At 39.8% G+C, this 51,857-nt stretch overlaps 10 protein-coding genes, 1 long non-coding RNA gene and 1 pseudogene across 12 annotated transcripts; 5 read left to right on the plus strand and 7 right to left on the minus strand.

Moving 5' to 3' along the window:
* Positions 1-3,450: 3,450 nt before the first annotated feature.
* nf2b (NF2, moesin-ezrin-radixin like (MERLIN) tumor suppressor b) lies at positions 3,451-12,490 on the minus strand. The gene is made up of 17 exons (XM_063896088.1): positions 12,146-12,490; positions 11,209-11,324; positions 10,822-10,947; positions 10,122-10,244; positions 9,923-10,006; positions 9,513-9,581; positions 9,325-9,407; positions 9,104-9,179; positions 8,659-8,796; positions 8,320-8,394; positions 8,108-8,221; positions 7,593-7,715; positions 7,183-7,400; positions 6,898-7,000; positions 6,318-6,457; positions 6,073-6,241; positions 3,451-5,339 (listed from the first exon to the last, which is right to left on the minus strand). The coding sequence occupies exons 2-17, from the start codon at positions 11,296-11,298 to the stop codon at positions 5,292-5,294; spliced, it is 1,779 nt and encodes a 592-aa protein (XP_063752158.1). The 5' UTR covers positions 11,299-11,324; positions 12,146-12,490; the 3' UTR covers positions 3,451-5,291.
* Positions 12,491-12,581: 91 nt separating this feature from the next.
* Positions 12,582-16,087, plus strand: mettl27 (methyltransferase like 27). 2 transcript variants are annotated; one of them, XM_063896092.1, is made up of 6 exons: positions 12,582-13,065; positions 13,555-13,683; positions 13,916-14,044; positions 14,428-14,563; positions 14,928-15,020; positions 15,145-16,065. In XM_063896092.1, the coding sequence occupies exons 2-6, from the start codon at positions 13,564-13,566 to the stop codon at positions 15,351-15,353; spliced, it is 687 nt and encodes a 228-aa protein (XP_063752162.1). In that variant the 5' UTR covers positions 12,582-13,065; positions 13,555-13,563; the 3' UTR covers positions 15,354-16,065. The 2 variants fall into 2 exon arrangements, with proteins under 2 accessions (XP_063752162.1, XP_063752163.1); XM_063896093.1 differs by lacking the exon at positions 12,582-13,065 and having other exon boundaries at positions 13,561-13,683; positions 15,145-16,087.
* An 821-nt stretch (positions 16,088-16,908) lies between these two features.
* LOC134872684 (complement C1q-like protein 2) lies at positions 16,909-18,109 on the plus strand. Its single transcript, XM_063896091.1, has 4 exons — positions 16,909-17,162; positions 17,343-17,426; positions 17,507-17,635; positions 17,722-18,109. Exons 1-4 carry the CDS (start codon positions 16,937-16,939, stop codon positions 18,000-18,002), a joined length of 720 nt encoding a protein of 239 aa, XP_063752161.1. The 5' UTR covers positions 16,909-16,936; the 3' UTR covers positions 18,003-18,109.
* Positions 18,110-18,961: 852 nt separating this feature from the next.
* On the minus strand, positions 18,962-21,115 carry LOC134872682 (claudin-4-like). Its single transcript, XM_063896089.1, has one exon. It carries the CDS (start codon positions 20,671-20,673, stop codon positions 19,711-19,713), a length of 963 nt encoding a protein of 320 aa, XP_063752159.1. The 5' UTR covers positions 20,674-21,115; the 3' UTR covers positions 18,962-19,710.
* A 906-nt stretch (positions 21,116-22,021) lies between these two features.
* Positions 22,022-23,446, minus strand: LOC134872689 (claudin-4-like). Its single transcript, XM_063896096.1, has one exon. It carries the CDS (start codon positions 23,331-23,333, stop codon positions 22,701-22,703), a length of 633 nt encoding a protein of 210 aa, XP_063752166.1. The 5' UTR covers positions 23,334-23,446; the 3' UTR covers positions 22,022-22,700.
* A 1,019-nt stretch (positions 23,447-24,465) lies between these two features.
* On the minus strand, positions 24,466-27,505 carry LOC134872683 (claudin-4-like). Its single transcript, XM_063896090.1, has 3 exons — positions 27,072-27,505; positions 26,636-26,860; positions 24,466-25,140 (listed from the first exon to the last, which is right to left on the minus strand). Exons 1-3 carry the CDS (start codon positions 27,195-27,197, stop codon positions 24,763-24,765), a joined length of 729 nt encoding a protein of 242 aa, XP_063752160.1. The 5' UTR covers positions 27,198-27,505; the 3' UTR covers positions 24,466-24,762.
* Positions 27,506-27,609: 104 nt separating this feature from the next.
* Positions 27,610-30,675, minus strand: LOC134872691 (claudin-4-like; annotated as a pseudogene).
* A 680-nt stretch (positions 30,676-31,355) lies between these two features.
* Positions 31,356-32,599, plus strand: LOC134872637 (uncharacterized). The gene is made up of 3 exons (XR_010166837.1): positions 31,356-31,614; positions 31,859-31,923; positions 32,395-32,599. It is a non-coding gene; the product is annotated as an uncharacterized LOC134872637 (long non-coding RNA).
* Positions 32,600-33,616: 1,017 nt separating this feature from the next.
* Positions 33,617-45,480, plus strand: LOC134872690 (claudin-4-like). Its single transcript, XM_063896097.1, has 2 exons — positions 33,617-34,158; positions 43,979-45,480. Exons 1-2 carry the CDS (start codon positions 33,664-33,666, stop codon positions 44,654-44,656), a joined length of 1,173 nt encoding a protein of 390 aa, XP_063752167.1. The 5' UTR covers positions 33,617-33,663; the 3' UTR covers positions 44,657-45,480.
* Positions 35,532-36,867, minus strand: LOC134872688 (claudin-4-like). The gene has a single exon (XM_063896095.1). It carries the CDS (start codon positions 36,697-36,699, stop codon positions 36,061-36,063), a length of 639 nt encoding a protein of 212 aa, XP_063752165.1. The 5' UTR covers positions 36,700-36,867; the 3' UTR covers positions 35,532-36,060.
* Positions 38,011-39,182, minus strand: LOC134872687 (claudin-4-like). Its single transcript, XM_063896094.1, has one exon. The coding sequence runs from the start codon at positions 39,017-39,019 to the stop codon at positions 38,375-38,377; it is 645 nt and encodes a 214-aa protein (XP_063752164.1). The 5' UTR covers positions 39,020-39,182; the 3' UTR covers positions 38,011-38,374.
* A 2,879-nt stretch (positions 45,481-48,359) lies between the features above and the next one.
* On the plus strand, positions 48,360-50,542 carry LOC134872363 (claudin-3-like). The gene has a single exon (XM_063895639.1). The coding sequence runs from the start codon at positions 48,515-48,517 to the stop codon at positions 49,163-49,165; it is 651 nt and encodes a 216-aa protein (XP_063751709.1). The 5' UTR covers positions 48,360-48,514; the 3' UTR covers positions 49,166-50,542.
* The last annotated feature ends 1,315 nt before the right edge of the window (positions 50,543-51,857 follow it).

The raw sequence follows: 51,857 nt of genomic DNA on the forward strand, positions 1-51,857 counted from the left end.
TATTTGTAAGGAGCCATCAAACAAGCATTCGGATATTGACTTTGTGCCAGGTGGTTGGGACGTGTATGCAAAACAACCATTTATGATTTGCTAACAGCTTTGACATACTGTGCCGGTACACCATCAGTACAATATTAAAGTGTACATTAGAATTAGATTTACATTGAGAGTCATGATAGAAACTAACAAAAATATTTACAGTACGTAGCTCTCAATAAAACAAAAGGGTTTATTCTGAGCTAAGCACCTCCATGCTCCAGAGATTGCGCAACAGTGGTTTCAATCTTTCCACAACAAATGAATAAAACATATTTTCCAAGAATGAGGAAATATTTATTTAAATCCCTGTTTTCTATAGAAGGGAGACAGAAAATAGATATGGCTCCAGATGTTTGACTTTGTTCTCAATATAGCTCAGCCGGCACTATTTCCCCCAAACTATAAAATCATAGATTAACTTCAACACATTTGAATAAAATATTGGTCAAATAATCTCAGCTCTAGTCAATTACCATAAACAGAATGAGGATGGATGAAGATAAGCTGGCCCATTCTTGTCCTATTGTTCTTCAAACCATAGCCCAATTGCATTAAGAGTAGGTCATCGGATTACATTCAACTGTTCTGCCTCCTTTTCTTTCTCAGGCATCCATTCATTCCTCGCCAAGTTCACTAGGGCGATATCAAGCAGGGAAGCAGCTTTCTTTCATCTGCGGTGGAGGAAAATAGCCATGAAAGGATCAATATCTCTGAAGAACAATACAGTGCGTAGTTCCCCGGGTGCCAGTGCATAACTTGGCTTCTTCCCAAGATACAGTTCTGCAGGATAAAAGTGTCCTAATTCAGTTTATATTGAATGTATGGTGTTGTGTTAAAGCAAACATATTAAAACCCTGTGGTTGTGATTTTACTGGATGACAACCCGCTGTCACCTGACTTCACCTTCTCCACACTCGTAGAAACAATGGGGTTTGCATTTTTGCATTCTTTTTGCTGAGACGAGGCCTCCAGCATCCAATTATTTCCCTTCTTTAAATGCCTTCACAGCAAAACCCCTTCAAAAGCACGTTCTCCCTTTCTCACCGTGTAGGACGAGATTCCCTCCTTTATGTCTATGTAGCCCTTCCTCTCCAGTCAGCACTGCACAGAATGCAATTCACCGTCTCTAAATGTACCGCTGCCCCTTTCTCCTATTACTCTAATCTGTGTGCCAAATGCCATGGGACAGATTGAAGCTGAAACAGATGGGAGAAACAGTCTTTCCACGGTTAAAGAGGAGCAAACTCGTCTCCAGGGAAAATGAACTCTGTGAATGATACTCATTCCCCCTGAATCTGATATTCCTGTGGCTGCCGGACATCATGCTGTGATGAGTCCCTGTGAGGGAAACCCTCTCCCTCTCCACTTATCTCCTGCACTCTTTAGTTCTTAGAAAATCATTTTCTGTGTGTAATCATAATCTCATCTGAGCAGATCCATCCTCACTATTGAGACGGTTAAGGCAGCAAAAGGCCCTTAAAGTGACTCAGTAATAGGAAAAATCTATTTCAGTCTATCTCATTTCAGTCTCTTCTTACAGTGAGATGCCACCACGTAAAGGACACAGGAAGTATGTCACCTAGGTACATTGTTCCCAACAGCACGCTCATTTATATGATTGGGTGAGCAATTAGCAATATCGTTAATTGGAATTGAGAAATGCAATTAATGTGTTGCCCAATTTTGACTCAAACTTGAATCAGGATATGACTGACACATTAAATATGTATGAAATACATATTTCAAGGCCATGCCTTATCACTGAATAACTTCAAGGTCTGTTCAAAATAACAGTAATTCAGTCAGTCTGCAATCCCTTTATATGTTCTCTAACAAAGACAGAAAAGCGTCCATTTTTTCTTTTGACATTCAATTATGTTTAGGAGCAAGATTGTTACGAGGGGGTTAATAGGAGTGGAGGTATGGGGTAAAAGGGATAGGGGGGAGAGGAGTTAGGAAAGGAGAATATTACTTACTCTCTTTTTCCTCTCTTCTCTCCCCTATATGAGCCTATTTTTCTGTCTCCTGAGCCTCCTTCATCTGAGCCTTCTCCCTCAGTTTTCAAGGCAAAGCTCCTGAAAAGATAGACAGCATATTATTATGTTCTCTTTGAAAGACTAAATACATAATTAACTGTTATAATCATACAAAAATAATTAAATCAGAGTGATCAGCTGATGTAGCATACCTGAAGATGAGCATTTTGCTGGTTCAGGAGCTGCATCTCCTCCTTCACCTCCCTCTCCTTGATGAGCCACTCCCCTTCCTTGTTGAGCCACTTCTCCTCCACCTCTCTGCTCTGTTTCTGGTGAGACTTTTTAAGGATCTCCTTTGTTGCCAGTTCACACTCAAGCTGACCCTCAAGGACTTTGTGTTTTGTCTGCCACTCTGTCTCTTTTTGGCAGATCTCTTCCTCTTTTGCTCTCTGCTTGGCCAGATGTTCCTCTTCCAGTGCCATCATTTCCTTTCTGACACTGGTGACGGCATCCTCCTTCACCTGGACGATCTTGCTCCTCATATTCTGAGAGTCCTGCTGTAGAGTCTCCAGCTCGGCAGCTACTTCCTTCTAACAGGCCGCATGCTTTCCCGCTCTTAATTTAACTCCAATACAGCCCTGTCAAAGGACGTTTTTATCTCATTGAGCTGATGATGCTGTTCCTTCCAGGATTGTTTTACCTTCTCTGTCTCCATTGACTGGCAGTGAAGAATTTCCTCCAAGGAGCGGACTTCCATCTCTTGCCTTAACTTTTTAAAACCTTTTCTCTTCACCACATCTTTTCTGACATAAACAGAGTTGACACCAGAGGGTCCTGATGATCCAGCAGCTTCCTTTTTCTCTTCCTCCCAGGTGAGCTCCTTGCTTACAATCTTAAGAGCAGCATTTTCTGCAGCCAGCTTCTTGTTTACCTTTTCGGAGTCGAGCCGGGCTTATTGAAGGATTTTGCTATTTTAGAAATACTTTTCGAGCCTGGACCATGTTGCTTGAACAGTGGAATCATGTCATCTAGGTTGTAAAGGGCTCTGAATGAAAACCCTTTACAACCGTCACTAAAATGAAATCCTTTAGGCCCAAATGATGGTAGTTCTTTTCAAAACATCCTAGTAAGCATAACACCTTTAGTGGTATTTCACCTGCAGACTGATCAGTGTCTGACTTACATTGCATTTTGTATACATTTCAGCCAGACAGACATTGGATTCTCTGCAATTAAGAGTGTTTTGATGCACATTGAAATGCAGATTAGAAATTACATAAAATCCTATAGTTAAAATAATATACTTAGATGGATGTTCAGCCTCGATGGCTTCTTCACTCCGCAGCTAATGACATTTTACGGACACATTAAGCAATAATGATTAAATTATCATCTATCGCACAACTTCAATAACAAACATAAGGCAAAACAGGAGCATGTTGTATGACCACGGTTGTAATGAAAGGATATACACCAAAATAAGTTGAGAAAAGAAATAAATCATTGACAGATTTGTGTTACATCGTAATCACTTCAACGTAGACCTAAGGCATCCCAGGGTACAATATTGTGTTGTGTGTTAAATTATTCCTTAGCACTCGCCTTGTAGTAAGTAGCAGTAAAGTCCATTTCTGGAAAAACAAAATAAACATTGGATCCCCCCACAAACATAACATGTGTGATGATGTTATTCAAGGATTTATAGCACAAATAAATAAGGTTGAAGATGCAAATAAAAGCACTTAAGAAATGTGTTGATGAAATACAAAACGGACACGTTCACTGGGACATTTTACACAATACAGTTTACAAAAGACCAAGGTTGGCCTAATAACACAACCATGAGGGCAATGATGAACCAATCAACTGTCTGTGTTAGGTCCATCATGAAGTCAATCTAAAAATAAACAAACACGCAGAATCTCAGGCTGTACATTTGGCATCCAGCCTCTCCCTTTTTAACAATATAATGAGGACTTTAGTGTTATAACAGTTACCCACCTCAATATGTCTAAAATCTCTACCTTGTGAAAGACTATAACCAAGCTATACGTCAATAGCCTGTTTGAATCGGTTAGCAATATAGGAAAAAAATACTGTTTATCTCAGGGGAAACACAATTAGATTATACTGTATCTGTAGTGATTGTCTCCAACACTAACCCTGAGAAGTACACCAGCTGAGGAAATAAAAGAAAACCAGAAATCTGATACTAAAAAAAAAAATCAGGGTAGGACATCCAACCCAAGCTCGAAGGCAAGCCCAATGCTAAGACACATCAGCACAATGGTAGCAAATAAAACCCTTAGTAACTCTTATCATAATGGTAAAAAATAAAGTTAAAGGCAGCATCAATCCTAGACTACAAAATATAAAAAGTTGAAATGGCAAGCTTGTGTACTACATTTCTGTGTGTTGAGGCACTGGAAACAATACAAAGGCACCTGTGTGCAAAGGCAGTTCAACAACCAAATAACAGAAAATCAAACAAAACCACCAAAACAAAGATCAACACGGCATTTAACATTTCTATGGAGTGTCTTATCTAGAAACTGTCCCTGCACACTTCCGCTTCTCAGGCTATTCTGTGAATTGCGATTGCAATATTATGAATAACTTCTATGAGTTTTTGTTGCCAATAATCAAGAGTTGTCCTTAGTGTATTTTTAGTCTTCAAAACCACGTTAAAAAGAAAGTTTGGAACATGTTTAGGTTGAAATTTGGGGTTCTTTCAGGTCATTTCTTTTCCAATAGTTTGAGAAACACTTTGCTGGTTTGAAAGAAAATGACCTGATTGTTTACATTTTTTATGTTTCCTCCAAAGTAAAAAGATAATTCATCCAATATCCACTAATGGAGGAACTTGACTAGAGCCAGTTTAGGACAAATCTGAGCCTCAATCCCTGCCCCTAAATGTTGTTAACGCATTATTTCAAATGTCATGAAGTTATGATCTGATATCTGACCATCTCGCAGCCAAGCATCCCTTAAAAACCACAAAACAACATCAGCAACTCGACACGGCAACATGCAACTATCATCAGCACCATATCCTGAATCAGTGTTAGAAACAAACATGGATGTGTTCTTTATAAAAGAAATGTAGAAGGTGCTGTAGTGTGGAAGGTGGTAGCAACTAGTGGCTGTTTGTTGTTGTGGATAGATTTATAGTCTTCCCAAAGCACAGTCATGATGTAAGAGAGTGTCTGTGTTAGTTTCAGTCAGGTAAAAAGTCACAACAGCTGGGGCCCACGTTGTGTATCTTGCAGGACTCGATCACACTTCTTCAAAGAAAGCCATCTGAGACATGTACGCAGAGTTTCGCTGCAAGACAAGACAAGTAGGACATTTTTTAAAGAGGAAAACGTGGCTCAAATCAGTGCGAGGAAATTTGGTTTGCATTGAGAAACACAAAGACAAGAAGTCTATGCACGGCAAAGTTAATTCTACTTCTGATGGAATTAATACAACGGTGCTTCATATGCTACACATCTTAAATCAGCTGCGAACTAAATATTAAAACGTGTAAAACAGGTAGCCTTTAAACTGATGGCTCTTTTGGCTGACAGAATATATTTTATATTGCTATTGTGAACTTTGACACTCTCTCTCTTTATTACCATAACCATACCATCATCCCCATAACTGTATAAATAAATAGCAATATCCATGTATACAATGTTTGTAAATCACACTGAGCTGAGTGCTAAATGTACAAAACCGCAAATCTTTGTATTCCCTTGAGATGATTGACATCAGATTTCCTGAGAACATCGAGTCAGTATGCGCTTGTTATTACCAAATTAAAATCATATAATTGGGTTTCACGATCAATCATTTAATTACTATACAATTCCATTGAAAGATGATACATTATTCTATGGAATAAAGTCAAAGCAGTGGTGCCATGCAGTGCATTATTATAAATGGTAGACAGGGGGGAGACATGATATGGTATCTACTCGACATGCTGACAGTTAAACAATGTTCATTAGAACTAATAAATATTAGTAACAATAATTACAAGAAGAATTGAATCTGAAGTGCTGATACGTACGTTGCTGTGAGGTATGTACACCGGCTCATGGTTGTATCCCCGGGCCTCGTGGCGGAGGCTGTAGACGCCGGCCTGCTGCTGCTGCTCCTCCAGCTTCAAAGACTCGATCTCCGTCTTCAGCTCCTTCAGCTGGTCCTGCAGGTGTTTACTCTTCTCCATGTACTCCAGCCTGCATGAACGCATCACCAGCTATCACACACAAGCAGATCTTTCTCAAATGTTCTTTCTGGAGGATTTAAACTTACCTCTCTCTCTCGATCTCCATGGACAGCCTTTTCATGTCCGAGTCTTTGAAGTCCAGACGCGTGGACGTCGATTCATAGGCAAAGTCGGCTGCTTCAGGAGGAGCAGGGGGGGCAGGAGGAGCAGAGTAGGCTGCTATGAGCTGAAAGACAGGCAAACACACTAGTAGTTACACTCGTTCAGTAAAACACAAGTTTCTCTACTGCTGTTTTTGGTAAAAGGACAAAAAGATTACATTTAATTGGACCTACTCTTTTCCAACTAAATCCATAACAATTGTTTGCATTTCTCTGGCCAAACTGTTTTCTGTTGGAAAATGTAGAATGACTTAAATTGGCTTTAACAACAACAACAACAACAACAACAACAATTCTCTCTAAATGCTGTATGCTGCTTCATACTATCAATCAATGGCCATAGCTTTTAGTATTTTTACATTACATGTTACTTTTTAGACACTTTTATCCAAAGTGACTTACATACACTCATTATTTTATAAACTTGGATTTATAGAGATTCATAAAAACCTTCCCAAAAGAAACAAAGGCATCATAAAGAGCAGCAGTGTGATCATCAACTCACAGGATATGTTGTTTTGGTGATCTCCAGCAGCTTCTGTTTGGCTCTCCGCTCAGCGTCCTTTGCCTCCGTCAGGTCCTGCTTCAGGTGATCGGCCTCCTTCAACCTGGAACCAGAGCTTTGATTAGTTCAAGGCTGAAGGAAGACACTGTTACTAACAAACACCAAACACTAGAGAGCATGACAAGCAGAATGTTGTGTGAGCTTTCACATATTCTGGGTAGAGTCACAGATAAATGTAATGTAGAAAAGCTGTTAGTGAAGATATAATGCTCTAAAACTAATGACCTCCTCTCAGACTGCTCCACCAGTTTGACGGCCAGCTGCTCGGCCTCCCTCATCTTCTGCTCCATCAGCCTTTTCTCCTCCTTGGTCTTCATGGCCGTGACCTCTAACCTCTGCCTGTCCTGCTCAGCTTCTGCAGCTTTGTGGGCCAGAAGCTTTGCCTCCTCCTCGGCAATCTGAGCCTTTTCTGCCAGCAGGTCGGCTGTCTCCTCAGAACGAAGCTGGTAGAAAATACATTGGAGCATTAAAAAGCCATTCCACAAAAATAATGTAAGACTTATTATGGATGATGGAGACTTGGCAATGTTATGTAGTTTACAAGAAGGAATGTAAAGCTTGTCACCAAAACAGGACTTCCTTAAAAAAGATTAGCCGTTTCCACAGTTATTTCATGTGGAGGATTAAGCTCTCACCAGAGCCTCGTTGGACAGTCGCGCCTCGTCCTGCAGCTGGAAAAGCCTTCTCTCCATCTCCTCTTTGGCCCGTTCTGCTTCCTCTCTCATCTGTTTTTCCCGTGCCAGGATTTGACGCTCCATCTGAATGGATGCCAAGAAACTCAATAATGTAAGTTATAAGAACCAACCATGTTCAGTGAGGATAAATAAAACTGTACTTTTCTGATTCAAGTGTTGTTGTTTTTAGAGCAGCACCTGCAGCCCGTTGGGTACTACATTCAAAAACATAATACAACATTGAACATTTTGAATTTACAACAGTGTCTGTGAGTACCACCATCTTGAATCATTAAATCAAAACATAGAGTATCCTGTTCAAGAGAAAAAGGGATGGGCAGCAACTGAGTCAAGTGTGACACCTAGTGGTATTAAAGGTTTACCAGTTCAACCATGTTTACACTAGCAACCCGTAATACAGGACACAACATTTAATGGGTTATTCCTATTGCTCATGTGAAGCTGAGAGCGCTGACCTTCTTGCAGGCCTTCTCTTCCTTCGCTTGAGCCTTCATCTGTTGCACTTCAATGGAGTCCACCTTCCTCCTCCTCATGAACAGATCGTGATTGCCAATGCACAACTGCAGGATCTGAGGACACGGGAGAAACCAGAAAAGAGATGTCTCGCTTTGTATAACTCTAAATGTGTTAGAGTTGATCTTTCACATGCAGAAAGAGGCAAACCAACCAGCTTGTTGACACGCAGTTGAGATGAGTAGAACTTGAAGACATCTTTCTTTTTATCCAAGGGTTTAATTGTGAACTGCGACAGGGGAAAGTTCAGTTATTTTTTGCACAACTGAGGATTGTCTGGACAGATGCCTTTCCAACGGTAAAGAAGTGCGGTTTCAGTGGGGAAATAAGGATATGTTCTCTTTTGCACTGTATCTAAAGTAAGAAAACAAACAAGTATGGATCTGGAATATCCATCCAGTTAAACAACCCCTCTTGTTGTTGCCACATGATAATCAAACCCCCAATTCACTGCCTTTTCTAATTTAAGAGGGATGTGATACTCTGCCTTTACCTCTTTCTCACTGTAAGAGATGTTGCGGATGCCGCTCCAGGGAAAGGATTTATTGGGGTTGAGTTTGCTGTTGGGGCTGTAGATGTGAAGACCCTGAGCATCCACTCCGAGTAACAGGTCTGTGTCCCTCTTATTTTGCTGCGGAGAGACGTTTCAAACAGAAATGTAAGCCAACATGACATACAGCCACGGCAAAAATGAAGAGACCACTTCACCAATCATTTTCTCTTGTTTTATTATTTATAGACATGTCTTTGAGTTTTATTGTATTCTATAAACTACTGACAAAATTTCTCTGTGTTGGAATTCAACAGACAGTGGATTGACTGCCACACATGTAGAGATAAAGATTTAACAAACATTTGGAGTGGTCTCTTAATTTTTTCTGGCGCTGTATATGAATATTTTTTTTAAACAAACCAAGGCACCATAATATAACACTCACAGTGATGGCGAAGTAACTGACACCGTACATCTCCAGGTCCTGAGCAATTTTTAAGTATTCCATCTCAGCCTCATCCCTGTATGGACGATGTAAAAATAAAGAAGGGAAGGAATATCAAATGTATCACACTTGAGCTACTTCATTTAAGATAACACTGCCTGTGAAGGTATTCTTTTCTCTTTATAAGCTGAGTTTAAGATGCCCCCCTGGGTCGGTCCTACCTGGCGATGCCTCTGTGCTCGGCGTACCAAGCCGTGATCTTCTCCTCCCACATGTCAGCTGTCATTTGGTATTGCATCAAAACCTACAGGACCGGAAGAAAAATCACATTCTAAACTGCACACACAAACACTGTTTAACTGATCCACCAACTAGGTACAACATCTAAATAACAACAATGTGCACTTACTCTTTTTGGCAAAAGTTCATCTTGTGCCAGGAAGCCCGGCTTGTGGAAATTTGGGTCATAGTCCCCATACTGTGATTGAGAAACAAAAGGTTACTTTTGCACATCAGCGAAATATAAACTGTTTATCCATAAGTCTGACTGAAAATACGAAGTGATTGTTTGAAAGATCACTTTGATCTGATCTTCTGCCGTTTTCTTAAGAAGACCAGGGGGGAGAAAAGTATTGAATACTTTTTTGGTCTTATTAAAGTGTGCCTTTAATTCTGTTGGGTCCATACACAGAGAGATACTTTGCATAAAGCTGGTCAAAATATGATATTTAGTATTTGCCGAAAGCATTAAATGGGACTTCTGAATGAATAGTGTGTGTGATATGAAGGTAGGGACATTAAGTTGCTTGGCTTTTTTACCTTGGCCTGGACAGCATAGGATGCCAACAGGACAGACGCTTCAGGGGAACAGAATATCTCTTCATCCAATATCTGTTTCTTTACCTATAGGAGAATGTGAAGACGCGTAGGAACATGTATTCAACCAAGCAAAGATGTTCATCCAGCAACAACAAAATGACCAAGAGCATTTGTACGAAAAGGGTCTCAAAAAGGTTACCTGTAAGAAGAAGAGGTGCTGAGTTATCTCCTGGACGAGCTCTTCTTCCACTTTTTCTGGGAAGAATTTCGCCAGGAAATGAAATGTTATGGGCGAGTCCTTGGGAACCTCCTGGTCCAAGACCTTATAGAACAAACAAGCACCATCATATTAGAACAGACTCACTAAAGCCAGAAAGTAATTTCATGATCAGTGTTTATGTAATAAGAATAACCAAAGAACAATTGGGGAATTAATTGGTCAACTTCATTAATAATTCTAATAATAAATGAATGCTTAACTTAATTGATCAGCCTGACATTAGCTTGTTTCAGGCCTCTCTGATGTCTCTGATATGAGATTTGCTGTTTTATATAATATTTTTTTACACTCTACATCAGAAAAAAGTAGACAACTTGGAGGTACCACCTTGCATTAGACTATGGGAGATTCTGATGGGTATAATTGTTCTATGTTCTGACATAGTACAGATTAATCAATGAATTTCTCAATTAAAAGATAATGAACAAAATTCTTGTTCTAGTTCATTTATTGTAGCCTTAAATTAAGGTTAGCCTCACCTTTCTTCTTGTGGGAAACACGCATAAAACAGCATTGTGGGATACATTTCCACAACATGAGGTCTGGCATTTTGTTCAAGTCATATTTTGTTTTGTTTTGAATCCTCATGAGCCCGTTTTACCTTTACTCCTTCACTCACCCGTTTCTCTGGTTTCAGCCAGGCGTAGGTGTCCTTTACTGTGTACCTGAGTCCAAAGAACCAGGTCTCCCTCAAACCAACGGTGCGACACACCAGGTCAAACAGGTCTTTGCCTTTCCACTTCACCTGAGAACAACAGAGAGGGGTAGAGAAACCAGTGAGTTAAGATGCTGAAAGCCAATGTGTTGTGTTGCTGCTGCTCTGTATTCCCAGTAACTGTTTAAATCAACCAAAAATAATAAGTGATGATTTTATGTTTTGAACAGAATATCCCTTCAGTCTTCATGGTAAACTCTTGATGCGACTGATTAAGAGGGGTTTTCCCGCCATTTTATCGGCGAGGTGGGCCTGAAAAGCAAAGGATGCCTTCTATAAATAAATCCTTACCTCACAGCTGAACTCCATCTCGGCATCCATGGTGATAACTTTGACTTTAAAAGTCTTCGGCTGTTTCTTTTTCAACCCGAGGATAGACATCTTGAAGGTGTTGCTGTCAGAAGAACCTGTGGAAAGTAAATTCATGAGTATTTCAACTAAAGAAACTGCTTTCAGGACAAAATATGATACTTAAAAAATTGTATGAAGGATGTATTTTTATTTTAATACATGGTTTGTTTTCATGTCATTTCAAATGTTTGGAGAGATTCAAGCACTAGTGATTAAATGTAATGAAGTACATTTACTCCACTGCACTTACTGAACCGTTAATTTATTGTAATTAAATACAATTGCGAGGTACTATTACTGACTATTTTCATTTTATGCTACTTTATACTCTCCTACATTTTGTAAGCCATATTGTACTTTTTACTACACTATATTTATCTATATATTTCGCTTTTACAGATTAGAAAATAACAACAAACTAATACATAAACATTGATATACAATTATAAGATTACATAGTAATTAATACACCTTAGCTCCACATTTAAAAGCTGCGATGAACACATAAATGCATGAACAAAATATATACGTGATTCTAAAATGGGATATTACGCACAATAGGTACTTTTACTTTTGGCACTTTAAGAATATTTTGATGCCAAAACTTTTGTATTTTTACTTAAGATTTTAAATCCAGGACTTCTAATTGAAACAAAGTATTACACTGTAATTTTTACTTTCTCAAACATCTGAGTAGTTCGTATACTTCTGTCAAGAACACGTCTTGGTAAGTCATTGTTGTAAGAGCTTGTGATGCTGGTCAACTAGCTGTCGGGCGATATAAATGTGTTGTTTTAAGCGGTTTTACAGGACATACAAAACAGTTACTTGTCTGTTAAACACGACATGCAGCTGAAATGTAAAAGAGGCCCATTACCAGTGAGTGAAATAACAAGCCCCTGCCGTCCAACAGGGCCCAGAAGAGGCTGGGGGTTTTCTGTGTTGTTGGTTAGTCCAATGCTAAGCTAACTGATATTTCTACACAGCGTTAGCATTCCAGCTATTCCACAAAAACCGACCAAAACAAGTTGTAGAAAAATCTGAACTTTTGAACGGTATCCATAGTGAATCGTGGTGACTAAATGTACTTTACAAACATGGAAGTTATGTTTGTTATCACTTTAAACAAAGTTGCTAACTTTATCGGTAGCTACGTACTGGGATAGCTTGCTTTTTAATATCAGGAGGACTTTCCAGAAGATTTTTGTTTTGACTAGTCGCTCTACAGGTGGGACATGAACAGCAGCTCGGGATAATAGCTACTGCGCATGTGCAATAATTTGGAAGCATTTATGCCGCTTTCACCGGTTGTCGGAAAAAAGAGCTTTACGAGCCTGAAGAAAGATAACGCTTAATTTTGTACATTTCAATGGCTTTGAGAAGAACATGTAATGATAATGGTGCCACTATGCTCTGACAATAAGGAGTTGTAAAAAGACAGCCACCTGTGTGTGGGCTGTACCACCAGTTTTCTATGGTCAATCTCCATGAAGTGTAAATGGTATGTGTGTGTGCCTTCAGCTTTGCATCTTCTCTTCAGAGTGTAGGTGATAACAGGGAATTTGTTTCTGTGTAGCTCTCAAGCTTTTTCTTGTGTAGTTGTTTTTCAACTTTTTTTTAGAGGTTATAATTTAAATGAAGAAATGTATGTCAGATAGTACGAGGGCCATAAACGCAACAACACGGAAACCACGAACCCCAACAGCTACATACTTTGCTCATAATAATTACTTTACAGTGTAAGGGGAACCAACTTGATACACCACTGAAGAAGGCAAAACCAACATCGACGCTACTGTAGGTAACTCTGTCGCTAACATGCACGTTTATGTATTTGAATGGGCTGGTTGAATCAGCCGCATGCTGTGTATGTCAGATCAGACATAAACAGTGCAGTTCAATCTTTATAATAGGTTATTTCTAATGTAACAATAAACAATTTAAATCAACAGTGGCTTCAGATAAAGTAGTTGCACTGTGTTTCAAATCATTCCCACATTTTCCTCATTTATATTGACTTAGGTAACAGAACTACCCGTAATATTCCATAATTGATTTGGAGATATTTTCAGATTGTTTTGGCTACACATGACATCACAAAATAAATCAACTAAATACCAAAAAGTAAGTTTGATGAACTAGCAAATGGATGATTTTAGGATCACCATGCCAACTGAGCTCACACTTTAAACTTACAATCAAAAGACAAATACATGTTATGACATATGTTGTTTCTGTTATTTTACATTGAGTTTTTTGTCTCTGACTCTCTCTTCCTTTCAACAGGTTTGTATAATGGCAGCCACCACTAAAACCTTGGAAAATGTGAAAGCAAACATCTTATCAGCTCATAAAAGCACTACGTTAGCAGAAAAGGTTGACTTCTACAATTCATGGGCAGAGAACTATGATCAGGTTAGGTAACTGATGTACAATAAAAGCGTATCATTAGTAGTATTTTTTTGTTTTTTTGTTGCAGAAATTAAGTGAAACAACAAAAAAAGTAAACTATTTCAGTCCTTAATGCATACAGATGTGTCTTATAAAATATCAATATATCTTGCAAGATTTAGTTTTTCAGTGATCTTGTTTACTTTCTGTGTCTGTGCTTAAAGCCACTCTTCATTCTAAACATTGGTTTGAGTAGGACGTGGCTGTTCTGGAGTACCGAGCACCGAGCCTGGCAGCAAACTGCGTCTCCTCCCATTTCAGCGGGGATCGTGGGGCAGCTGTAGTGTTAGATGTGGCCTGTGGTACTGGACTGGTGGCCAAACAGGTACATTCCCAAGATAGAAAACAAACTCCTGCATTTATATAACCCTAGTCAAAGTGGAAACTGCATTTGAATACAGTAATATGTAATGTATTTGACAAAAGCAAAGTTTTCTGTATTTCTTTTAAAAAAGTGACAAAAGTCAAAATATGCTTTTCTTTTAGGTTGATCTCTGGTTTATTTCACTTTAGAAGATAATATTTTTCCACTGAATCTCCTCTCCTCCCTCCTTGAACATTTTTACTAGCTTGTGTGTGAATCTTTTGTGTCACGATTGAATTAGGAAGTGATTCTCTTTCTCTTTTGCTTATTACTAAACGTGTTCAGTGTTATACTGAGTGGACCAGTGTGACCGATAAACAACCACACCTCTCTCTGTTGTACAGATGAACAGGCTTGGATTCGGACACTTTGTTGGTATTGATGGAAGTGAGGCTATGTTGGAGTTGGCCAAAGAGAGCGGGTTGTACCAGGACCTGAAGCAGTGCATGCTGGGAGAGGGGTCACTACCTGTCCAGTGCGGTAATATAATGGTTTGAATTATTTCACGTGTCATTCATTACTGTTATTCTGTAAATCTCTTTTTTATTAGTTGTGGGTTAAATCAAGTTTAAAGACCTTTAATGTTATAATTGTCTTTTTGTTCAATTGATCTTGTTTGATCAACTTTTCTTTATTATGTGTTAATGCCTATATTAAGCACTTTGAATTCCCTTTGTGTCTGAAATGTACTATATAAATAAACTAACCTTAACATTAACCTCAAGACTCTTATCTGACATGATATTATGGCTATTAATTATTATTAATCTTAAGTGTTGTTATCAGTTGTAATGTAAACTCTCTTATCTTCTTTACTCTGCACCTATTCCCTTTCCTCCTGCAGGTTTGTTTGATGTGGTTGTGATTGTCGGTGCTCTGAGTGCTGGTCAGGTCCCGGTTGGTGTTGTCAGAGAGTTGTACAAGTCTACCAAACCAGGTAAGAATATTTGTTTTGCGATTGTTATAAATCTAATGCAGTTTAGATCATCAGTTGTGCATCAGTATCTCTTCACTGTTGATACCCTCAAAAAAACTGCTGCACTCTCACCTGTATCCACCAGGTGGTTACGTTTGCATGACTACCAGAAGAAACCAGGACAATGTGGAATACAAAGCGGCCCTGGAGCGAGAGCTGAAGCAGATGGAGGCCGATGGTCTCTGGATGTGTGTGGAGGTCTCTGAGGTGGAAGACTGGGAGCGAGCTGTGTCAGAGCATGAGGACGGATACATAGCTGGTGTGGTGTATCTCTATAAGAGCCTACAACAATAGTACTAAAGGCAGATGTACAAAACACCTCAAGAAGGTAAAACGTGTTCAAAAAACTCTTTGTATACACTTAAAAAAGAAAGTTTGGGAAGCTTTATTTGCAGGAGTTCATTTAAGATATGAAATGTTAATGACTTAATATCCATGCTACATGTAGCAGTAAAATGGATATGCCTTAAATATGTGAAGTACATGCAGTAGAGATTAATTGCATAAACATGAGAACTGTGTGTGCAAAAAGAAGGTGTATTATTTGTAACTTTGTGTTATTAATATTATTTTTGTACCATTAGTATCAAAATGTAAATTGTGGAAGATCATTTTCACGTGTTAAACTATAATTAAAAGGTACTTTGAATGTCTTGTGGTTTTAAATGTCTTGATCTTGAAGTCTTGTTTAAGTAAATGTATATCTCAAGGAGGCCTACATGATGAAAAAATGATCACATTAATATAAATGATGAAACATTCACAATGTGACTCACTCAAATGCTCTAAGACAGGGGTGTCCAAACTACGGCCCGCAGGCCATTTTGAATCGGCCCTCAGCAAATTCTGAAAGTATAATGGAATATGGCCCACAAATTAAACTTTTGCTTGTCTTATATTGTACTTCTCAAACATATATGTTAACATATATTAATGAGCCCAATTTCAAATAAATTCAGTCATTTAAAATGTAAAACATTTTTTAACAAATCTTAGTTGATAAAAAAAAAAAAAAGCCCAATAACTTATTTTTCCATAACCATCTTGAAATTGAACCTTCATATTTACTCTTATTATAAACAATCTGAGGCTTCTGTTTTAAGGAATGAGCTGCCAACAAAATTAATGAAACCCTTAAGAGAGACTGTTTTTTCCTTAAACCATTTGAAATTATCGCGCATTATTCGCCTACATTTGATTTGTTTTGCTAACTTGTAACTTAACTTATGAGGCAATATTCACCTCTTTAAGTGGCCCAGCTCTCCGTGTATTTTTCTGTATGTGGCCCTCGGTGAAAAAAGTTTGGACACCCCTGCTCTAAGAGGTTTCTACATCATATCTAGTGTGAGTGAATATGATTCCCTGAAACCTGACCATATTTAATCTGAAGGCCCTTTTCATGTACAAACTGAATTTACTGTAAGTATTTCTGAAACCACCAATAGACTTAAGAGAACAGATATTAACTTTATGTGGCCGTTATGTGATTGGACAAATTACAGGATAGAAATCATGATATAATACTACGACAGCGAGTTTTTTTTACAAATGTAGGCTATTGAGACACAGTGAAGAAAAAAGTGTGACTCCCTTGTCTGAACTAAATCAGATAAACCTGAGTTTATCTAAAAGGTGTCAGCATGAAACTTGTTCATCCTTGTGTGTATTAATAAACACAGTGTATGCACAGCTGTGACTGCATCAGTGTGCGTTACGGTAAACGTGTTCCACCAGCCTGAAGCAGCTTGTATTTTCTCACCTTGAATCAAACTACCAAACAGAAACACTTGTTGTTTTTCCCATTCGCTCAGCCAGCTGAAGATAGGAGACTATATAAGATCTCTTCCACTGTACCTGTGCAGCTCTATAACTCGAGAATGAAGGTCGCTTTTGGTTTGCTGTTGTTGCTGCTCTGCCTGTGTGGGGCTCAGGGGGAGAGTGGAGGGCTTGGGGAGGTTGGTGAGAGCAGCAAGCTTCAGGAGGAATGGACCCAGCAGAACCCAAACGCAACTGCCCCTGACATCTGGGCGGAGTTGAAAGAACTGAGAGACATGGTGGTGGAGCTCAAGGTGCACGTGAAGATACTGCAGGGAGATTATTCAGGTGCAGAATTTTCTGCTCAGTGTTGACATTTTTTTTTGGTTTGATTGAAGTGTGTGAACTCATCATTTGAGTGCTGGCTCAACGGATAGATAAGATGAGTGTCAACATACTGCATATAATTAGTTCTGAATGTTAGCAGTTTGCAACTTTGTTCAATTCACTTTGTTGCATTCATTTCAGAGGTGGAGAGAAGACTGAGCAGCAGTGAGTGGGAACTTCTTGATACCAAGAAAAGGATTGATCAGCTGGAGAATTTAAGTGCAGGTACGGATTGTACCCTTCCTAGACACACACACCTGGTCCTGGTCATGTAAATAACCTGCATTGACTGTTTTTGTTAACAGCAAACACCAAGGTGGCGTTTTACACAGCTCTGACGGATGCAGGGTATGTCGGCCCATACACCACGGACACCACACTAAAATACAGCAAGGTCTTCACCAACATTGGCAATGCTTACGATGCAGCCACAGGTAATGTTCTGTGGGTCGCATGACATTATGTGTTAATTTACCGCTACATAACTCAAGTGTTACATTTTCCTTTTTCTACTCTTTAGGTTTCTTCAAAGCGCCAGTCAAAGGAGCCTACTACTTCCAGTTCACTGTGTGTGGTCACCACACAGGTCTTATGGGTGTATATGTGTACAAGAACAACCAGAGGATTATGTTCAATGTGGAGTGGAAGGAAGCTCAACAATATAAGTATTTCACCAACTCTGTTGTCTTGGAGTTGATGGCAGGAGATAAAATTCACCTGGCTCTCCCCGCTACCCACGCTCTGTATGACGATGGAAGTAACCAGAGCACCTTCAGTGGAGCTCTTCTCTTTCCACTCTGAGGATGTTGTTGTTTAGGCTGCTGAGTGATTGATTTGTCTGAAACTCTGATTGTATTGATGCACTCTATTTCTTAAGCAGCAACTCAGCAAATAAAAGAGTCATTGAAGTTTTGCTTATTATCATTGAGTTTTTGTCTCCATAACTAAACTTTACCAGCAGGGCAGTGATGTTTACTTACTGTAAACATCTGGATCTAACTAATACATGGCAGTAACTGTAATGTATCATAGACAATAGAAAATGAGTTAATAATATATTAAGTGGTAGAGTTGTGAAGGCGGAGATGCAAATTGATGCCCCCATCATCCCTTCTTTTTATACAACATTCCTCATTGGGCAATAAATCATCTGCCGGCATAGTGGGAATAGTTGTGTGTGTACACTAACCACTAGATGGCAGGGTTTCTCAAAACTATGAGACATCCTGAATATCCATCAAATTATTCAGTTGCCCACCGGTCGGTCATGGCTCACAGCCAAATCACTCAAACCTATATAACTAAATAAATATTATGTTTGTTTAGTGCAGTTTTATTTTTGCATTAGCCTACCTGACTAAATATATTTAATACTTGTATGTAATTTATGTAATTCATATTTTTCAGGTTTATTTCGACACAAGTATTCCTTCCTGAAGTAGAACTTGTGTGTTGCCTATGACTGGCAGCATTATATAATGACTAGATAACTACTGCACATTTGAATAAACAAAACCCAAACAAAACACGTTCCATCAACATTATTCACTGAAACTAAGTTTGAATGCTCTACAAACACACTGATTCTCACCCTGCTCACCGGCTGTAAACTCACTCTCTGTCAAACCAGTTTGTCCTGTAGATTTAAACAGCAAGAAGAGGAATGAAAGGCCGGGGGATGCTGTGTACTCAAAAGGAAAGGCTCTTCTCTGGTCATTTGTGACAATTAGATTATGGGAAAAAATACTTTTTCAATCAAATGATATGAATAACAGTCATTTATTGAGTAAAAATACAGTTATATGGTAACATGTTTTCTAGTAAAATACAAATTATATCACATTTCACAAAAAGCAGAAGCTAAATCCAAAAAGTGTAACCTTTACATTTCAACAAGTTGAGTTTTTCATTGCCGAATAACTCAATCAAAATGTAAATCAAATGATTACTTACATGAATAAGAAAAGGTCAATGCTATCAATATAAATTCATGATAGAAAAAAAGGATAAAATATATTGTTTCTTCATTACTTATGTTTCATTCAGGTTCCTGTGCATCAAGCAGAAACCAACAAACCCAAAGAGTCTGAGGTAAAATTAATAAGCAGACGGATTCATTATCATTTAGTGCATTGAAACAGTCAGAGCAAAACTTGATACAGCTATAATGCTACACATCTTAAACTGAACATGTTAAAATGAATTAAAAAATGATCAATAAAACTAATGCATACTACAGTTTTTTTTGACACCGCACTTGGTTTTAGGTTCAGTTTAAGTGCACATAACATGTTAAAGCTGCTATTCTCTTTCATATTGATGAATAGTTAACACTATTTTCCTGTTTGTCCTCTAAAAAAGCAACAAGTTGGATTATAAAAAAAACTATACGTCTATACAATCAACTATTCTTCATCAGTAAACAGTCACACAAACAGTAAACTAGCTCTTCTAAATCACCCTTAACATAAAAATGTGTGGTAAACATTAGTACGTATGTGTGTGTGTTTCAAATGTATGTCCTTGTTGGATTTGAGGACGCATCCTCATTGTCACTCTCGAATGATAAATTCTCTTCTTCTGCTCGTTTTAGCTGAGACTTCGTAGAAGGCGCATCACTGTGTTCAGACTTTGCAGAGTTCAGTCTTTTCATCTCAGACTTTGTTGATGGTGCCCATGATTTTTCAGACTCTAGCCTCGAGCCCTGCTCAGGCTCGTCCTCCCAGGGAGGCCTTGTATACAGAGGAGGTTTCACTGATGAGCTTTGAGACCTGGGAAAAGCTCCGACAGGCTGAGATGTTGCTGCTGGTACTCTGCCGCCTTGGGAACCAGGCTTGGTGGACCCGTTGGAGGACCGGACCACCAAATAGCGGACAGAAGGGCTCCTGTCTGCTTCGCTGGGTTTGAGGGGGCATGCTGAGCTGATGAACAACCCCCCTCCCAGCATAAGTAGGATTGATGCTCCCCAGCCGATGTAGATGGAGGCTCCGATCTCCCTACGTTGAGCATCTATGGCGGCGCTGTAGAATTTCTTCACCACGGACCCTGCAGCCCACGAGGTTGGGATCAAACACAGCAGCCCCGTGAAAATCAAAACAGCCCCTGCTGCTACAGCCACCTTGCCCTTAACCCCACCTCCTTCATCGTCCAAAAAGCGAGTGCACTTCCCTCCAACGAAGGCCAGAATGAGGCCTGCACCGCCCGTCGCGATGGCGAGGACGATGAGAGCCCTGGCGGCCTGTAGGTCTGAGCTGAGAGCAAGCATAGAATCGTAAGGTTTACACTGGATCTGCCCTGTGCTCTGCACCACACAGGTCATCCAGATGCCCTCCCAGATGGTCTGCGAGGTGACGATGGTTGTTCCCACAAAGGCTGTGACCCGCCATGTGGGCATTAGGCAGCTGATGATGACCCCTGCCCAGCCCAGGAGACACAGGGCGCTGGCCAGCATCTGCATCCCTGTGGAGGCCATGACGTTGAGAATTCCTCACAGAGGAAAGTGCTCTAAAGTTGTTATTCTTCTCTGTGGAACTTCTTTTGCTCTCAATCCTTGTGACTCTCCTCTTGTCTCTTTCGTTGTCAGTTTTTTTCAATGTGAAATGTTGCCTTTTTCAGAGCCTCCATTTTGTTCTTGCCTCAGTTGTAATGTTGTATCTGTCCCACAAATGCAGAGCCCAGTGTGACTAATAATGCCGTGCGTCCAGCCTCCAGCAGCTTTAACATTACTCCAGGTGTGTCTGTGTTCAGCCTCAGTTAATTTGTTTACTGCCTGCTTGCCGTCTTTCTCTGTCCCTCCTCCTCATATCCAAAAGGGCTGTCACCTCCGCCCCTCCCTCTCTTTATTTCTCTACCTGCGAGTGCTCTTTCTCTTCTTTCACCTGATCAGCTGCCTGTGTGCTGTAGCTCAGGTGTGGATGCACCACACCTACTCTATAGGGAAACAAAAGGGGCAGGAGGTTGACAGGAAAAAAGAAATAAAGAGAGAGAGAGAGAGAGAGAGAGAGAGAGAGAGAGAGAGAGGCAGTTGTAAAGCTGTGACATCATCTATTCCCTCCCTCATTATCTTTGTCTGACTGATTATTTTGGAAATGATAAGCTCTGGATGAAGGAGAGAGTGATAGGCCTCTGGGCAATCATCATATTTATGACATGCACATCTCATTGTTCACACACCATCTCTCTGCAGAATCATTAAAATGGTTTGCAAATCTGATTTGATTCAGAAAGTTAACTTGTGTGAGGGCTCAGTGTGTGCGATTATACACATCCTGCGTGGATGCATTTGGGTAACAAAAGGAGAAAGATGTGAAACACAATATCCTGGGAGACAAAGCCAGTTTCATTCTAGCTGTTGCCGCTCTGTGGATAAACCTGTTTGAAACATGCAAAACCACTCCCCACTCACACACACAAACACACACACACACACACACACACACACACACACACACACACACACACACACACACACACACACACACACACACACACACACACACACACACACACACACACACACACACCATACACACACACCATGCGCGCACATGCGCACGAACGCACACACACACACACACACACACACACACACACACACACACACACACACACACACACACACACACACACACACACACACACACACACAATGTAGAGTTAAGGGATATACTTTTTGTGCCAATTAATTTTCCCCGAACATGATTTTTATTTTTGCCCAATATTTTAAACTCATGCTTAAAGAACACAAGGGATCCCTTACTAATGTTCAAAGGCTTACAAAAAGTGTCACTCAGACAAGACAATAAGAAAATACACACAGCTATGACTCAGTTTCTTTGTTTATTCATGTTTCTTTGCCTGGAAGCACACATTTTCACACAACCTGTTTACAAGGATCCTGTCATGAACACTTGAAAAACCAGATCCACTGCTCAGCAAGTTTTTTTGGCACTTGTCATAAATAAAAAAAACAACACCCTCTCTCATGCTCACATCTCGACATCATGTGTCTTATAAATGACTTAGATTTAAATGGTATACATTAATACAGAGATAAAATCGCAACACATTCATAACTTAGACAGATGTTGTGAATCAGTCATATAATCATCAATAGTCTAGTTGGATCTAGAAGGGGTAGACACAAAACATTTAATACACAGGCAGCTTTAATATATAGCTGATGTTTAAAAAAAAAACGTTTTAATAGAGAACATGTGAAATTATTCACAAACAAACAATATAAAATTGTGTGAAAGTGTAAATACTGGTGTGTATTCACATATAGAGAAATACTAAGTATTCTAAACTTTCAAAAGACAAAAACTTGCGCCAAAATGATAAAAACCCAGGCTATAGCCACACCGTCATCCTGCAAAATTCCTTCAACCACATTATAAACATTGTGGCTGAAATAACGTCATGGGACAGAAGGGGAAACATTTATAAACTCTTATTTCTTTTAAACAGATTGTCCCAATTCTACTTCCCGCTGAAGATCTAAACGTAGGCCTTGCTGCTGTGCTCAGAGCGAGCCTTGGCGTACTTCACATCGTAATCCTTCTCAACTCTGGGGGGACATGAGCTGCAGAGGAGCCCCCCACCCAGGAACAGCAGCCCTGCGGAGGCCCAGCCGAGGTAGAGCGAGGCCCCCAGCTCCCTCCTCTGAGCATTGGTCATGACGGGGTTGTAGAAATCACGGATGATGGTGTTGGCACTCCAGCAGACGGGGATAAGCACCATGATGCCTGCGATGATAAAGATGATTCCTGAAGCGATGGCCACTTTGCACTTTTCCGTTTCGTCCTCAATAAAGTTGGTGCACTTGCCCCCTGCCATGCCAAGAATTATCCCAAAGAAGCCGGCAATGATAGCAATGATGACGAGTGCTCTGGCGGCCTGAAGGTCTTGAGGTAAAGCCAGGAGAGAGTCGTAGACCTTGCACTGCATCTGGCCTGTGCTCTGGGTCACACAGTTCATCCACAAACCCTCCCAGATCACCTGAGCAGTGACGATGTTGGCACCAATGAAGGCTGTTACCTTCCAGGTTGGCAGAGCGCAGATTACGATGCTCCCCAAAAAACCGATGATAGCCAGGACAAAACCCAGAATCTGTCTTCCACTGGACACCATGATGAAGCTCTGTGTTGAAGAGAGTTATTTACTGTGAGGCCGACGAAGGAACCGGTGGAGGTTTTTATTGCCCACTTAAAGGAGAAGTTGACTGTGGCTGCCTCACTTACAGGTTTTGTTGTTGAAGGAGAATCAGAGGAGGGGTTTACCGCGGTTTCCTCTCAGCTGAAACTAGTTTGTGAAGAAATCTCACCTGACAAGATGCTTCTCAACAGGCACACAGGGGCCCCTTTTAAGTCAAAATTTTTGATAAACATACGCAGTCAAGTTATGTTTCCCTACAGCACACAGACAAATTGTTTAATCATTCACCAGTAATTAAGACAGTCTTTTTTTGGACTATACAACAGGGACCTACCATGTGACAAATATGTCACTTTGTAAGTTTGTTTGGATTTTTCACACCTGTAAGGCCACACAGCTTCAATGTATTACTAATGCCACTTTTATTCTTGTTACTTTAAATATAAAAAAATTCCTTAAATCTCCAAGTGGAAAATTCCTCTTAAAAAATCTTACAGTATATCTGAAATATTTGACATTCATTCACAGAAATGTAAACGCTCAGATACTCTTCCGCACATCACTTCCTGAGTGATCACACTGCCTATCGATACTGGTACAGAGTGATGACATGAAAGTGTTTGAATGCTCACATGACAACATTCCCGCAGACAAACTTCCTCGTAGCTGACGGTCAGCAACAGAGCACCACCTGTGGATGTGGTCAGTACTAACTGTGTTGCAGCAGCTATTTGTTGCATTGTGCTGCAAAAGGCGTCCTTGAAAACAAATTGGACATTTCAGCATTTTGTTGTGGCATTAAGAAGGAGTTGATTCATTCCAGGAATGTGCAGTTTATAAAAACTGAAGACATTAAATAAGGATCAAGTCTTTTCCTCAGTCCTGCATATTGAGTCTGATCAGTGCAGTGAATCTGAAATGAAAATGTTCTCTCTTAGATAGTGGGCTTTTTTATTCTATAAAATGTAAGTGTCAGTCTTGCATCAGCGAGTATATGTATTTTATGTATTGAATAGATCAACATGCTTATGTATAAATCTACATGTTTTGTAATCATAACATGTATTGTGATAATATCTGTGGAGGAAAAAAAGGAAAAAATTCTGAATATGAAACCTGAATCCATTTTATTGAATCTGTGTTGAAAGAGCAGCTTTAAAGGTGCTAAAATACTAATATTTCCCAATGTTAGTATGCATTGTGTCATCTTGTTCCAGTTCATCATTGAAGTTTATGATGTGTAAACCGTTCAAACCTATATGCTAGATTAAGAAACTCTGTTTTCTAGCCCGCTTGAATTTGCAATAACCCCCAGAGGGCCACTGCTGGTAAAACAGGCATCCTGAGTAACAATATTGATCTATCCAAAGTTATCATTCTTTAACTAGTCAACAGAAACTTGGACCTAAATTAGCATAATGCCCAACAGCCCAGTATAATAAATATTTATGCACTCGTGATGTGTGGCTGATGCGTCAAACACCCTCGAAAAGTCTGATTGTATTTCATAAGACGAATGCGATTGAGTGTTAGTGCTGGATTCAGCATTGGAGTAGGGAGATTGGTTTCTCTCCCCACAGACGCAGCAGATCACAGCACCGCCGAGCAAGAGCAGCATGGAGGAGGCCCAGCCAATGTAGATGGAGGAGCCCACCTCTGTCTTCATGGTTGCAGTCACTGAGGGGCCTCTGAAGGTTGAGATGGTTGCTACTGCTGACCAGCTGACTGAAGCCAGGCACAGGACGCCAGCTAAGACACACAGACCTCCACCCAGTAGACACACCTGAGAAAAACAGAGGTTATCAGTGATATTGAACATCAACGATCAGTGATTCTTTGCACTTTCTTTTATATGTTTAAAAGGACTTTTGTCACTGCTGAAGTTGTTTGTGTAAATACGTATGACGGTAATGTTGGATAGCAGTACATATTGTTTTTGATATGACGGCCACAACAGTATGTCAACAGACACACCTTGACCCTTTTTTAAGATTTTTTTTTTTTTTAGCATTTGTCCCGAGTTGCAATGAATCTGAAAGTTTAGCCTTCCATGCACTGACCCAAACAGCTCACTCTACAGGCAGTTATAAGAATCAAAAGCAGAAAAGTATGTTTTCTTTATTATTTCCAAACATTTGGATGCAACTGAAATACATAATTCAAAGGTGATTTGAAGGTGTGAAGTGAACTTTTGGTCTTTTGTTTTGTATTGATTGAGCATACAATTTAATACAAAAAAGTTCTTAGCCCGCTTTACATTATTCATATGCAGTAATTCCTAAATAATTGTTGTGTTTCTTCAAATTACCAACATATTCAGATTACTAGCCCTCACCTGGGGCTCTCTATTTGTATTGTTCTGGGACAGTAAAACTTTATAAAGTATTTTGCCATGATATAAACTGCCCGGCTAAAAAAAAAGTCACAAGCCTGTGGGGGGCAGTGCTATGATCTGGGGTTGCTGCAGTTGGTCTGGTCTAGGTTCAGCAACGTTATGTGCCCAAAGAATGAGGTCAGCAGTGACTCAGTCAGTAGGGGCTTGGACTGGGAATCGTAGGGTCGCTGGTTCAAGTCCCCAAACAGACATGAAATATGTGCTACTTGGAGAGGTCCGAATTCACCTCGTGGTCCCTGCTGTGGTGCCCTTGAGCAAGGCACCGGACACCTCCACAACAGCTGCCCACTGCTCCTAGTACTAGGATGGGTTAAATGCAGAGGACCAATTTCACTGTGTGTGCTCTGCTGTGTGCATGTATGTGACAAATAAAGAGGGTTTCATCCTCCGATTCTAGCTGACTACCTGAATATACTGAATGACCAGGTTATTCCATCAATGGATTTTTTTCTTCCCTGATGGCACAGACATGTTCCAAGAGGACAATGCCAGGATCCATCGGGCTCAAATTGTGAAAGAGTGGTTCAGGGAGCATGAGACATCATTTTCACACATGGATTGGCCAACAGAGTCCAGACCTGAACCCGATTGAGAATCTTTGGGATGTGCTGGAGAAGACTTTGCGCAGAGGTCCAAATCTCCCGTCATCAATACAAGATCTTGGCGAAAAATTAATGCAAGAAAGAAATAAATGTTGTGACATTGCAGAAGCTTGTGGAAACGATGCCACAGTGAATGCGTGCCGTAATCAAAGCTAAAGGTGGAAAATATTAGTGTGACCTTTTTTTTGCCGGGCAGTTTATATTATTATTATTATTATTAATACCGTTTCCTTGTAGATCCCCCAAAACCCAGTCTTCATGATTTGAATTCATTTTTGCACCTTTTTTCTGAATGAAGAGTTGGTCGGAAGTGTGGCATCACTACAGTTGGTTTTGCCTCCTCCAAAGAGCGTTATAACGAAGCCCAGTTCGCTGATGAAGATGGAGATCAGTGTGAGGGCACGTCCAGCCCGGATATCAGCAGTCTTGGTGCTGGATGTGTGTCTACTGCACTCCTTCTGCCCTGTGACCTGATGGATACAGGTTACCCATAAACCATCCCACACCTAAAACAGAGACAGAAACAAATTTGGCTAAATTTTGAACATTTATAGAAAAATACAATAATAATATGTATTGATGCATACTTTGCTGATTCAAAATGTAGTGTTTCAAGTGAACAAGTGTTTTTGTTCGAGGGAAAAAATATTGTTAATGATCAAATGTGAAAGTTATGTAGTGTGTGAATGAAACTTGTGATGCACAAAACCAACTCACCAACTGTGACTTTGCTCCCACAACAGATGTCTGACGCCACATCGGTAGTCCACATGTCAAACAAACTCCTAAAACACCTATCAGAACCAGAGTCAAACCCCCGATTTGCATGCACTGCCCTGCCATTGAAAGATGTTCAGTTATGAAGCAAAAAGCTAAAACCAAATCTTATTCACAACATTTTCAACTGAGACTACGGAAAAAAAAACCGTCTATTCTCTTGGTGCTACTGAAACAGATTGTAAGAAGCTCTGATCATCGGTTCAGCTCAGAACTCAGACGACAAAAAGACAAACAAGGATATGTAAACATGGTCCAGGTCTGTAAATTTACAAAGAGTATTCAAACACCTCTGAGCTACAAACCATTCAAGTTTTGCAGGCTTTTATACACACTGAAATGTCTGATAAAGAGAACAGAGGTTATCCTCAAACTTACAAGTACTTTTTTTTCCTGGGCATCATGTTTATCTAAACTTTTTAAACGTAAGAAAAATGTTTCAGTTGTTTTAATTACGTTAGACAAAAAAATGCAGAACTTTTAGTACAAATATACAAATTTAATTAAATGGTTTGTTTACATACAAAGCATGTTGGCAAAGCATGCCCAACACAGAAAAGATTGGTCGACCAGTGACATTTTTCATTGTTGTACAATTCAACTAATTTCACAACTGATAAAAGAGTCAAATTAACTTTTATCAATCTTTCTGTTTCAACCGAATACCTGAAAGCTATACCTCCAGATTTCTAAAACAAAACATAGACCGTTTAAAAATACTGTTTAAAATCATAATAAAAGCTATCATATTTAAAAATGATTATTCTTGTATTATTTATAACGTTAAGCCAAAAATTAAAATTGATTACATAAACTCAGATCTCTGTATCAAACACCGTTTTACAGTTAAAATCCTATAATATCACATTATACAAATATCGGCTCGACTAAACTTCATTATTTTATTCTTCACTTTAAAAGCAACAATCATTTTTAAAACGGATTATTCTTGCAGCATCTATAACGTTCTCCACATATAAACATCGATTACATAAACTCAGACCTTTGTATTAAACATATTTTATAGTTAACATAAAATATAAACTAAACTTCATTTTTTCATTCTTCACTTTAAAAACAACTGTAAATGTTGCATTGTCTGGTCAAGCAATTCACTGTTCACTCCATACACACTTTAATTATTTACACAGATTACAGATAAACTGTCAGGTTAGTGCATTTTACTAAGGTTGAAATAACTCTAGAAAGTCCATCACAGTGAACACATTACAGCACTTTTTCAACTACAGTATTTGACATACGGCGCTGTGTACTCTACGTTTCTCATTTCTTCTGGTCCTCAGCATCTGTAGGTGCTACAAAGCACCCCTCCTCCAATGATGAGCAGAGCTCCAGAAGCCCAGCCCACATATATGGAGGCGCCGAGCTCTCCCCTCCTCTCCGAGGTGGGCAGGGGGTTATAGAAACCAGTGATGATGTTGTGAGCCGACAAGCTGACAGGAATAATACACAGGAGGCCTGCTATTATAAACACCACACCTCCAGCCACGCCGATATTAGCTTTGTTCCGCCGGTCGTCATCATAGAAGTTAGTGCAGCGGGCCCCAACCACAGTGAGCCCGAGTGCCACCACGCAGACAGCGATGGAGACGCAGATCAGAGCTCTGGAAGCCTGCAGGTCCTGTGGTAAAGCCAGAACGGAGTCATAGGCCTTACACTGTGATTGACCTGTGCTCTGGATAACACAATTCATCCATAAACCTTCCCAGAAGACCTGAGAAGTGACGATGTTTGCCCCAACAAAGGCCGTCACCTTCCACATGGGCAGTCCGCAGATGAGGATGGTGCCAAAAAAGCCGATGATTGCCAAACACACACCAACGATTTGTGTCTGCATTCTGCCAAAAAACAATTCCAAGGCCACAGAGTCAAAGACAGCAATAAAGTCCTCCTAGAGTTAAGCTGAAGATCATTTTTTATCACAAGCTTTCACCTGGCTGTAAATGCAGCAGTGGCTGTGTTTTGCTTTCTGGTTTTGCACTGCAGGTGTAAGCGCAAAAGGGAGGTACTTGCTAGTTTGTGGATCAGGTTTCCTGTTTGTCCTGATTTCGGCTCACTATGAATAAGTAGGAGGAGGAAGCTGTCAACAAAGGCGCTCGTGTATGAAAGACTGCTTTGTGACCAAAAAGAAAAGGCTTTGAAAGTGTTTTTATGGGTTGAAGCACCAAATTTAACCATTTCAAGTAAAGTCAATCTTTAATGACTTTTATCCCTGAGATTTTGAATAAATGCATAGCAGTTTCTAAGGAGGCACCCTACCTGAATGCCCACAGAGATTAAGGGAAACAAAACAGTCTAAGACCACCTGTGTGACAAAGACATGTTCATGAGCATAATGTTGGTTTAATTTAAAGTAGAGGAAGATTCTTCCTTAGATGTGTTTAACTCACTCCATTCTTCCTTGGAGTGAGTTAAACACATCTTTGCTGGAAATATGAGGCTACTGCCAGCAGCTAACCATGGCCTTTGCTAAGCTAGGCAGCAACAAAGCTAGTGTGGCTCTTACATTCACCAACATCATTTGAGACTACTTAGCAGATTTATTATTTTAAAGACTAAAATATAGCTTGCTGATTAACTTCAGATGATGGAAGGCAGGTTGTTAACTTTGAACTAATCTAGATTTTTGCCATTTGAGCAAATAACAGAGTTATAAACCGACCACCATTTTAAAACCTCTCTATTCAGTTAGATATGATGAGCACACCTCCACAAAAGCAGCAAGGTTATGGGTTCATACAAGAGTAAAATTTATTAAAATAAAGCAGTAAAACACATTTTTAAAATCATGAGGTTAACAGCATAAACATTAGAGGTCAGTCCAGTTTCCTAGAGAAACTAAACTCAAACGTAGGCTCCTCCACTGACTGCGGAGCGTGGGGCAGAGTATTTGGCTGAGTATTTGCTGTCCTTACTCTTCTGGCACTGGCAGCAAAGAAGTGCACCTCCAATTAGCATAAGTCCTGATGCTCCCCAACCGATGAACAGTGAGGCTCCCAGCTCCCTTCTCTGTGCGTCGTTCATAATGGGGTTGTAGAAGTTTCTGATGATGGTGTTGGCAGACCAGGACACAGGGATCATGCACAGGATACTAGCAACAATGAAGAACACACCTGAAGCAATGGCCACTTTACTCTTGGCGTCCCCATCTTCAATGCAGTTGGTGCATTTTCCCCCTGCAATGGCTAGCAGGATTCCCATTAAGGCCACCAAGATGGAGATCACAACCAGGGCACGGGCAGCTTGCAAGTCGAGGGGCAGAGCCAGCATGGAGTCGTAGACCTTGCACTGCATCTGGCCAGTGCTCTGCATCACGCAGTTCATCCAGAGGCCCTGCCAAAAGGTCTGTGCCGTCACAATGTTGGTTCCAATGAAAGCAGACACCTTCCACATGGGCAGGACACAGACGATGATGTCTCCAATAAAGCCGATGATTGCCAGGAAGAGGGCCAAAATCTGGAGCCCTGCGGATGCCATGTTCTATCTCAATTCAAGCAGAAGCAACAAGGGAATGTAGCTGTTAGAGATCTCACCTGCAGCTTTTATACCTGCATGGTAGGCTGTGGTCTCTCCTGATTTGGTGTTAAAAATTATTCAAATTGAAAACACCTGTGCTGATTAAGTTTGTGTCAGCCACCCATTGGAGGAAGTAGAAGTGAATGAGGAGGCCGTTCTATCAATTGTTTAGCCTCAAATACAAAAATAAACTCAGTCAATATATTCTGAAATTCCTCCAACAATTCCACAACCATGATTTATATATTCACCTTAAATATTATTTACTATTCTTTTGTGTTTTTATTTTCATTTGCAACTAAAGCATTATTTTTAAAACATGGTTGAACATCTCGAATACATTTCTGGATGTGAACTTTGTTTTATATTACATTTAATGATTTCACTGTCTGGCTTTCATCTACCATGAGAAGAAATAGAAAGATGTGTTTTTACATGCATTTGTACTGCAATATGTCACAACACTTAAAAACTGTTTTTCTGTTTTACATTTTGAGTGTCTTTGAGGAACACTTTATTCATGATAGCCTACTGATATTTCCTTTTGTCTTTTACCAGCGCAGCAATCAAGCTGAGTGATTTCACCTGTGCTGATTAGCCTGTGAGCCCCAGCTGACCTGAGGGCTGTTCTTTTAGAAGCAAGTTGGATTGATCCAGGGGTTTTTTTCAAAGTCTAAAACACTAATCAGAGATAATTGGTATCAGGACAGTGGTTGTAACAGCCTCTGTACTTGTTTTATAAATGGAGGCTTTGGTGCATAGTTGGACCCTTTAGCAACGGAAAATGGAAAGAGCACGTGTTGATAGCTTTGATCATCAGGTAGACCATGTTATGCCCGGAGAGACAAAGACATTTTATAATAAATAATAATATAATATGCAACACTGCTACTGTGATGTAGGCAAGTGAAGAAGGCTGGCAGAAAATAACTGATCGTGAGAATTGGTAAGTAAATATATACGGTATATTTGTTCTCCATTCCCTCTCAATGCTGAATGTTTGTATCTAACGTAACAACTGTGTATTCTTAAGCTTAAGCTTGATGCAGTATATTTAAATGGTATACCCAACACTTGGATGTATCTGTGTTTGTCTTATACATGATACATGGAAAGCCCTCAGTGTTAAATCATTTGAATATTATCTGTGATAAATACTTATGGACTTTCTTTTTTTCTATTTGGTGCAGTACCAGCACTGTGAAATGGAGTTGGCAGGAAATCAGGGCTTGGCATGAAGACCTTCTTCAAAGTGGTATGTTCTAGTTAATGTTGCTTAATCATTCATCATTAGCTGGTGAACAATGACTATGACAAGATGAGGATTCCTATCGGTCAACTCGCCTATGGAGTTACATTTCTTTATCATATGCTGAACTTGTAGACTAGAGTAGGTCAGCAAGGGAGTAATGATGGCCTATTTATCAATAACTTTTCTGTGGAAGGCTTATCTGCCTTGGGTGACCTGTAAAATGTCAATAATTTAGTAGCATTGCTGATTTATTTCACAAGGGGAGGAAATGTACAAAATCCCCCTCAGGATGTGGCCTCCAGCTCTAGGCTTTTAAAAAGTGTATTGTAAGGGTTTTACACTTAGTAGTTCTAAGTCCCATCTTTAAAAGCAGCATTTTAATTGAACTGACTACAGTGAATATCGACATGACTGAAAAATTCATAGTGTATATCTGTTGCTTGATAATGACCTGCAGTGCTTCTATTTTTACAGGTTGGAGCAGAAAGTGAGGAGCTTCTATAAATGAAACCTGGAGCTGGAGCAAATAACAAACTGGAGATGAAGAAACTCAAACTATAGATTGCATGACTGGAACATGAGAAGAAGGAATTGCAGTAAATGACTGAAATTGTAAGACTAACTTTTTCCCCCCCCCTTTTCAGCAGCAAAGGCAGATGATAATAAAAAGTTAACTATATCCTGGGATTGGTTTGTGCATTTGTGTTGCTTAAATTGCCCAGCTATGGCCTGTCTAGTGACTATTCCAGCTGGGTAATCAAGGTTTCACACTTTCAGGTGCCACAAGTTGCCCAAAAGAGGGTCTTTTCCTTATGTGTCAAATATGTTTTTTACCTCACAAACTGATAAACTGGGGTTGAGATTGGATACTGGAGGTGTTATATAAGCCTGACGTAAATTAAAATTGAGGTTCCGTGTTGGCAATATCCGCCTTCAAGACATCTGCCTTCCCTCAAACGTATAACCACTAGATGGCCTTCTGCTTGCGGTGTCGGACTGGAAAGTCTTTTGTTCAGAAATCATGACTGATATTACTGTTTTCATTTTGTGCTGTCACTAGCCTTTTGTCCATGAGTGGCTGTAGCAATGTCAAGATTTTAGAAAAAATACATTTTATTTTTTGCTGCTTCAAGCTAGGAAAGAGGAAAAAATATATTTGGGTTTTAAAGTTAACTTTCCCTTAATATATATTTTTAGTACACAATGTAAGTTGCAGCACATTATTTTAAGATATTTAATCTGACTGTGTTCTGTTTATTTAACCTGCCTAGTATGTTTGGCTTCATCCTAAACACGTTTAAATAAACAAATAAACTTTTCTTTTGTAACACTGGAGTTTTTCAGTGTCTCAACGTATTACTAGTTGGGAATCCCTGCACTAATGAATCTCCCTGCACAATTCTTGATAATCATAGTTGATCTAAGTTTAATGTTTTTCATGTTTTAACTTTTCTAAAGTCTCCCCCATCTAAGATTTTTACTGTAAGCTTTTGAAAGAAAGCTTCTTTTCTTTCCCAAAGCTGTAATGGGGCACCAGAGGGCCTCTTTGTAGGAGAGAAACCCTTTGGCAGAATGATGGATCTTTATATTTGAGCATTGAAGCCAAAGCCCACCCGCAGAGGGGGCTACTCGGGGGCATTGGTAGGGCATAAAAAACGACCCTCTAGGGAGAGAGCTTTTAGTCGGCTTCCCAGTGAACAACTGTAAGGAAGCAAGAAAGAGAAGCAGCACCACCAAACAGCAATGGCATCTTTAGGGCTGCAGATTCTCGGCGTTGCGCTGGCTGTGCTCGGATGGATTGGAAACATACTGATCTGTATGTTGCCCCTGTGGAAGGTGTCTGCTTTCATTGGGAACAACATTGTGGTGGCTCAGACCATCTGGGAGGGTCTCTGGATGAGCTGTGTTGTGCAGAGCACCGGTCAGATGCAGTGCAAGGTCTACGACTCCCTGCTGGCCCTACCTCCAGACCTCCAGGCTGCTCGGGCAATGGTGGTCATCGCCATCCTGTTCTCTTTGTTCGGCCTGCTGCTCTCTGTGGTCGGAGGAAAATGCACCACCTGCGTAGGAGACAAGGTAGTGAAAGCCAGAGTTGCCATATCTGCAGGTGTCTTCTTCATCCTGAGTGGAGCTCTGTGCCTGGTGACCGTGTCGCTGCCTGCTAATACAGTCATCAAGGACTTCTACAACCCCATGGTTCCTGACTCCCAGCGGAGAGAGCTGGGTGCGTGTCTGTACGTGGGCTGGGGAGCATCAGGACTTTTGCTGGTCGGTGGTGCTCTTCTCTGCTGTCAGTGCCCGTCAGGAGGAGGAGGAGACCGCTACAATGGAGCCAAGTATTCTGCACCTAAATCCACAACACCAGGGAAGGAATTTGTCTGAAATTCTGTGCTGAACTAGACGCGCAACCTGACTTTACACACAGTACACACCTGTTGCATATCGAGTCGTGATTTTCATTTTTACTAACTTTTTTTTCCTAACACACTGTGGCCTTTTGTTTCTGAAATGTTCAAGGGACTCTAAGGTATGAGCCATGTTACAATAATGCAACATGAAGTTGAGCTTGATGCTTAATGCTTTCATATTTGACTTTATTTTGTGTTATAATTTCAGTATTAATTCGGATTAAGACTCTTGTTTTTATTCATGTTTTTGCCAAATAAAATTTGCCAAATGTAATGTGAATTGTTTTTCATTCAGACAAACTGAATTTATGTCAATAGTGTTTGATGTATTTCATCTGGTGGAATACTACATTTAAGTACTCAGCAAAGGTAAACATTTAAGGTATTGGGATATTTATCTTCTGTTAAATATCAGAGGGAAAAATTGCACTAAAACAATAGTCAATAGTAACTTTGGAGATTAAAAATGACACAAAACATATTGCATTGTTTAACCTATCTAACAGTAAGGTTAAATGACAGATGGTGATCCTTAAAATGTTGCTAATTCTAGCATAAACAATCCTATATTTTCTTGATAAAGCTTCTGTAATTTTCCCTGCATGACAATTGAAAAGGGGGGCTTTGACTTACTAACTATTTTTACTTTTACCTAATGATCTGAATACTTCTTCCCCTGGCCTGATCTCATCAGAGTGGCTTGTATGTCAACGGACACAAGAGTGAGAAATTACAGCAGCGTATTGTGTTTTTTGTTGGACTGGTTTCAATTGAAAATGTCTGTAAACAAAGAGAACACCGTTAAAGACGTTTAGTATATATCATCCTGACAATACTTGGCAGATGTGCTTTAACTGGGCAAAGTGTAAATATCCATTCTTTGGAGATATAGAGCAGTTCCTTAGCAACATGAATCTAAGCATACACAGCACATTGTTTTCTCTCTATGGCAGTGACATCCATTTCAGTCGAGACAGACACTGTAACTTACCGTCTCTGTACAAGAGCAGTGGATTAGGCCATGGCAAACATCTCAAGCAGATACAGTAAATTCCCAGGAGGCTGTTACCCTGAATTGCTGAATGCCTTGTCAGAGTGATTTGAGAAGTTCAGTTTCAGTTTTATTGTTGTGTTTGGTGAAGGCGCAGATAAAATATGAGAGAGCAACGTTTGAAAAAAAGAAGCTTTATTTCTGACATCTGAAAGCAATTTAAAAGTCTGTGATCATTATGTCGTTACTCAACTACATGAGCTCTGCTTCAACTGCACATTGTTCAATATTAAAATGTGCTTATGTTGTCAATTGCTTTTCACTCACATATACTCTGATCAGCAGTCTGTATAATAATCAATTTAGTCTCAGACATTATGTATAAAAACTCCTTATAGTAGGTATTATATTCAGAAAGAAAACATTATTTCGGATAAGTTTTAACATCCTCACGAGGGAAATGTTTATTTGTAAAAGCATTGCCATGTAAAAAAGTATATTTTACAAAATGTGTCAATCAGCAGAAAATAAAAACAAACAAATGACAAGAAAATATACGGGACTTTACTGTGCTGTCTTCTGTGAAATAAATGCTCCACATTTTTTAATGAGTTTTTGCAACAACGTTTTTGAGAAAGCGATCCTTCTTTGCAATATTTTGTATAAAAACAAGTTTTTATATATATATAAAAAGAAAAAAAACTCCCAACCCGCTTCATGCTGCAGTTCCAACCTAAACACTCACACATAGTCCACGTTTGAAGATGCGGTTCTGGCAGGGGCGAACTTGGCAGGTATGTAGGGTCTTGTGCCTTCTCTTGGGGGGCAGTTATTGCAGAGCAGACCTCCTCCCAGCAGCAGCAGCCCAGCGGAGCCCCAGCCAATATAAAGAGCCGCCCCGAGCTCCCTCCTCTGAGCAGCGATCACCATGGGGTTATAAAAGTCCCTGATCACCGCGTGAGCTGACCACGACACCGGGATCATGATCAGGAATGCAGCTATTATGAAGATCACTCCGGACACAATGCAGGCTTTGGCTTTTGCCACCTCGTCCTCCATGCAGTTGGTGCACTTCCCTCCAGCAACGGCCATGAGGACGCCAAAAACTCCAACAATCACAGCGATGACCACCATGGCCCTGGCGGCCTGCAGGTCCTGAGGTAGAGCCAGCATGGAGTCGTACACCTTGCACTGCATCTGGCCCGTGCTCTGGACCACGCAGTTCATCCACAGGCCCTCCCAGATCACCTGGGCCGTGACAATGTTTGCCCCAACGAAAGCGGTGACTCTCCACATGGGCATAGCGCAGGTGATGATGGTGCCCAGCCAGCCGATGAAAGCCAGCAGCACACCCATGATCTGAAGACCCTGAGAAGCCATGATAACGCCACTGTAGCCAGGAATCACCTTTCTACGCCTCTTACAGAAATGTGTCGGAGGTTGTATTGAAACTCAACAGAGGTTGTATTTGCACTCTTAAGCTTCACTCTCACCCTGGTTGAGGAAGTGTTTGCTCTGGTCTGATGCTCTGAGGTCCAACTGTGAGAAGATAACTGCTCTTTGGTTCCAACTCTGGGTGGAGTTTCTGTTCCCGAGAACAAAAGGGGAAAGCTGAGACTTGCTATCCACAAACCTTGGTCTCTCTCTTTCAATTGTTCCCACACATACAAGCTTTGTTACCTCAAGCAAGACTTTGAGACCGGGAACAATGGACCCAGATCCCACCTATGCTCTCACACACACACACACACACACACACACACACACACACACACACACACACACACACACACACAAACACACACACACACACACACACACACACACACACACACACACACACACACAAATTAAGCCTTGGGCAAACACTAAACTTCAGAGTTTGGGTCAACATACTCAACAAAAAAAGACCAGGAAGTGAATATTTCTAAAAGGAAGAGAAAAAGGTATAATTCTTACTTCAATTTACTATTTAAACTACAGAGAGTTAACCCTTGAAAAGCTTTTTCATTTACATTAAAAATAACATTGACTCAGATATACAATGCTGCATTAAATGTAGATTTATCAGTTCAACTAAAGGACTTGAATCATATTGGTCAAGAAAGATTTATGTATTTTTAGCTCTAATTATTTGTTGTGCTTCTTGTTTTTCTATTTCTTTTTGTATTTCACTGCTGCAATGAAAATAATTCCCAGTTATAGTAATATTAGTCAGTATTTCTGATTCTGATTCTGATTCTGATTCTGAGGAAGGAAATTAACTTTATAAGATCAAAGCAGCGAATATGACTTTGCCTTGTATTTTAATATGTAGTTTCTTAACTGAATATTGTCTGCTTAAACCTCTTTGCCTGGAGACTCACAGTTGGAACAAAGACCGGTTCTAACCACCTTGCCTCTTTTTTCTGCCACACCTAAACCTGATTTACAAGAAAGTCACACAATAAATGCCCCTCAACTGTTATTGAGTAATATGTTTTTCAAATGTACCTTGTTTTGATCGTAAAGCACTGATGATGAGACATTTATTTGTCAATTAAGATGTAAAAATTACAATTAATGTCAAAAACAGTGAATACAATCATTTTAATTATTATTATATTGTACTATTTCAAGACAACTGTATGAGTCATGAGGAACAGGTGTTGTGTGAATGTAAAAATTTTAAAAAATCAAGCACAAGTAATCTGTGGTTTGTAAACAAAATATTTATTTACAGTGTAACTAGCATTTAAACAAATCTCATACACTTACTTTTAAAAAAAGATACCCACGTATAGCGTTTCAAATAAGATTATATCATTTTCATATTTCTATGAAAAACACTTACAAAATGACCGATATTCATATTAACAACCAAACATATACAAGTAACTGTGTGAACAATTCAAATTGAATCCTCTTTGGGTGTGGTTCCTTTCTCGCTGTTTATTTCCTTTGACCCTCTTATGTGGAATAAAACTCAGTTTCAACACTCACAACCCAGTAGCACCAGTGCATCTGTCCCAGTAAACATTGCTTCAGGAAGCGTTTACTAACTCCTAGCTCTTTTTTAGACATAGTCTTTGATGGAGGCTGGTGCTGAGGCATCAGATCTGGGGGCTTTGTACTTTGCAGTGTAGGCTCCTTCTTCCTTAGGGGGGCAGTTGCAGCAGAGCAGCCCCCCTCCGATCAGCATCAGGGCGGCGGCCCCCCATCCGATGTAGAGCGCGGCACCCAACTCTCTCTTCTGGGAACTGACTAACAGGGGGTTGTAGAAGTCTTGCACGATGGTGTGGGCCGTCCAGCAGACAGGGATGAGGCAGAGGACCCCGGCTACGATGAACATAACTCCAGCTGCAATGCCCACCTTGGTCTTGGACGCCGGATCCTCCACACAGTTGGTGCATTGCCCCCCGGCTACGGAGAGCAGGATAGCCAGGATGCCCACCACGATGGAGATGATGACCAGAGCCCGGGCAGCCTGCAGGTCAGAGCTGAGGGCCAGCATGGAGTCGTAGACCTTACACTGCATCTGGCCAGTGCTCTGGTGCACACAGTTCATCCAAATACCTTCCCATGAGGTCTGCGAGGTCACGATGTTTGCGCCGATAAAAGCAGTGACCTTCCACATGGGGATGGCGCACACGATTATGGCACCGATCCATCCTATGATCCCTAGAGCTGCTCCCAGGATTTGTAACCCAGCAGACACCATCGTGAAGGGCTGATTTGATCTTTCAGTTGCTTCAGATGAAACTCAGGACTTGAAAGACCTCTCTGTAGTTCCTCCCTGGCAGTGACGTATGGCTCTAGTTTGTTTGTCCTTCTGTGGAGGAGGCTCGTCCTCAGGCAGGTGCGTTTGGTAAATGTGAGAGGATACAGAGGAGAACAGGTACATATGAACCTTTGTGCGAGAGAGGAGGGGCCATGGAGTTAAGCAGCTTTGTCATCAGGTTAACACACCCCAAACTCCACTTACCCATAACCTGTTTACCCTCCCCCAAACATCCTGTGTCATTCAGTTTAACAAAAGACAACATGTGACACGGCATTGCATATAGCGCCACAACCCTGATGAAACACACAATTTAAACTCAATCCAAGCTAAAGTATTATCGTATCAGAATATTTATTGAGATAATCTGCCCTCCTAAATCTCCCTGCCCTCTTTTCATTTCACTTTACGCAGCAGGGGGTGGAGTAAGGTTCTGACTGAGAGATGACTCACGTCAGTTTTAAATGACAATAGACAACACTTTTGAAGAAAACTTCAGACTGACCAAATAAGGACTTGTCCCTGTTATTTCTCTGTATTACACCTTTTCAGACAATGGATGACATGCTGCTGGAATCTAATTGGATATCTGGAATGTCCTAACTTAACTGTGACAATTTTTCAGTGAGAGATTAGATGTCAAGAAAGTAAACCAGTCCTGAGCTGAACAAGCCTTGAGGATATATATATATTGTGATTGATCAATTCTCGGTTACTCTCTTTGCATGTACCCACAATTTTCATCTTTTACACACCTAGAAATTAAAAACAGTGATCACAGTGTCTCCATAATATCCCAGTTTTGTTTTAAAACAGCTATATATGGAAAAAAGCAGAATCATGGGCTTCAGGGCATAACTACCCATACTTTTCCACATACTTAAAAACAGCCTCTGAGGTTAGATAATTGCAGAGTCTGTGAAATGTTGACCTGTGCCTTTTTTTATTTCTGTTACTTAAAGAAAGAAAGAAAGAAATGCATTTCCAAAAGAAATGGAATTTAGTGAAAAGAAAGCATCAAGAGCACACAGTGTGGAAAAAAGGCTGTGGTTGATCTTTGAGGGCAGCTTTGTTCAGTCTGTCTGGTTTTTGTGAGTCAGACTGAAGGCTGATTGTAAGTATGGACACAAAGAATATTTTTTAGTTCAGAGAAGACCACAGGAAAAGAGAAATGTAGACACATAGAGGAGTCAGTGTAAGTGCAAGTGCTGTGATATACGATGTATCTGACATGTTTGGATCCTTCAACTTTGAAATGTTGTAAAAAGAAGAAGCAGAAGAAGATGGACCTTTATTAATCCCCCGAAGGGGATATTCAGTTTTCCTGACATGAAAGAAACAAGTTGAACTCTGTGAGGTTTTTCCTCTGGCTGTGATTCTCACTCTGCCCAAAGGGAGGCAGCAGCTTCTTAATCTGCCTCTGCTTCCTCTCAGTCAGAGTTAAACCTCCACAGGGAAACATAGGTGTGTACACCAATCTCACACACTAAAACAAACAAACACAGGAATGGTTTTGCAAGAAGAAGCTGGATTGATATCCAAATCATCAAATGTTGGGTTTAAATTATGTCAGTTTGGTTTGAACTTGTGCATTTATATTTGAAATGCTTTTGGCACAGTAACAGATTACAAAACTTGGTTTTGTTTGCACAAAGAGAAGGAAACGTCAGTGTGGTATAACCTGGTTCTCAAAGAACTTTTAACTGCAGTTTTTATGTGTCCACAAATCCCTAAGAAGCCAATAAATCGAAAGCTCCATTCTTCTTACAAAGGACTTATTACTTAGTAACTGAGAGGCGCTTATAAAGGAATACGCCACCGATCATTGACCCAAAAATGCCTGCCAGTAAAATTCCCAACTTCCTTTGAACCGGGCAGTTTTAAAAATAACACTGGGGATAGGTTGATAGACATCTATTTTAGAAAGAAATAAAAAATGTGCGCGACTGTATAAATACATATATATATATATATATATATATATATATATATATGTATTTATGTTTATATACGAGACTACTCCAATTTTTTCTTAAATCTTTATCTCTACATGCATGGCAGCCATTCCAGTGTCTGTTGAATTCCAACACCGAGAAATGTTGTCAGTGGTTTATAGAATACAATAAAAAATAAAAATCATTTAACTCAAAAGACATACCTATAGAAAAAAAAACAAGAGAAACTGATAATGCTGAAGTGGTCTCTTATTTTTTTCCACGGCTTTGTGTATATATGTTTATATATGTATATATGGAGAGAAATATCATTTTTACAAAGAAAACATATTTTGGTGATGTCAAATTTGATTTTTTTTGTTTCAGTAACCATGAGCTGTAACATGTTTATGAGGTCCTTTCAGGCCAACAGTTTCTATTGTGTTATACTGCCACTAACTCATCTTGATAAACAGACACACTCACTGCTTGTTATCTTTAAGGACCCGAACAAGAGGCTGTTCAGTTTGGAAGTTTTTCACAATTTTCATTTTTATCAACTATGACCATTGTGATCACAATCTTTTCCATCTGACAAAAACAAAAAAAGGTCAGCACTACAAAAACATGTTGTACCGCACCGTTACTTAAATCTGAAAAAACACAGTTACAAAACAAAACTACTTTGAAGGAAGTCCTATAATGTGTAGTTTAAGTTGATATAAGGAGAGTTACATAAGATTTCAAGTCCACAGTTTCTTCTGCTTAATAAATAAAAAAGAGACAAATATTGTTCTTGTTAGTTTCTGGAGCACATGTGAGTCATATCTTCACATGACGGAAACGTATAAAGATGAGTGTGACTGTCAGTAAAAGGGTCAGGTGACTGTTTTATTCTTCCATATTTACACTGATAGCACAAAGTGACAAAGTGACTTCATGTTGCTGAAACGTTGACTTTGATTAAAAGTGTTCTGTCAACAAGTTCCACATAACTGTATCAGGTTTGTTGAAAGCAATAATATAATAAGTTTAAATAAAAAATATGAGGATTATGGATTTATTTCTGTTTCCTTCCCGTATTTAGGTTACTACAGTATAGTTATTGGCTGTATCTGCTGACCCATCTGAATTTCCTGTTGGCAGCGGAACCAAATAGATAATCATGTTGTTCATACAGTATTGTTCATACTGAAATATCCTCTTTGTGTCTTCTCTTCAGATGGAGAGCAAATAAACCCTGGGTTATTTTTAATGTGCATTCCAATTAAATGATATGTACCCACTTAATGAGCATTACGTGTGTCAATATGTAATTCTAATATATTTTATCTACCTTAAGTTTTTTTTGCTTTTATCATGTTTATCAAGATTTGTCATTTTCGCCCTAGAAACAGCCGGCTGAATAACAAACTGTAAGTTGTTAGTGAGCGAGTACAATATCTATTATTATATCATCTAAATATTTATTGTTTGAGCATGCAAATTAAGAGATATATAATATTGACATTCAGAAGTGATTTGAATTTTTGGCAGATTGTTTAGTTCCTTCCTAAATGCCAAGATAATCTCAGTGGATTGCCTTTTATCAGGCGTTATCTTATCATGGCTACTAGGTTAGTCATTTTTCAGCAAACGTGTTTGACTAATATTGAAGTGTGATCATGTACACGTATACAAGATAAAAGAGTGTCAGAGTGTTATAGTAGTATTGTATTGTTCAATTTTCAGTTTAACTCACCTGTATAGACGTGTGGCACATGAACCCTCACTATCAGAGTAATTCAGAAGAGAAACCTGCATGTCATACACGTACATATGGGGTCATACAATTTTAAATACATTTAAGTAATGTGTATAGAAACTTTATTCCCAGCTGTTTGAGAAAAAAAAAATGAAGCTTAATCCGGGCCATATATATTTGATTTTATTTAAGATTAACATATTTAGTATGAACCAATGTGCAGAAGCTGTGGGAGCAATTATCACCATTGTTGGTTTTGGTCTCAGGTTTCGGTTTAGTTTTTATGTGTTTATTGCACTGTTTTTGCTTGGAAGCTCGAATGAACTGCTCGCTTGCATCATAAAGACTCCCAGAGATGACAACAAAAAGCAGTAGTGACATAATTATAAAATACGTTCCATATTTTCCTAGTTTGTCTTTAACTTAAATGTTACTGTATTATGTGTGACCTAGTGTAGATGGTATGTGTTGTGATAACTGCAATAAACTAATTTGGTCAAATCATGTTTTAGTTGAGGTTTCTGAAACATCACAACAAAAATGTAACAGAAAGCAGATGTAGAAAGCCTGCCAATATAAGTCACACATCAATGAGAAATACATGTTTATATGCATTGCAGTTTGTTCATCTGGTCACCTATCTGCCACATAACGAGCGCTGCTTGGCCACTCATTACCTACTGAGAGTAATAAAGCAGACACACCCAGAGCTACCATGGGCAAAAGGTTAAACCATAAAACTTGTCTTCATTTGAAAAATGCACACAAACGAGCATTAACACTCCCATGTGGTAAATACTCCCAAAGCCCAGGACTCGCCTGATTGGCTTTGTTTGACGAGTGATGTCATCGCTTAGGAGGGCCTGACAACTTGGTAATAAAATGATACCAAGATAAGGGTCATCAACTCCTTAAAACCAACAGAACGTTGGAAAACTACGCCTGAGTGGACACGTAGACGCAGGAGGAAGGACACCGTAAAAAAACGACATATCTGTATTCAACAGCAGATGCAGTAGCTACAGCTTGAGGAGGAGTCGTACCTGGTGTGGAGACGAGTCAACAGCGAGAGCGCCAAATCAAGAAGGCCTTTTAATACTTGCTGGAAAATAAGAGGGGGAAAGGAACGAAAACCGTGAGAACACTTGGTAAAGAGGAACCAGGAAGAGAGGAAGGAAAGATAAAGGAACTTTTGATTCAAAGAGGGGACTTCTCTCTGAGTGCACAATGGTGTCTTTGGCTCTTGAACTGGTCGGCGTCATCCTGTCGGTGCTCGGCTGGGTGCTGAGCGTGACCAGCTGTGCCTTGCCCATGTGGAGGGTCTCCGCCTTCATTGGCTCCAACATTGTCACAGCGCAGGTGTACTGGGAGGGCCTGTGGATGAACTGCGTCTTCCAGAGCACGGGGCAGATGCAGTGTAAGATGTACGACTCCATGCTGGCCTTACCTCAGGATCTGCAGGCCGCCAGAGCTCTCACCATTGTGTCCATCATTGTGGGGGTGGTTGCTTTACTCATATCTGTGGTGGGAGCAAAGTGCACCAACTGCATCGAGGATGAAGGGGTAAAAGCCAGAGTGATGGCCGCCTCTGGTGGCGGGTTCATCACAGCAGCTCTGACCCAGCTGGTGCCAGTTTCCTGGTCCGCTCATACCATCATAATCGAGTTCTACAGTCCACTGATACCCTCCGGGCAGAAGATGGAGATCGGGGCGGCGCTGTATCTGGGCTGGGCCGCCGCAGCATTGCTGCTGATTGGAGGGTCAATCCTCTGCTGCAGCTGCCCTCCGAGGGAAGAGAAGCCAATGAGGTACAGCGTGCACCCCCAGAGTCGCATAGCTTACTCTGCCGCACCGAGGTCAAACGCACCCAGCTCATACAACAGGAGAGACTACGTGTGAGGGAAGAGTACAGGACTGAGGGGGGAGAAGGAGGAATTGTGACCTCCATTATAATATTTTCACTTGTATCCTGCATTTGTACATTATAAGGCAAGGCAATGTATACAGAAATGTAGTGAAATAATGAATGTCTTGGTTTAACTAGAACCATTTGTTCACTACAAAATGGTATGAGAGAAAATCCAAGTTGGGGACAATTAGGATCAATAGTGTATGTAAATATGAAGGCAGTTTTGGAAAAACAGATATAGAAGCTCTATTTAAATGTTTGATGCTACTGTTTACAATTACCATTGGTCTAAATCAAGTGTTAGAAGATTTGACCAAATAGGAGATGTTTAAAAAAGTTGTTCATACGGTCAGTTCAACAAGGAGACTTTCTCCCATGTATATTTATTATTTGTGCCTTTAACATTAACGTTGTAAATGTTTTTTGTTGTACTGACCAGTGAGAACATGCCTGGTATCATACTGTCAAATATTGTTAAGCAAATAGAGACTTTGTTGATAATTTAGTTGAGCAAAATGGATCTCACTTTGGGCTCCAAAGCAAGGTCAACATGACGAAGGACTATAAAAAGACGTTGTGTAAAATGATCATATGTGAGTGATTTTCTATCTCTTTCAGAGTTCACAGTGCATTAAAAGTCTGGGTTTAGACAATATATACATGCTTTTATATAACATGGGTTTGTTTTATTAACATTGTATGTTTGCCTATAATCACAGAACATATTGAGTTTACTTTAAGAATGCAAACGTCTTTTGAATGATTAAAATAACTTAAATAATAAAGTGATAAATATATTCACTGTGAAACTTTATTTGAGCCTAATTTATTCTGGTCCAATTTAAGAAGGATTGCGATAAGTAATTATGTTTTCAATACTTGGCTTGAAAGAGGAAATAGATCAGGTTTGTACTCGCTACTTTGAATAAGTTGTTCAATGAAAAAGGGTCAAATGGACAAGGTAATACAAAATCATACAAAAATATAAAGCAAATCATAATGTGCCAGTAAAGATTGTTTTTTAGTTTTTAGGTGGCCAATCTTTCCCAAGTCCTACATAAACAAAAAGAAAAAAGAAAATCACTGGGAAGGTTTCAACTTGCAACTTTATTGACATTAAGAGCCTTAAGAGTCTAAATTCTAGGTAGTACTAACGTTGTTGGATTGGATCTTTGATAACCTTTAACGACAACTGCAAAAAGTCGACTCTGTTTGGTGTGTGACTCAGTGTCCGACCACAGATACCAGCTCTTTCCTGTTTTGAATAGTCAAATGATCTGGCACGTCAATTCTTCAACAGGAACATACCCTAATTCTGACATATGTACTTACATACTGTAGTTCTGCTTCTCTGAACAACACGGAACAAACCTATATAATTTGAGTTTTTGTTGTTTTTTTTTTAACTCTTTATAACTTGATAAAAATAATGTCCAGCACTCAAATGTTTACTAAGTAAAAACATGTAGAGCTTACTTTGAGTACCAAATCTCAGTAGTCATTATGCAGATGTTTATTTAATGATTATTATATTATTGGATTTAAATAATTTATGAATTAATTTAATCAATTTAATGTTACAGCCTGTAAAACTTTTACTCATTTTAATTACTTTGCTGGAATTATTTCCCCAGAGATCCAAAAAGTATTGTGTTAACCTGTCATCATACCTCATCATTTATTAATTGACTATATATTAAATCGTTAATATTAATCCTCTAAAAAATCCCTAAAATGTAGTGTAGTAGGAGCCTGGAGTTAAGTTAAACTACCTCAAAACTGTATTTTAGAATAGTACTTGGGAGGAAATAAACTGAGTTACTTTCATCCCATAATTTAAATTTAGTGAAGCGTTGGTTACTGAAGATGCATTCTTCCACTGGGGTGATAACTTGCATGGTTTAAGAAAGTAAATATATATTTACTTAAACAAAAACAGAAGCAAATACGTTTATGTTAATGTTCCAGCTTTTGTTTAGGTGACACAAGCAGCTGGTCAACAGAGGTGTATCTGTAGAGGTAGCCGTCAGGTAATTGCTGTTTAATCTCAGCAGCAACAACTGATGTTGTGACGAAAACACCAAGAAAGCATCAGAGCCTCCCTGTGGTTCAGCCTTGGGGATTGTTTATGTGTTTTCTTGCTTTTACATCTTTGACGGAACTATTTTGGGCTCCGCATTCATTGTGTGGGGAGATTTGAGGACCAGTGTTTTGGTTTGGACCTGCCTGTTATTGAAACCTGATGGTATTGAGGTGAAAAGATGTCTCCAAATAAGATAAAGTTGCAAACAATTGAAATTTGTCATACAGGCATGCATGGAATTGAACATTTATGCAGAATAAAAGCACGATTGATTAATAAATAATGCTTGAAATGTTACTTTGGGTAGAATTCACCTTTTTTTTCAAGAAAATCCCAATTTTCAGCTAAATTAGTATAGATTTACTGTTATAGGAAATTGTGTAGCTGATTATAAAAAAAATGTGGCTCCTGTCCAAGCCATGTCATATGAAATGTCGATAACCCCTTTGCAGTAAAACAATAGTATGACTCCCCTTAAGTGTCTCACGGAGAGATTCCTGCAGTGGTCAGACTCTATAACCATCATGGCCCCCGGTAGACGCCCACACATATAACAACACCCCCTGTTGTGTTAATAACTGTGCAATACAAATCTGGCTGCTATACTTTTATTTTTGTGTATTTTGTAAATTGTGGAATTCTTGTATACATATTTTTTTTAGTATCTTGGGTGTAATATTAAGCTTTCTTTGGCTCTTTCTGCTGTAATAATGAAAAATGTCCCCTCTGTGGCACGATTAAAGGTATTCTGATTCTGATTCTGAAAGTCTAGCGGCAAATATCTATTTTTTTGCTTTTGAAATTAAATGTTCTGACCCAAAAAGACAAATTCACATGTTCTCAGTTTGAAGGAAGTTCTCACTTGGACTACTATCAAGGATTCAAATAATATGAGCAGTATTTGTTTCAGTACAATATACTCATCCACATATGTTTCTCAGAATTAAATGGTCAAAGACTAACCGATACTGAAAAGATCACTCTGTCTGTATACCTAAGGTGTCAGAGAATCGGCCTATTATATTTTCCCTCTGCTCCTATTTGCTCTGGGTGCAGTTATTCCGGTTTCCAGCAACGCTTTTGGGATTTTTTTCCTAACACTGAATCCTCACAGTTTATGAAACCCACACGACTGGAACCAGGAAGCAACGTAGGCTCAATAGTATCAGACAATCAGTCTATAGCCTGAATTTGTCTTTGCACCATTGTGTGTGTATGTTTGTGTTTCTATGCTTACTCAACAAGCTTTCTAAGTAGCCTGAGGCAGAAGCAACGTCTTAGTTCTCCCTTAAGGTTAACCATTGCATGTATGATATAATTCTGTATTTATGTTTAAGGAACTAAAGCAATTTTTTTTTCATGAATCATTTCACACAGAACTTCTCCTTCGCTTGCTTCGATGAGATGCCATTTCACCAGTGACCAACCCCCACCATCCACAGACACACCCTCCCGCCAACACATCCCTCTTCTCCCCCCTGCCTCCAGCTCCCCTCCTCCATTATATGTGCACAGGTGGTGTGCTTTTAATTTGTGAAGACTGCCTTCAGTTGACATCATCACCGAGGGACTCCTCCCGCTCCCCTGAGGTATAAAGGATGTGTTTCCGTGGCAGCATCTCATAGCCACATCACATCCTCTCACAGGTACTCTCACTTTGCAGGGACACCTGAACAGAGAAGAACAATCTTTACTGAAAGCTTTGTTGGAAAGTCTGTGGACTCAGCATTTCAGTTTTTGTTCGGTCAACCCACAAAGAACCAGCATGTCGATGGGCATGGAGATTGTGGGCATTGCCCTTGGACTCATTGGTTTTATCATTGCAATAGTGACATGCGCTCTGCCAATGTGGAGGGTGACGGCTTTCATCGGTGCCAACATCATCACTGCTCAGACCATATCGGAGGGCCTATGGATGAACTGTGTCACCCAGAGCACGGGCCAGATGCAGTGCAAGATCTACGACTCCATGCTGAACTTGTCTCAGGAGCTGCAGGCCTCCCGGGCCATGATGATCATCGCCATTATACTCGGGGTTCTCGGGGTCATGATCTCCATCGTCGGCGCAAAGTGCACCAACTGCATTGAAGACGAGGGGGCCAAGGCCAAAGTGATGATCATCGCTGGAATCTTCTTTGTCTTAGGTGGCCTTCTGGTCCTCATCCCCGTCTCCTGGACAGCCAGTGTCACCATCCGTGATTTCTACAACCCCATTTTGAGCAGCGCGCAGAAGAGGGAACTGGGGGCCTCGCTCTACATCGGCTGGGGTGCAGCCGCCCTGCTCCTGATTGGCGGGGCGTTGCTTTGCAGTAGCTGCCCACCAAGAGAGAAGAAGTACAAGCCACCCAGGATGGCGTACTCCGCCCCGCGCACCACCAGTGCAGGTGGAGGGTATGACAGGAAAGACTATGTTTGAACAGAAGTGTCTGACTGATAGGTGTGGAAAGTAGGATCATTTTTTGTTGCATTGAGTGTTTTTGTTGGTCTTTGTTGTATTTTTCAGTTTGAAACTACAGGGTAAACCCCTGCAAAAAGACTCCGTGATGAAGAAGTGTGTACAAATATTAATCATTTTGCTTTGCTTGGTTAATTACATAACATAAACAGCTTTTTTCCACTTTAATTTAGCAGCTTTGTCTGAGGCTTCAGTACTGAAACATCAAAGTCTGTCGTCAAGTAAAACATTTTCTTTATGCTTGTGAAATTTTAAAACTGCATCCCTCTGACAAAATGTAATTATATTTGAGTTTCAGGGGCATTATGTGAATCTGAAAACACCTGCTTGCTTCTTGTGTGTGTGTCATTAGCTGTCGGCCTGCTGGTGTTGTATTTCACTGAAACTTGTAGTTAAACTAGTGTGTGTGTCACTGACAAAGGCAAAGAAAAGCCAGGTCTCATTTTACATGGATTTGGTTGTGTATTTGATCAGAGTGTGTGTGTGTGTGTGTGTGTGTGTGTGTGTGTGTGTGTGTGTGTGTGTGTGTGTGTGTGTGTGTGTGTGTGTGTGTGTGTGTGTGTGTGTGTGTGTGTGTGTGTGTGTGTGTGTGTGTGTGTGTGTGTGTGTGTGTGTGTGTGTGTGCTTTGCATGTAATATTTGCTTAGGTGAGTTTCTGCCGAGACTGAAACTAAAGATGGATCCATGGTATGTCTCCGGGTTATCCAGCTTTATCTTCTTCCTCATACTGTCTGTTTGTGACATAGAGGAGATTGTTTCATTTGACATCACCTTTTATATGTCCACATGTGTGAGTTCATATTATATTTCTGTGATAAAATGTTTTGCTATGTACTCTAACTCTAGATACTTCATTGTGTGTTTCAAATAGATTTGTATTGTGTCTTTTTATATTTTATTTTTTATGTAAATATCATAAACAACAGCCTGTATGTTCTTTGTGTCAAACAAAGAGCCAAACGACCACTTCTATTTATAGAGGCCTTTTCCAACCTATCCTATACAAAAGAAAATGAGGATGTGTGTGTGTGTGTGTGTGTGTGTGTGTGTGTGTGTGTGTGTGTGTGTGTGTGTGTGTGTGTGTGTGTGTGTGTGTGTGTGTGTGTGTGTGTGTGTGTGTGTGTGTGTGTGTGTGTGTCAGGGAACAGGACTACAGCTGTTATAGGATGTTTGTTTCCACATCAGGAGGATGTGTATTCAAAATGAGTTAAGTTGAATATTTCTTTTTATACTTAAGTGTAATTCAAATATTGTTGAAATAATATAAAATGCTTTGTATGTTTCATAATAGTGCTTGAATTGTGTGTGTTGACATGCCAATAAAAGTCAATCTACGAATGATGTGGGTTTTTTTTCCTTCTATATGATCAATACAGAACATTTAACCCTTTATTGAAGCTGTCTAAGAATACAGGAGTCACATCACAAGGCATTCGTTACTAAAGCAAACGTGGTTGAGTCCAAATCAAATAGTTTAAAGCTGTTGGGTTGGGCTTTGGGAGTTGGGTTTCTTTATTTAGCCAGAGTCACAGGTGAGTTAATGCATCTCTCACTTTAACCATCAGCTAAATAATATTTGATCACACATCTTTGCCAGGTGTATGGCAGCTTAACAAAGCCTACGGCTTATATATATATATATAACTGTCAAAGATGTTGGCCTGTTAGATTGTTCGAGACTTAATCAATGGACCAAAAAATGCAAAATTAGCAGATAAAATGAGAGAAAAGGACGTTTTTTTAAAACAATTGTCCCAACCCCTTGTCTCTACAACCCTAACACACACACACACACACACACACACACACACACACACACACCCACCCACACACACACACACACACACACACACACACACTGATGCATGTTTTGTTGAAAAAGTTAGGTGACTGACTGACATATCAAAAAATGGCGTTTTTATAAGTGGTAACCCTATGTCGTTATTGAAGTAGTTCTCAGAATGAGAATAGTGCCAGTTTGGTTATGCGCTGATTTTCTCTTTTTTATTTAACTCATTCAAAAGTCAAAAACTACATTCAGTACAGGTAAGAAAGTTAAGCATGCATAATTATAAATAAGAAGGAAGACACAACACAGGGATTTAATCATTGTTATCTCTTCATTGGATTGGGAAGTTAGGCATTGGCTGATGTTCTATACTGGTTAACAATACAAACAACAAAGTGAGAACTAGAGTAGTATTTCAGGGAAAGAAAAAGCAGTTATGACAAAGGTCATTATTCTTTTTGAGTCGTCCTTTTTTATTGACATCATGTTTGAATCTCAACTTCTCTTTCCAGCAGGAACACGTGCAGTTGACAGGTAGCATATTTCTCACAAACAAGATGATGACCAAACAGCAAAGTCCAACCGGTACCTGATAGAGACTCTGGAAAGTTTAAGTTCAGGTTATCACTGATTTTTTAACCTTAATGAGTTATTGACTGTAAAGTTGTGTAAAGCAGATAAACTATCTGTTGTAAACTTTACTCTCCTTACAAATCTTAGAGGCACCAGACAGTTCTACCACACCAGCTAAAAAATGTGAGATTAAATTGAGATGAGAAAAAATTTTAACCTGAGGATACAGGTCACACTGGTTATCTGGAAAGAGCATGCAGGCTTACGCTGTGTTTCATCAGAGTCAACGTT

Source organism: Eleginops maclovinus, chromosome 11 (assembly GCF_036324505.1).
Source record: "Eleginops maclovinus isolate JMC-PN-2008 ecotype Puerto Natales chromosome 11, JC_Emac_rtc_rv5, whole genome shotgun sequence".
NCBI classification, from domain to species: Eukaryota; Metazoa; Chordata; class Actinopteri; order Perciformes; family Eleginopidae; genus Eleginops; species Eleginops maclovinus.

Coding starts and splice junctions, on each gene's coding strand:
- nf2b (XM_063896088.1), bottom strand. CDS start 11,298: ATGTCTATCCTCGGGTTGAAAAAGAAACAGCCGAAGACTTTTAAAGTC. Junction 10,245..10,821: donor GGCTGAAACCAGAGAAACGG/GTGAGTGAAGGA, acceptor TTGTTCTATAAG/GTCTTGGACCAGGAGGTTCC. Junction 7,001..7,182: donor GTGGAGCAGTCTGAGAGGAG/GTCATTAGTTTT, acceptor CTCTGGTTCCAG/GTTGAAGGAGGCCGATCACC.
- mettl27 (XM_063896092.1), top strand. CDS start 13,564: ATGGCAGCCACCACTAAAACCTTGGAAAATGTGAAAGCAAACATCTTA. Junction 14,045..14,427: donor CTGGACTGGTGGCCAAACAG/GTACATTCCCAA, acceptor TCTGTTGTACAG/ATGAACAGGCTTGGATTCGG. Junction 14,564..14,927: donor GTCACTACCTGTCCAGTGCG/GTAATATAATGG, acceptor TTCCTCCTGCAG/GTTTGTTTGATGTGGTTGTG.
- LOC134872684 (XM_063896091.1), top strand. CDS start 16,937: ATGAAGGTCGCTTTTGGTTTGCTGTTGTTGCTGCTCTGCCTGTGTGGG. Junction 17,163..17,342: donor ACTGCAGGGAGATTATTCAG/GTGCAGAATTTT, acceptor CATTCATTTCAG/AGGTGGAGAGAAGACTGAGC. Junction 17,636..17,721: donor TGCTTACGATGCAGCCACAG/GTAATGTTCTGT, acceptor TCTACTCTTTAG/GTTTCTTCAAAGCGCCAGTC.
- LOC134872682 (XM_063896089.1), bottom strand. CDS start 20,673: ATGGCCTCCACAGGGATGCAGATGCTGGCCAGCGCCCTGTGTCTCCTG.
- LOC134872689 (XM_063896096.1), bottom strand. CDS start 23,333: ATGGTGTCCAGTGGAAGACAGATTCTGGGTTTTGTCCTGGCTATCATC.
- LOC134872683 (XM_063896090.1), bottom strand. CDS start 27,197: ATGGCAGGGCAGTGCATGCAAATCGGGGGTTTGACTCTGGTTCTGATA. Junction 26,861..27,071: donor TGGGAGCAAAGTCACAGTTG/GTGAGTTGGTTT, acceptor TCTCTGTTTTAG/GTGTGGGATGGTTTATGGGT. Junction 25,141..26,635: donor ACTCTTCATTCAGAAAAAAG/GTGCAAAAATGA, acceptor TGTTTTTCTCAG/GTGTGTCTACTGGGTGGAGG.
- LOC134872690 (XM_063896097.1), top strand. CDS start 33,664: ATGGCATCTTTAGGGCTGCAGATTCTCGGCGTTGCGCTGGCTGTGCTC. Junction 34,159..43,978: donor AGCTGGGTGCGTGTCTGTAC/GTGGGCTGGGGA, acceptor CTTCTCTCTGAG/TGCACAATGGTGTCTTTGGC.
- LOC134872688 (XM_063896095.1), bottom strand. CDS start 36,699: ATGGCTTCTCAGGGTCTTCAGATCATGGGTGTGCTGCTGGCTTTCATC.
- LOC134872687 (XM_063896094.1), bottom strand. CDS start 39,019: ATGGTGTCTGCTGGGTTACAAATCCTGGGAGCAGCTCTAGGGATCATA.
- LOC134872363 (XM_063895639.1), top strand. CDS start 48,515: ATGTCGATGGGCATGGAGATTGTGGGCATTGCCCTTGGACTCATTGGT.